At 41.1% G+C, this 72089-nt stretch overlaps 3 protein-coding genes across 9 annotated transcripts; 1 reads left to right on the top strand and 2 right to left on the bottom strand.

The window, feature by feature from the left end:
- The first annotated feature begins 25042 nt into the window (after positions 1 to 25042).
- Positions 25043 to 55445, top strand: LOC112254951 (syntaxin-18). Of its 2 annotated transcripts, XM_024427949.2 has the most exons (11): positions 25043 to 25621; positions 47009 to 47076; positions 50400 to 50515; positions 50639 to 50716; positions 50826 to 50892; positions 51482 to 51591; positions 51846 to 51943; positions 53931 to 53989; positions 54083 to 54152; positions 54248 to 54328; positions 54602 to 55445. In XM_024427949.2, exons 1-11 carry the CDS (start codon positions 25469 to 25471, stop codon positions 54695 to 54697), a joined length of 996 nt encoding a protein of 331 aa, XP_024283717.1. In that variant the 5' UTR covers positions 25043 to 25468; the 3' UTR covers positions 54698 to 55445. The 2 variants fall into 2 exon arrangements, with proteins under 2 accessions (XP_024283717.1, XP_024283718.1); XM_024427950.2 differs by lacking the exon at positions 47009 to 47076.
- A 2659-nt stretch (positions 55446 to 58104) lies between these two features.
- LOC112254950 (neuronal vesicle trafficking-associated protein 1) lies at positions 58105 to 63181 on the bottom strand. Of its 2 annotated transcripts, XM_024427948.2 has the most exons (6): positions 62245 to 63181; positions 61753 to 61912; positions 61314 to 61430; positions 60018 to 60128; positions 59499 to 59711; positions 58105 to 59359 (listed from the first exon to the last, which is right to left on the bottom strand). In XM_024427948.2, the coding sequence occupies exons 2-5, from the start codon at positions 61879 to 61881 to the stop codon at positions 59520 to 59522; spliced, it is 549 nt and encodes a 182-aa protein (XP_024283716.1). In that variant the 5' UTR covers positions 61882 to 61912; positions 62245 to 63181; the 3' UTR covers positions 58105 to 59359; positions 59499 to 59519. The 2 variants fall into 2 exon arrangements, with proteins under 2 accessions (XP_024283716.1, XP_024283715.1); XM_024427947.2 differs by having other exon boundaries at positions 58105 to 59711.
- Positions 63182 to 63327: 146 nt separating this feature from the next.
- On the bottom strand, positions 63328 to 70659 carry zbtb49 (zinc finger and BTB domain containing 49). Of its 5 annotated transcripts, none has more exons than XM_024427943.2 (8): positions 70468 to 70659; positions 68249 to 68452; positions 66857 to 67998; positions 66678 to 66724; positions 66499 to 66572; positions 66028 to 66110; positions 64716 to 64877; positions 63328 to 64448 (listed from the first exon to the last, which is right to left on the bottom strand). In XM_024427943.2, exons 2-8 carry the CDS (start codon positions 68398 to 68400, stop codon positions 63697 to 63699), a joined length of 2412 nt encoding a protein of 803 aa, XP_024283711.1. In that variant the 5' UTR covers positions 68401 to 68452; positions 70468 to 70659; the 3' UTR covers positions 63328 to 63696. The 5 variants fall into 5 exon arrangements, with proteins under 5 accessions (XP_024283711.1, XP_024283709.1, XP_024283713.1 ...); XM_024427941.2 differs by lacking the exon at positions 70468 to 70659 and adding an exon at positions 68931 to 69204; XM_024427945.2 differs by lacking the exon at positions 70468 to 70659 and adding an exon at positions 68931 to 69201 and having other exon boundaries at positions 66857 to 67995.
- Between the last annotated feature and the right edge of the window lie 1430 nt (positions 70660 to 72089).

Raw genomic sequence — 72089 nt, 5'->3', positions numbered from 1 at the left:
CCTGCAGCTATACATAACCTGGGAGATTATCAGGAGTGGGTGGAATTAAGGGAAATTACTATAGATAATTACTTGACTTCATGACGTCATGACTTCCGTCGAAGTTGGTCCCTCTCCTTGTTCGGGCGGCGTTCGGCGGTCGACGTCACCGGTCGACGTCACCGGCTTTCTAGTCACCACCGATCCATGTTTCATACCTGGTTTCCATTCCATAATCAGTGTTCCTTATTTAACCCTCTGGATTCCCTTTCTGTTTTGTGCGTGATTGTCATTGTCATGTGGTTTCATTATTTTGTGCTCTGGATATTTGTGTTTTTCCTTGTTGGAACATTGCTTAATTTTTGAGTAAATTCTCTGATTATTACTCATACCTGTGTCCTGCGCCTGACTCCGCCTTATCCATTCACTTAATCGCTGACAGCTAAACAATCCCAATAAACCCATTCACACCGCCTCCGAGGGGTTCTACAAATCAGCCAGGCTAGACAATCTGGACCCTCTCTTTCTAAAATGATCTGCCGAAATTGTTGCAACCCCTATTACTAGCCTGTTCAACCTCTCTTTCGTATCGTCTGAGATTCCCAAAGATTGTAAAGCTGCCGCAGTCATCCCCCTCTTCAAAGGTGGTGACACTCTAGACCCAAACTGCTACAGCCCTAAAATCCAAATTGTATCCGTAAAGTTCATAGAAACATGTCAAATAATGTTTATATTCAATCCTCAGGTTGTTTTTAGCCAAAATGATCTATAATATTTCAACCGGACAATAACGTCATCAATATAAAAGGTAAACAAGAAATGCACAAACTCTGCGTTAGGGTCACGTTAGGGTCCACGTTAGGGCTCACGTTAGGGTCCACTCGTTCAGACTGGTCTTACTCCCTCATAAGAATACAAGCCTGAAACGATTTCTAAAGACTGTTGACATCTAGTGGAAGGCATAGGAACTGCAAATGGAGGCCTAAGTCAATGGATACTGTAATGGCATTGAATAGAAAACTACAAAACCAAAAAAAACTACTTCCTGAATGGATTTTTCTCAGGTTTTCGCCTGCTAAATCAGTTCTGTTATACTCACAGACACTATTTTAACAGTTTTGTAAACTAGGTATTTGGTTCATATTTATGTAATTGCAGAGGATTTAGAGGCACTATACAGGCAACAACAATCATTTAGGAGATGTAAATGTTAGAATGTATAGCTGAATGTTGGATACATCCACAAACAAAAATCGAGATTAAGATAATGTACTCTATATCGCCGCAAGCACAATGAATGGGTACCCAAGGACCATGCCTTTTAGATAATGCTAAAATCTATTACAATGTCAAATGTATTTATTTGGTTTCAAAAAACGAATAAAGCAATACCCAATAGATGCACAAACACACCTCATATCAATGTTTTTAAATGTATGTAAATTGTAGTCTTTTGTCTGTAATATCTTTTTTATTATTTGTCGGACCCCAGTAACAATAGCTGTCGCCATTGGCATTGGCTAATGGGGATCCTAATAAATCAAATCAAAGCAGTTACTATGTAACTACATACAGTATTAATACAAGACTCTTACTATGGAAATGACTGTGTCTCTACGAAGATAGAATATTGTCCAGGATTACAGATACAAGTGTTCCAATGAGACACACTGTTGCATATTAAAAGGGCAAGACACTCCGTAATCTTTGTTGCCTGCAGTTATGGCAAAATGAATGCCTCCTTTTGCTTTGGAGGTTATGTTGTGCATGATACATACAGTATCCAAAAAAACAGTTAAAGATCTCTCATGTCCAAGTCCTAATGAGGAATAATCCCCCCCGGTGCTAGAAAGGGGAGTCAAAAGGGCGTAATTGACCCGGCAGTTGACAGCATGTTCCCAAACTCTGGTAATTGCCCCTAGCTGAGATGGAGTTCTGTTCTGACAGGTTGTCGTTCTGTCGGCTGACTTGCCACCACCTCCACTCAATGATGTGTATTGGATCTCATGGCCGTCCTGCTGTGGTATGCACTCACTCCTCACCTCTCAACTCTCTCCAGAGTACAGAGGACTTAGGCACACATAGCTAACTAGCTGACATGCTAATTGGGTGGTAGGTAGACACAGTGTTGTGTTTGGAGCAATAGGACACTGTGAAAATGTACTGTCTATAGACTGCTGGTAGATACTCATCACAGTGGGAGGCCATTTGTCCTCGTGATAGAACCGAAGTGGTGCTTGCTGCATTCTGATCCAGTAGCGATGAACCTACCGATTCTACTTGTAGAATTGCAATGCTTGTCAGTGGCCAAAAACTTGACAATGAGCCAATCAGAGAGCACATGGGTGAGCCAATAAAAATACTGAGAACATTTGGCATTTTCTCTGTACACCCATGGGTGAGTCAGTCACAATTCATATGGTAACTAAGTGCATAGTGCAGTGATGTGTCTTTAGCTAACTATGTTATGCTAGCTAGTGAATATGCTAATGTTAGCAAGCTAGCTATACATTTGGCTATGGGCTGGCACTGGCAGTATGGGATTATGGAGGGTGAATTGCATTGTTTCTTTGTCATCTTGTGCAGAGAGCATTGCCAAACAACGTTACTGCCACCTTCTGGTTTGGAGTATTTTCACAAGGCTGAGTGGCTGACGACATCCAAGGTCTTTGCTGTGTGAACAAAAAAGACTGTCTGTCGAAACTGTTCAGAGGTGCTAAGTAATGTCGGCAGGCAAACGTTTGACAATCCTACCGGTGTGTCCAAGCTTTAACAGATTGAACAGATTTTACAGATTGAATAGAGCTTTTAGTCTACCATGGACTGTTAAAGGCCCAGTGCAGTCAAAAACATGATTTATTGTGTTTTATATACAGTTGAAGTCGGAAGTTTACATTCACTTAGGTTGGAGTCACTAAAACTCGTTTTTCAACCACTCCACAAATTTTTTGTTACCAAACTATAGTTTTGGCAAGTCGGCTAGGCCATCTACTTTGTGCATGACACAAGTAATGTTTCCAACAATTGTTTACATACAGATTATTTCACTTATAATTCACTGTATCACAATTCCAGTGGGTCAGAAGTGTACATACACTAAATTGACAGCTTGGAAAATTCCAGAAAATGATGTTATGTCTTTAGAAGCTTCTGATAGGCGAATTGACATCATTTTAGTCAATTGGAGGTGTACCTGTGGATGTATTTCAACGCCTACCTTCAAACTCACTGCCTCTTTGCTTGACATTGTGGGATAATTTAAAAAAGTCAGCCAAGACCTCAGATTTTTTTTTCGACCTCCAGAAATCTAGTTCATCCTTAGGAGAAATGTCCAAATTCCTGAAGGTACCACATTCATAATTACAAACAATAGTACGCAAGTATAAACACCAAGGGGACCACGCAGCCGTCATACCACTCAGGAAGGAGATGCATTCTGTCTCCTAGAGAGGAATGTACTTTGATGCGAAAAGTGCAAATCAATCCCAGAACAACAGCAAAGGACCTTGTGAAGATGCTGGAGGAAACGGGTACAAAAGTGTCTATATCCACAGTAAAACGAGTCCTATATCGACATAACGTGAAAGGCCGCTCAGCAAGGAAGAAGCCACTGCTCCAAAACCACCATAAAAAAGCCAGACTATGGTTTGCAACTGCATATGGGGACAAAGATCATACTCTTTTGGAGAAATGTGGTTTGATGAAACAAAAATAGAACTGTTTGGCCATAATGACCATCGTTATGTTTGGAGGAAAAAGGGGGAGGCTTGCAAGCCGAAGAACACCATACCAAACGTGAAGCACGGGGGTGGCAACATCATGTTGTGGGGGTGCTTTGCTGCGGGAGGGACTGGTGCACTTCACAAAATAGATGGTATCATGTGGATATATTGAAGCAACATCTCCAGACATCAGTCAGGAAGTTAAAGTTTGGTCTCAAATGGGTCTTCCAAATGGACAATGACCCCAAGCATATTTCTAAAGTTGTGGCAAAATGGCTTAAGGAACAAAGTCAAGGTATTGGAGTGGCAATCACAATACCCTGGCCTCAATCCTATAGGAAGTTTGTCGGCAGAACTGAAAAAGCGTGTGTGAGCAAGGAGGCCTACAAACCTGACTCAGTTACACCAACTCTGTCAGGAGGAATTGGCCAAGATTCATCCAAATCATTATGGAAAGCTTGTGGAAGGCTACCCGAAATGTTTGACCCAAGTTAAACAATTTAAAGCCAATGCTACCAAATACTAATTGAGTGTATGTAAACTTCTGACCCAATGGGAATGTGACGAAAGAAATAAAAGCTGAAAGAAATAATTATCTTTGCTATTATTCTGACATTTCACATTCGTAAAATAAAGTGGTGATCCTAACTGACCTAAGAAAGGGAATTTTTACTAGGATGAAATGTCAAGATGAGTGAAAAACTGAGTTTAAATTAATTTGGCTAAGGTGTATGTAAACTTCAACTGTATATAAATGGAATAATACTGTGAAATTGTGAAAATGATGATAATACCATTTAAGTGTAAAAGCTGTTTGAGAAGGCCGCCTGAAATTTCAGCCTGTTTTCGTGTTAAATTAGTTAATAGACCAATACGAATAAGTGTTCCAAACTTTTCTGCCAATAACAGCTAGTTTTCAGTTTTCCCCTCACACTCTCTAACAGTCCTAGAAAAATACTTGCTTGATCAATTGCTCTTTGCTAAGAAACTATTTTTACTTATTTTACTATTTTAATTTAAAACAGTCACAGTAAGGTACTTAATTATTACCAAGAAATTATTTGATATTGAGATCAAAACAGCTGCATTGGACCTTTAATGTTGGTAAAATGCCTATAGGTAATAATACATACATTTTCAAGACAATTAACATAATGCCAGCCATTTTATGTTTTGGATATGTTTAGGAAATGTGTATTCTTGAGTGAATAGTTTGTTTCGTGCTTGTTTATTAGTGATGCCCTGAGTGTACAAAACATTAGGAGCTCTTTCCATGACATAGACTGACCAGGTGAGTCCAGGTGAAAACTATAATCCTTTATTGATGTCACTGTTAAATCCACTTCATTCAGTGTAAATGAAAGGGGAGGAGATAAGTTAAAGAAGGATTTTTAAGCCTCAAAACATTTGAGCTATGGATTGTGTATGTGTGCCATTCAGAGGGTGAATGGGAAAGACAAAATATATAAGTTCCTTTGAACGGGGTAGGGTAGGAGGTGCCAGACGCACCGGTTTGAGTGTGTCAAGAACTGCAACATTGCTGGGTTTTTCATGTTCAACAGTTTCCTGTGTGTATCAAGAATGGTTCACCACCCAAAGGACATCCAACTTGCCACAACTGTGGGAGGTATGGAAGACACCTTATAGAGTCCATTTCCCCTGACAAATTTTGGCTGATCTGAGGGCAAAAGTGGGAGCAACTCAATTTTAGGAAGGTGTTCCTAATTGTTTGTACGCTCAGTGTGATTTTTTATCTTATTTCATATCATACATGCATTCAGTAAGTATTTTGGTTGAACTTGGGTTCCCTGTTGCGATCTACTTGAATACCATTAAAATCACATTTGTTCCCTCATCTCACTGTAAATAGATTTGGAATCCAAGTGGGAAAAGTACATTGGCTAACATTGGCAGAGGAGGCTGGTGGAAGGAGCTGTAGGAGAACAGGCTCATTGTAATGGCTGGAATGGAATAAATTGAACGGTATCAAACACATCAAACATATGGAAACCACATGTTTGACTATATTTCATTCCAGCCATTACAATGAGCCTGTTCTCCTACAGCTCCTCCCACCAACCTCCTCTGATTTCATGCCTATATGGTAGTTAATGAAGTCATTAGAAACAAACATTTCCAGTGGCCCTTTATTACATAACACAAAAAATATTGTCACAATAAGTTATACAAACATTTCCAGTGGGCCTTTATTACCTAGCACAAAAAAATATTGTCACAATAAGTTATACAAACATTTCCAGTGGGCCTTTATTACCTAGCACAAAAAATATTGTCACAATAAGTTATACAATCATTTAAACTGTTTGTTGCTTGATTGTTCAGTAAATTGTAAGCAGTTAGGCCCTCCAAGCCAAGTCACAATGTACATATTAGGAGCATGGTGGGTCCGTTTGTTTGAATCTCAGAAGCGAGTCATCAGCCAAAATGTAAGTGTTATGATTTGAAATTCATGAATGTTTGGACTATTACCCTTCACGGGCTAAATCGAGGGGCTCTCAAGTTGGAGCTTTTTGTTGACTTTGCTAACATGCTTTGAGTCACTTTCAGCATCTACTGTTCAAACAATTAAAGTTATCTAGGCCTAGGATGCACACGAAGAATTGGACACCAATGAGTATATCTTATCTAAATTTTGAGGCAGACATGGCTTTGTCTCACTAGCACTCAACTTTGTGATTACTAATGTGTCGTTATTGACATTGAAACAAGGCGCTACCAGACAGGAGAAGCAAATGCTGCCATTCACCCTCTAAAGTCGTTAAACAGAAATTCAAATTTTGTCTCGTAAGACCGAATCCAGGTGGTGAGTCACAAATTACCAGAACCTCCTGCTCTTGTACTGCACTCTAATTTGAGAACAAGGCTACCTAAATTATATCAGCATATTGATTGCAGTACTCGCGGGGATAATACACTCAATCACTGCTACTCTAACTTCTGTGATGCATACAAAGCCCTCCCCCGTCCTCCCTTCGGCAAATCTGACCACGACACCATCTTGCTCCTATAGTCTTATAGGGAGAAACTCAAACAGGATGTACCAGTGACTAGAACCATTCAACGCTGGTCTGACCATTCGGATTCCACGCTTCAAGAGTGTTTTGATCAAGCGGACTGGGATTTTTTCTGGTCAGCCTCAGAGAACAACATCGATCTATACGCTGACTCAGTGAGTGAGTTTATAAGGAAGTGCATTGGAGATGTTGCACCTCCTACTCTAACCAGAAACCATGGATGGATGGTGGCATTCGCACAAAACTGAAAGTGCTTTCCAATGCATTTAACCATGGAAAGAGGTCTGGGAATATGGCTGATTATAAACAGTGTAGTTATTCCCTCCACAAGGCAATCAAACAGGCAAAATGCCTGTACAGGGACAAATTGGAGGCACAATTCAACGGCTCAGACATGAGACGTGTGTGGCAGGGTCTACATGAAATCAAGGACTATAAAAAGAAAACCAAGCACGTCTCGAACACTGACGTCACGCTTCCAGAAAACTAAACACCTTCTTTGCCGCTTTGAGGATAATACAGCGTCACGTTGCGGCCCGCTAACAAGGACTGCGCCCCACCTCTACTTCTCCGTGGCCGACATGAGTAAAACATTTTATCGTGTTAACCCTAGCAAGGCTGCTGGCCCAGACGGCATCCCTAGCTGTGTCCTCAGACCATGCGCAGACCAGCTGGCTGGTGTGTTTACGGATATATTCTCTCCCTATCCCAGTCTGCTGTCCCCACATGCTTCAAGATGGCCACCATTTTTCCTGTACACAAGAAGGCAAAGGAAACTGAACTAAATTACTACCGCCCCATAGCACTCACTTCTGTCATCATGAAGTGCTTTGAGAGACTAGTCAAGGATCATATCACCTCCACCTTACCGGCCACCATAGACACACTTTAGTTTGCATACCGCCCCAACAGGTCCACAGACGATGCAATCGCCATCACACTGCACACTGCCCTATCCCATCTGGACAAAAGGAATACCTATGTAAGAATGCTGTTCATTGACTACAGCTCAGCAAGTGGAGAAGGTGGAAAGTTTTAAGTTTCTCGGTGTACACATCAAGGACAAACTGAAATGGTCCACAAACACAGACAGTGAGGTGAAGAAGGCACAACAGCGCCTCTTCAACCTCAGGAGGCAGAATACATTTGGCTTGTCACACAAAACCCTGACAAACTTTTACAGATGCACAATCGAGAGCATCCTGTCAGACTGTATCACAGCCTGGTACGGCAACTGCACCACCCTCAACCGCAAGTCTTTCCAGAGGGTGGTGCAGTCTGCACAACACATCACCAGGGGCAAACATGACACCTACAGCACCCAATGTCACAGGAAGGCCAAAAAGATCATCAAGGACAACACCCACCCGAGCCACTGCCTATTCACACCGCTACCATCCAGAAGGTGAGGTCAGTACAGGTGCATCAAAGCTGGGACCAAGAGACTGACAAACAGCTTCTATCTATCAGACTGCTAAAAGCAATCATTAACTCAGTGAGGCTGCTGCCTACATTGAGACCCAATCACTGGCCACTTTAAGAAATGGATCACTAATCACTTTAAACAATGCCACTTCAAATAATGCCTCTTCAATAATTTTTACATATATACATAACTCATATCATATGTATATACTACTTTTTTATACCATCTTTTGCACCTTGCCTTTATATGTACATATTCTCATTCACCCCTCTAGATTTCTGTGTATTAGGTAGTTGTTGAGGAATTGTTAGATTACTTGTTAGATATTACTGCACTGTCGGAACTAGAAGCACAAGCATTTCGCTACGCTTGCATTAACATCTGCTAACCATGTGTATGTGAACAATAAAATTGGATTTCATTTTATTTCATTTCATAACTCTGGAATAATGAAACTGCCAAACTGGTTGCTAGTACAAACTTTTAAAGTTGACAACGAAACAGGGTTTGGTAAAGCTATCAGGACTATAACATTTTTAAACAAATCAAAATGTTCAGAGTTCGAGCTTTTACTCAACGGTCCCACCTAATGGGTCCGCTGATGGCTTCTTTGGCATTAGGCGGTTCCTGATTGGTACATGGGTTTACCTGGGCAGCCAATTGCACCATGCCATTGGAGGTGAACTTAAAAAAACATGAACTATAGGTGCATTATGGCATCGTTTTTACTCTCCTATCGTTCACTCTTTGTGGTTGTCAGCTATAATGAGCGGACAGGAACGGGAAGAGTTGAGTGAAAGAGGTAATGACAGGGCCCGAGGTGGCTCTAACACGACTAAAACTGTGTGACAACGCTACAGGAATGTTGCTGCAATTAATGAACCTCCCGGCCTTCTTGCTGTCTGGTGCCAAGGCACATGTGGAACCTCTAAAAGGCTGTGTTTCTGAGAGAGCAGATTATCCTCTGGAACCAGACAGTCACACCAGGATATCAGGATGCAGCTCTCTGTTTTACTGAAGTTAAAGGGCCTTTCAGGACTCCGTGTCCTCTCAAAGCACAGTATTCTCACATGCATGCACACACACGCGCACACATTGAATCAAGCACGTGAACGCACGCACACACACAAAAACACTCAGAAACACACTGTCAAAAATATTGTGCAACTTCCACTTAAAAAAATTGAAGCAACTATTTTCATCAGCTTTTTTGGTATTTCCAACTATGTATTTTTATGTATAATATACTTTACTTTTACTTTTTCACAAACACTCATATCACGTCCAGCATTTAAAAAAATGCTAACCTCCAACTTGGTCAAATCCTGAACTGTTATTGTACATTAGATCTACTTAATCTTTCTAATGAGTTACTTTCATTGATTGAGTCTTACTGTTAAACATGACTTATGTATTTCATTGCTTGTCATTTTTATCCACTTTAGCAGGAATTGTTAAATGCAGTGCTCAACTGGCGATTTTAGTATTTCATCTTTGTGGGGCAAATAAAACACTTTTTTTATGCATGCCAGCAAAGTCACTACACAACACAACATCAAACAATACATTAACTCTACTTCTTGTTCAAACAGCCCTTACACAGCCTTGAGGTGTGTTGGGTCATTGTCCTGTTGAAAAACAAATGAGTCCCACAAACCAGATGGGATGGCATATTGCTGCAGAATGCTGTGGTAGCCATACTGGTTAAGTGTGCCTAAATAAATCACTGACAGTGTCACCACCACTAGGCTAGCCTGGGGCGGCAGGGTAGCCTAGTGGTTAGAGCGTTGGACTAGTCACCGGAAGGTTGCAAGTTCAAATCCCCAAGCTGACAAGGTACAAATCTGTTGTTCTGCCCCTGAACAGACAGTTAACCCACTGTTCTTAGGTTGTCATTGAAAATAAGAATTTGTTCTTAACTGACCTGTCTAGTTAAATAAAGTTTTTTTTTAAATCACACCTCCTCCTCCATGCCTCATGGTGGGAACCACACATGCAGAGATCATCTGTGCATCTCACAAAGACACGGCGAGCGAACTTCATGTTCAAATGAGCACAGCACAACAAAGTTAGTCCAAAAATGGCTTATATGCTGCTTCATAAATTATGTAATGTGCCAGCGAGATGTGTATACAGTAGTTAATAAAGTAATACTAAGTGTATGTTGTGTAGTAAGCTGTTAGTTGACCATGTGCCTCACCCTATTTATTTGGTCCCTTTTCCCATTATAATTTAGCCTACTGTTCTAACTTGGTGGTGCACATGTAGCTTATAGCCTGTTTTAGAGAAATGTCATCATCAAATATTGTAAAAGCTTTCATTTTCTGCTTATATGCCCCCTTTATTTATCCTACGGTTCTGACTTGGTGTGCAGGGATAATTCTGTAAGAATGGCCCATGTTCTGAATTCTGTCACTGTACATTTCAAAAGTGCTGAATAAAAAGCTATATTGACTACATCTATCCTAGCTCCCTCATTAATGTCCTAATCTAAATTCCGGATTGTCTCTTATGCGCTCGTCGTCCCCTTATGCCATAGTTTGTACATCTCAATTGTCAGTAGAAGCCACATTTGTTTAAGCAAGTCAGCTATTTCAGCTATGTTTTTTTAAAGGCAGTAAATGAGGCTGAATGAACTGTTTCGCTGCCAGACAAGGCTTCGCTGATAGCCAAGTGTAACAGTGATAAGGTGTTGGAATTTCTGTTGGGACTCTGCTGTTGGGACAGCTTTATGTATGCCCTAACAGTTTGCGAGCACCATTTGTCACCGTTATAGTTCAATTAAGAAACAGTGCGGCTTGGTTGAGTTGTGTATCGGAGGACGCATGACCTTCAACCTTCGTCTCCCCCAAGGCCGTACGGGAATTGCAGCGATGAGACAAGATAGTAGCTACCAAAACAATTGGATAACACGAAATTGGGGAGAAAAAGGGGTAAAATAAAAAATAAAATAAAAATTGATACATAAATGAATGAATGAATGAAGGAATGCCACTAACATAAAACTCAAATCCTTTTATAATTAACAACTATAATGTGTTTATTGGTGCACCACATCTGTAAAATAATCAGTGTTCCTTGCATGGTGAATGAAGGTTGTGCTCTCATACAAAGTATCATTAATTACATGAATTCAGGATCAAAGCACGTTGCTATTGAGGATGTCAGGCAGCCTTTTTCTTATGATTGTTTGAAGAAAGGTCTAATTTGAAGAACTGCCTTGGTAACTCAAATGCCTAAAATGCCATATTACCTAGGAATGTGAAAAGTGTCTGTGCAAAAAATTATGCAATTTTCTGTTGAACGTAATTACAAAGAGGATTCCCTTTTACTGGTGGGGCAATTGCTGTCCATTTTAAGGACCGACTATTCCTATGAATTAATGAATGAAGACACAAATGATCTGCGTTGATATATTGTCAGATAAGTTGAAGTCGTAAGTTTACATACACCTTAGCCAAATACATTTAAACTCAGTTTTTCACAATTCCTGACATTTAATCCTAGTAAAGATTCCCTTTCTTAGGTCAGTTAGGATCACCACTTTATTTTAAGAATATGAAATGTCAAAATAACAGCAGAGAGAATTATTTATTTCAGCTTTTATTTCTTTCATCACATTCCCAGTGGGTCAGAAGTTTACATACACTCAATTAGTATTTGGTAGCATTGCCTTTAAATTGGTTAACTTGGGTCAAATGTTTTGGGTAGCCTTCCACAAGCTTCCCACAATAAGTTGGGTGAATTTTGTCCCATTCCTCCTGACAGAGCTGGTGTAACTGAGTCAGGTTTGTAGGCTTCCTTGATTTTTCAGTTCTGCCCACACATTTTCTATGGGATTGAGGTCAAGGCATTGTGATGGCCACTTCAATACCTTGACTTTGTTGTCCCTAAGCCATTTTGCCACAACTTTGGAGGTATGCATGGGGTCATTGTCCATTTGTAAGACCCATTTGCAACCAAGCTTTAACTTCCTGACTGATGTCTTGAAATGTTACTTCCATATATCCACATCATTTTCCTACCTTATGATGCCATCTATTTTGTGAAGTACACCACGCCCTCCTGCAGCAAAGCACCCCCACAACATGCTGCCACCTCTGTGCTTCAGGGTTGGGATGGTGTTCTTCAGCTTGCAAGCCTTCCCCTTTTTCCTCCAAACACAACGATGGTCATTATGGCCAAACAGTTCTATTGTTTTTTTCATCAGACCAGAGGACATTTCTCCAAAAAGTATGATCTTTGTCCCCATGTGCAGTTGAAAACCATATTCTGGCTTTTTTTATGCCAGTTTTGGAGCCATGGCTTCTTCCTTGCTGAGTGGCCTTTCAGGATATGTCGATATAAGACTTGTTTTATTGTGGATATACACTTTTGTACCTTTTCCTCCAGCATCTTCACAAGGTCCTTTGCTGTTGTTCGGGATTGATTTGCACTTCTCGCACCAAAGTACATTCATCTCTAGGAGACAGAATGCGTCTTCTTCCTGAGAGGTATGACGGCTGCGTGGTCCCATTGTGTTTATACTTGCGTACTATTGTTTGTACAGATGAGCGTGGTACCTTCAGGCGTTTGGAAATTGCTCCCAAGGATGAACCAGACTTGTGGAGTTCTATAATTTTTTTTCTGAGGTCTTGGCTGATTTCTTTTGATTTTCCCATGATGTCAAGCAAAGAGGCACTGAATTTGAAGGTAGGCCTTGAAATACATCTACAGGTACACCTCCATTTGACTCAAATTATGTCAATTATCAGAAGCTTCTAAAGCTTGGAATTTTCCAAGTTGTTTAAAGGCACATTCAACTTAGTGTAGGTAAACTTCTGACCCACTGGAATTGTGATACAGTGAATTATAAGTGAAATAATGTCTGTAATTGGAAATATTTATTGTGTCTTGCACAAAGTAGATGCCCTAACCGACTTGCCAAAACTATTGTTCGTTAACAAGAAATTTGTGGTTGAAAAACGGGTTTTAATGAGTGTATGTAAACTTCCGACTTCAACTGTACTGTATATATATAAAACATTATAAAAAAATTAAAGAATGTTCTTCACATTTTCAAACAGTCCATTTATATTTTCCAACGGGGCTAAACATTTGGGTGGATTTTTTCCTCGGCTGAATGATCTGAATCTAGGATTACATGGACTCTCCACAACTATTTTGAATGTTCGGGACAAAATTGAGGCTATGATTATGAAGCTGGAGCTCTTCTCTGTCTGCATTCACAAGGATAACCCACAGGTCTTTCCATCATTGTATGATTTTTTGTGTGCAAATGAACTCAAGCTTACAGACAATGTCAAATGTGATATAGCGAAGCATCTGAGTGAGTTGGGTGTTATGCCCTGCCTCCAGTCCTCTTACCGACATCTGAACAAGAGAGCCTCATCGAAATTGCCAGAAGCGGTCCTGTGAAATTTTAATTTAATCAGAAGCCACTGACAGATTTCTGGATTGGGCTGCGCTCAGAATATCCTGCCTTGGCAAAACGTGCTGTTAAGACACTGATGCCCTTTGCAACCACGTACCTACGTGAGAGTGGATTCTCGGCCTTCACTAGTATGAAAACTAAATACAGGCACAGACTGCGGGTGGAAAATGATTCTCTCCAATACATCCCAACATTGCAGAGTTATGTGCATCCTTTCAAGCATACTCTTCTCATTAAACTGTGGTGAGCTATTCACAATTTTCGATGAACCAATAAAGTTTAATATGTAAGAAGGCTAAAAAAAGAGCAAAATAATTGATTATTATTATATTATTATTTGTGCCCTGGTCCCATAAGAACTCTTTGTCACTTCCCACAAGCCGAGTTGTGACAAAAACTCACCCTCATCCTTGTGTTTAATAAATATATTGTATAGCGTGTGTGTGGCAGGCTTACAATGATGGCAAAAAAACAGGATTTGAGAGTGCGCTGACCCTAGTGCTAGAGGGTGTATGCTGCTGGAGGTTGAATGTTTGAAGGGGTACAGGACTATAAAAAGTTTGGGAACAACTGCTCTACAGGATCGGCCCCCTCCCAACGGGACTGTTAAGCTAACGCAGGCTAATGTGATTAGCATGGGTTTGTAAGTAACATGAACTTTTCCCAGGGCATAGACATATCTGATATGGGCAGAAAGCTTAAATTCTTGTTAATCTAACTGCACTGTCCAATTTACAGTAGATATTACAGTGTGAGAATACCATGCCATTGTTTAAGGAGAGTGCACAATTATGAACTTGAAAATGTATTAATAAACCTATTTGGAACATTTGGGCAGTCTTGATACAACACTTGATACAAAATTGTTCATTGGATCAGTCTAAAACTTTGCACATACACTGCTGCCATCTGGTGGCTAAGAAAATTGCACCTGGGCTGGAATAATACATTATGGCCTTTCTCTTGCGTTTCAAAGATGATGGTACCAACAAAAAAAAAAATGTTTTTTTCTTTGTGTTATCTTTCACCGGATCTAATGTGTTATATTCTCCTACATTCATTTCACATTTCCACAAACGTAATAGTGTTTCCTTTCAAATGGTATCAAGAATATGCATATCCTTGCTTCAGGTCCTGAGCTACAGACAGTTAGATTTGGGAATGTTTTGGCAAAAATGTTTAAAAAAAGGGTTGGATACTTAATTAAGCACATTTTTACTCCTGAATTATTTGGGCTTGCCATAACAAAGTGGTTGAATACTTATGGACTCAAGACATTTTAGCACTTCATTTTTGATTACTTTGTAAACATTTCTAAAAACATAATAAGACTGACATTATGGGGTATTGTATGTAGGCCCGTGACAAAATATTTCAGGATATAACACAACAAAATGTGGAAAAGGTTAAGGGTTGTTAATACTTTCTGAAGGCACTGTATTAAAATACATATGATGCTAATGTAAATAGGGCTTTATAAATACATTTGATTGATTGATATCCAAAAGATGAGATGAACCAGCAAACAATATACACCCCAAATCAGTGTCTTCTAATCCTAAAACCATTCCAACCGTTCAGAAACACGAGAAAGGATACAGCTGCAGGGACCAAAGGGCCTTTGATATAATCTATCCATGTTGAAACAGTCAATAGAGGAGCCCTCTGAAGATAAAGTGGTGAGGACTGACAGGCCAGATAATGGTCCAGACATAGAAAGTGAAGATTAAGCGTAAGAGTTAAGGCTCCTTTTCAGAGAGTTAAGTTGTCTGCCCAGAGGCCACTCAACAACATGGTTCATCTGTCACACAGAGAGAGTGACTGAATACAATTTTTTTGTACCTTTATTTAATTAGGCAAGTCAGTTAAGAACAAATTCTTATTTGGCCTACACCGGCCAAAACCGGACGACGCTGGGCCAATTGTGCGCCGCCCTATGGGACTCCCAATCACGGCCGGGTGTGATACAGCCTGGATTCGAACCAGGGTATCTGTAGTGATACCTCTAGCACTGAGATGCAGTGCTTCAGACCACTGCTCCACTCACCAAGCTAGGCTTCTCTCTTGTCAAACTAAATATAGATATACAGTGCATTCGGAAAGTATTCAGACCCGTTGACTTTTTCCACATTTTTTTACGTTACAGCCTTACTCTAAAATTATTATTTTTAAAATGCTCATCAATCTACTCACAATACCCCATAATGACAAAGCAAAAACAGATTTTTATAAATGTTTGCAAATTTGTTATAAATAAAAAACTGAAATATGACATTTACAAAAGTATTCAGACCCTTTACTCAGTACTTTGTTGAACCACCTTTGGCAGCAATTACAGCCTCGAGTCTTCTTGGGTATGACGCTACAAGTTTGGCACACCTGTATTTGAGGAGTTTCTCACATTCCTCTCTGCAGATCCTCTCAAGCTCTGTCAGGTTGGATGGGGAGCGTTGCTGCACAGCTATTTTCAGGTCTCTCCATGGATATTTGATCGGGTTCAAGTTTGGCTCTGTCTGGGCCACTCAAGGACATTCAGAGACTTATCCCGAAGCCACTCCTACGTTGTTTTGGTTGTGTGCTTCGGGTCATTGTCCTGTTGGAAGTTGAACCTTCGCCCCAGTCTGAGCTCCTGAGTGCTCTGGAGCAGGTTTTCATCAAGGATCTCAAGGATGATCAATGAAAACAGGATGTACCTGAGATCAATGTCAAGTCTTGTAGCAAAGGTTCTGAATACCTATGTAAATAAGGTATTTCTGTTTTTCATTTTTTATACATTTTCTAAAATTGTCTAAAAGCCTGTTTGTCTAAAAGCCTGTTTTTGCTTTGTCATTATGGGGTATTGTGTGTAGATTGCTGAGGATTGTTTTCAATATATAATACATTTTAGCGTAAGACTGTGACGTAACAAAATGTGGGAAAAGTCATGGGGTCTGAAAACATTCCGAAGGCAAGTATTGTTCTACACAGCATCAAATCATTTTTTTTATTTTGGCAGTTTATGGACTTCATATGACATGGTACTGAAAGTCAAACCCACTAATATCCTGTAGATGACCATGAGATTTTTGAATTTATACTAAAATGCTAGAAGGTGCAATTGATAGAATAAGTGTATATTTTCACCAAATCTGCAGTTAATAGCCTTTATGTTGAATGTAATAGCATGATGTATTTTTGTCTTGCTCATCAGCCTACTTTACATTGCTATATATATGGTAAAGCAGAGATTGTATGTTGTTATGATGAGCATGGATTTTTGCCTGCAAATAAGTCAAATAATTAACAGTGGTACAGGAGGCTATAGAAACCTGACATAAAACATACAGTAACTGTCACATCTATCATGCCAATTTCAAGCAGCTTTGAACTAGGCCTAAATGTTTGTCTATATATTCCAACATGGTTATTTCTCCTCTGGGCAATCTTTACACAAACTGATTTTTTCAAGGCAGCTTAAGTTAACAGCAACTACCATAACTCTTCAAGAATGCATGATTTTCCTCTATTTGGAATACCATATTTGGATACCCCTCAAATGAACATATGGACGTCAAACCACCAGTCACAGTCTTGTGTCCATATAGCCTCAGTTCATGAAAGGAGCCTCTCTTTTGACAGGCAATGCTTGCCGAGGTGGAAAAACAGCTGACATGGAAGCAGCTGAGTGCTGAAGCTGCAGAAGACATAGTCACAGCGCTCTGTAAATGTCTGGCGCAACACTAACAAAGGAAATGAGCAAACCGCTCAGCAAATAACAGAGTTTTATTCAACATTTTGGGCCCCTCCCTCCACTTACATCTGGGTGCCAACCCAAGTGAAAAATATTATGTACAAATTACTACATTTGTCTAGACAGGACATTATTTTAGTTTTACTTACCTTGGCAATGTTGTAGTGTAATTTTTATAAATATGTATATTGGTTTATGTCAAACATTTACAGCATCCAAATGTGCACTTAAGCCTAAATTACACAGCCTACTTCAACCCCAGCAATTAAATTACTTTTTGAACAATGCAGAACTATTCACATGCTGAAGAAGGCTCAGGATCCCACATTCTACAGGGCACTTAGGTAAGACTCCTAAAGAAGTACTCCTACTAAATATTTGTATAACTAAACCAAGATAGACCACAGTCTGTCGTTTCCAATGGGAGCAAACTAATCATAGTGGGCAGAACAAGCAAGGAGATGGGCAGAGCCAAACACGAGCTAGTGATGTATTTGCATATTTCCCCTAGGGGAACCCCTTACTCTGTTAGGTGCGGGTGTGCAATAACCAGGGTTGGGGAGTAATGGATTACATGTAATCTGTTACATGTAAAGGATTACAAAAACGGTCAATGTAATCAGTTACATTACCAGAAAAATATTGTAATCAGATTACCGATACTTTTGAAAAACTGGATGATTACTTCGAGGATTTCTATTAAATTCAGAAAGGAAGTTTTAGAAAAAATAAACTTTTACACTTCTCTGTTTTCTCAATGACATTCAAATCAGCATTGAAAAAAGGCGCAAATTTACATTTGTTCCACCTGAGAGAGTCTGACCACAAGTCAGGTACCACTACGATAACACGCCAAATGTCTTTGATGGATCGCGGGAAAAGAGCAGGAATAGGCTTTTGTAGGCTACAGTACAGTGCAAGCTATGTCTTCCAATGGTGCAACTGCTGTCGGCATCCAAAGATTATTCAACTTCAGTAAAGGCTTGGAGGTAAGGATGACAGTAGTGGTGTAGTCTACAGTGATATAACTTATTATTGACATCTTCAAAGCGCATTGATGTGAATCACACTCCTGCTCTGTGCTCTCTCATTTAGCTATATGCGCCTTACGGATTGTGGTTGTTGTGGATGGCTGTTCACAAATCTAAATGTGTATTTGAACCCAATAATGGTCGAATTCAAGAAGTTTAAACTGACTATCAATCATTGTTTTTGAAACCAGTGGACAGCCAGTGAAAAATGTGCTCTTGCAACAGCTGCATATTGCGGATCGAAGCCTATGGAATAAAAGTGGGGCTTTTATTTCTCAATCTACTTCATGCTGATAACAAAAATATATCCATAGGCCTAATGGACACATGCTCAATCTTGCACAATTTTGATAGACTTAAAGGGGCAATCTGTAGTTGCTACATCAATTTTTGGACTTGTAAATTATATATATATATATATATATATACTTGAAGAACATAATTTATAAATGCCTCATGAGCTCACAATCCATGAGAACCCAAAATATAAGCTTGTTTTTCTCCAATGTTTGTAAACATTGTAAATGTAAACAAACACTGTTTAGCCTCATAACATGGTTAAAATAATACTTTTTTATATAATGGATGGTCAGTCCTTGCATCCATAGCTCTGTCTATTAATCTGAGAGTGGTTCCATTTCTCCAGGCCCATCCCTCAGATATTTACCAAAACAGAGGCGGGGCAATAATTTTGTAATTGTTTCATTTGCCCTTTTAACAGCTGCATATTATCAAGATATGAAAGTATCACCAACAAAAGGTACACAATAGGCCTATAGCGAATGCAGCATATGGCATTAATTTTTCACATGTAAATAGCACTTTTCAGTAGTGCTCAAAGCATGCCATTCCATGAGCGCAGAGTAGGGCATTTTTGTCTTCTTCTAGTGGATTTGGCTAGTTCAGCAACACCTATTGCAGACAGGTGTATAAAATTGAGCACACAGCCATGTAAATTAACATAAACAAACATTTGCAGTAGAATGGCCTTACTCAAAAGCTCAGTGAATTTCAGCGTGGCACCGTCATAAGATGGAACCTTTCCAACACTTCAGTTGGAAGAGCTGCCAGAGCTGCCAGAGCTGCCCCTGTCAACTGTAAGTGCTGTTATTGTGAAATGGAAAAGTCTAGGAGCAACAACGGCTCAGCCGCGAAATCATAGGCCACCCAAGCTCACAGAACAGGACAGCAGAGTGCTGAAGTGCGTAGCAAGTAAAAATTGTCTGTCCTGTGGCAACACTCACTGCTGAGTTTCAAACTACCTCTGGAAGCAACATCAGCACAATTGTTTGTCTGGAGCTTAATGAAATGGGCTTCCGTGGCTGAACAGCCACACACAAGCCTAAGATCACAATGCGCAATGCCAAGCGTCAGCTGGAATGGTGTAAAGCTCGCTGCCATGAGACTCTGAAGCATTGGAAACGCGTTCTCTGGAGTGATGGATCAGGCTTCTCCATCTGTCAGTCTGACAGACTAGTCTGGGTTTGCCGGATACCAGGAGAACGCTACCTGCCCCAATGCATTGTGCAAGGTGAAAAGTTTGGTGGAGGAGGATTAATGGTCTGGGGCTGTTTTTAATGGTTTGGGCTAGGCCTTTTCCAGTGAATGGAAATCTTATCACGACAGCATAGAATGACATTCTAGACGATTCTGTACTTCCAACTTTGTGGCAAAGCCCTGACCTCAATGCCAGTTATGCCTTCTTCACCACTCTGTCTGTGTGGGTGGATCATTTCAGTTTGTCCATTATGTGTATGCCGAGTAACTTAAAACTTTACATCTTCTCCACTAATGTCCTGTCGATGTGGATGGGAGGGTGCTCCCTCTGCTGTTTCCTGAAGTTCACGATCATCTCCTTTGTTTTGTTGACGCTGAGTGAGAGGTTATTTTCCTGAAACCACACTCCGAGGGCCCTCACCTCCTCCTTGTTGGTAATCAGGCCTACCACTGTAGTGTCGTCTGCAAACTTGATGATTGAGTTGGAAGTGTGCAGGGCCACACAGTCATTGGGTATCAGGAAGTATAGTAGAGGGCTGAGAACGAACCCTTGTGGGGCCCCAGTGTTGAGGATCAGTGGGGTGGAGATGTTGTTTCCTCCCTTCACCACCTGGGGGCGGCCTGTCAGAAAGTCCAGGACTGAGTTGCATCGTCAGTGGACCTATTGGTGCGGTAAGCAAATTGGAGTGGGTCTAGGGTATCAGATAGGGTGAAGGTGATATGCTCCTTGACCAGTCTCTCAAAGCACTTCATGATGACAGAAGTGAGTGCAATGGGGCAATGGTCATTTAGTTCAGCTTTCTTGGGAACAGGAACAATGGTGGCTATCTTGAAGCATGTGGGGACAACAGACTGGGATAGGGATTGGTTGAATATGTCCGTAAACACACCAGCCAGCTGGTCTGCGCATGCTCTGAGGACGCGGCTAGGGATGCCATCTGGGCCGGCTGCCTTGCGAAGGTTAACACGTTTAAATGCTTTACTCACGTTGGCCACGGAGAAGGGGAGTCCACAGGCTTTGGTAGCGGGCTGTGTCAGTGGCACTGTAATTTTCCTCAAAGCGAGCAAAGAAGTTGTTTAATTTGTCTGGGAGCAAGACGTCGATGTCCGCGATGGGGCTGGTTTTCTTTTTGTAATCCATGATTGACTGTAGACCCTGCCACATACGTCTCGTGTTTGAGCTGTTGAATTGTGACTCTGCTTTGTCTCTATACCAACACTTTGCTTGTTTGATTTCCTTGGGGAGGGAATAGCTGCACTGTTTGTATTCGGTCATGTTTCCGGTCGCCTTGCCATGATTAAAAACAATGGAACGCGATTTCAGTTTTGCGAATCAATCCATGGTTTCTGGTTAGGGAAGGTTTTAATAGTCACAGAGGGTACAACATCTACGATGCACTCACAGAGTCAGCGTATACATCAATGTTGTTGTCTGAGGCTATCCAGAACATATCCCAGTCCACGTGATCGAAGCGATTTTGAGGCGTGGAATCATCCCAGCGTTGTATTGACCTGAGCACGGTCGTTTCCTGTTTTTGTTTCTGTCTATTGGCTTGGAGCAACAAAATGGAGTCATGGTCAGCAGACTTGCTGAAGGCAGGGCAGGGTTAGGGCTTTGTATGCATCGTGGAAGTTCGAGTAGCAATGATCCAGAATGCTACCAGCTCGTGTTGCTCATTCAATATGCTGATAGAATTTATGAAGTATTGTTCTTAGGTTAGCTTTGTTAAAATCCCCAGCTACAATAAATGCAGCCTCAGGATGTATGGTTTCCAATTTACATAGAGTCCAGTGTAGTTCTTTCAGGGCTGACGAGGGATCTGCTTGGGGGGGGGGAGATATACACGGCTGTGACTATAATCAAAGAGAATTCTATTGGAAGATAATGCGGTCGGCATTTGATTGTAAGGAATTCTAGGTCAGGTGAACAAAAGGACTTGAGTGTATGTTGTTGTGATTACACCATGAGTCGTTAATCATAAGGCATACACCCCCACCCTTCTTCTTACCAGAGAGATGTTTGTTTCTGTTGGTGCGATGCGTGAAGAAACCAGATGGCTATACCGACTTTGACAACATATCCCGAGTGAGCCATGTTTCCGTGAAACAGAAAATGTTACAATCTCTTATATCTCTCTGGAAGGCAACTCGTGCCCTAATTTCATCCACCTTGTTATCTAGAAATTGGACATTGACGAGTCAGCGGGGGATGGTGTGCTCGGCCTTCTGAGTCTGACCTGTAGGCCGCTCCGTGTCCTTAGTGTACTTTCTCAGTATTTATCTTAAACCTCATGTACTATCTTTCAATAAAAATGCCTTTACATAGCTAAATGAACCATAAACCAGTACAGCCACCTCAATACTGAGCCAGCTAATGGTAGCCGTTTAGCTAATAGCAACCCTAACCTTGACAAGCTAGCATTAGCGTATACAGCTTTTTAAAACTCTGTAATATATAACACTTGGGTAGGGAGATGTCCGTTCCTAGACCATATAAAGGGAATAGAAAAACCCCAATAGATCAATAAATTGAAATCAAAATATTATTTTGCTCCATTTGTTCTTGTTATTCTATGGACTCGCTATGCTTAGCCACAAACCCAGTCATCTCTTATGTCAAGATTGCTAGCTAACAGTATCCACTAGATCCATTTACACATTTAAAATTTACAATTTCAACATAAAAGGTAAGTATCACTCAGATAACCATTGAGACTCTAACATTTTCTATAGATAATGTGCTAAAACACAACTGTTTAAGAGAAGAAAGAAAAAAGAGACAGGAGCAGAAACAGTAGAGTTGTCACAAGTATCATCGAGGGGAGATGCAAACCACTGTGCTCCCCGGCCCCCTGCAGGTGGCAACAGGCATCAACAATTCCCAATAGAAATCCTTGGATGACTCAGCCCAAAATAATAATAGATTGCAACCATTGTTGACTACAAGAATATCATGGTTTATAAATTAAATGTGATTCCATAAAATGAAATGGAAAGTATCATCTATAGTGGATAGATACGACAAAGTAGATGTAAGGCTGCCTAATACTGAATGCAATTAGAAGATAATGATTCATGTGAGATTTATGTATTTTTTTTAAATATATGCCATGTAAAAATAAAAATAAACAATTCTGGAACACAAATAAACAAATGTTTTGAGTACATTTTTCATAATGAAAATGCATATCCATATTATAATTGTATGTATGGGGGAGGGTGTGAGATTTATATATGTTATTAAAATATATGATCATATGTTTGAAAATATATGTCACTTTTATATAGTGGTTTTAAATACATGATCATTTATTTTAATTTATAAACTGGGTGGTTGGAGCCCTGAATGCTGATTGGCTGAATGCCATGGTATATTTAAGCAATAAGGCACGAGGAGGGTAGTGTTGCTATTAGCTAAACGGCTACCATTAGCTGGCTCAGTATTGAGGTGGCTGTACTGGTTTATTTTTTATAATATGGCCAATATACCACGACTAATGGCTGATCTTACGTACAACAGCCGTGATATACCACGGCTGTCAGCCAATCAGCATTCAAGCCTCAACCCACCCAGTTAATAACAGACCATATACCACGGGTATGACAAAACATGTATTTTTACTGCTCTAATTACGTTGGTAATCAGTTTACAATTGCATTAAGGCACCTAGGGGGTTTGTGGTATATAGCCAATGTACCGTACCATAAGAACAGCCCTTAGCCGTGGTATAATGGCGATATATCAAACATTGCTTAAATAATATATATGCCACTTTTTATATATATATATATATATATATATATAGGGCCATATATTATAACAGCTCAGTTTATAACAGACCGTATGCCACGTGTATGACAAAGCATGTATTTTTACTGCTCTAATTACGTTGGTAACCAGTTTATAATAGCAATAAGGCACCTCGGATTTTTGTGGTATATAGCCAATATAGCATAAAAACAGCCCTTAGCCGTTGTATATTGGCTATACATCACACCCCCTCTGGCCTTATTGCTTAAATATATGTCACTTTTTTTAATATATGAGGCCATATATTACTTTTCCATATGGGATAATACTGTGAAATTGTTTAAATTACGATAATTAACTTTTAGTTTACGATCTGTTTGAAAAGACTGCCTAAAATGTCAGTCTGTTTAGGTGGGGATGGAGTTTTGGCCTGCTTTGTGACATCACCAGGTGGTAAATGAGTTAATAGACCGATAAGAACGAGTTTTAAACCTCTCTGCCAATTGATTGATTGATTTTATTTGTCAGTTAAAGAAAATACATATATATACATACAGTACAAAGAATATAACAGCTAGTTTTCGTATTTCCACTCCCACACAGTCCTAGCTAAGTTTTTGCATGAGAAATTGCTCTTGCTAAGAAGCTTCTTTTTTTTATTTACCATTTTGATCGAAAATAATTACAGTAAGTTACTTAATTGTTACTCAGAAATGATTTAATATTGAGATAAAAATGGATGCATTGGGCCTTTAATAAAATAAATCTGTCCAACATATTAAGGCCACCACAGGTGGCTGCCGGAAGGGCTCATAGTGGCTCGAATGGAATCAATGGAATGGTATCGAACACATCAAACTCTCTCTATTCCAGCCATTATTATGAGTCATCGTCCCCTTGGCAGCCTCCTGTGAAGGAAGGCCACACTTGTATTGGCCTAATAGTCAGCAACTACCTGCACATCGCAAATATGATATTGAAACGGACCATTGATTCTATTTATGGATGCTTTGTTTCTCGTGTTCTTATTTCTCATGTTTATTTATTGTGTGTTTTTGTTCTACCTTATGTTATTTTTTAGTGCTACATTGATATTGTTTACTGCATTGTTTGGTTTGGAGCTTGCAAGAAAAGCATTTCACTGTATTTATTCATGTAAAATTAAAACTTGATACATTAACTATTCCTTGAAAGGATACATCTCTGCCTCCCACTGAATGCATTTATAATATCTGAACCTACTGGAGTAAAACTAGCTAAGTCCATTCATTCTATTATTTTCTTATTTTGATCCCTAAATAATATTTCACTGGAATACTGCTAACTTTAGTACCATGATCTCATACTTGTCTCAAACACGCCCATGTGTCGCAAAAATATGACGTCAAAATTGCTTACATGTCTGAGGGAGTTCTATTACGCGGGTTCAACCGGGCAATGTTCCTTACCATCATCGGGTGAAAGCGGCGAGGTAATCTTAGCAGTTCGGTAATGTTGTTGACAAGGCAGCATGGTGCATCGTCCAGAAACATATAACATCTCTTTTCCATAAAACACATGTTTGAATTGTCAAACTATTTTTCATTGGGAAGGCAGATAAAACGTTTTTTTCAAAAGCAGTCACTTTTGCATGTGAAAACACAGAATCCTGCTCATTACATAATTTTTTTTGAGCCGATTTCGCTATCGGACAGAGCAGGGCACCCCAACGGCACCTGGCTCAAGCCCGGGAGGCAGGCCGTTTCCTTATCGAATGGGATCAACTTTTAGCCAGTGAAAATCAAACCAACACGGGCGCCCGCTTGAAATTAATCGAACCTCCTCCCTGTGTTGACAGTGGACCTCCTCGGTGTTACTAACAGAATGGCTGTTGATATAACTTTATTGTTCAAAGCCAGTGTAAAAACGGTCAAAACCCGAAATAAAGCTATGGGAGTAGTGTTTGATTCGCCTAAAGATGAAATATTCAAGAAGAGCAGACCGAATAACGGATTTTCTCTCAAGGCGAAAGAAGTGGTGAGTGTCCATTCACTGGCAACACTGCACTGGCTAACGTTAGTCTTGCTAACTAGTTCATTTAGCTAGCTAAGATATGTTGTTGTAATTTATTTCCATAACATTTGTAGCTATAGACGGGGGAAATAAAATGTAGGTAAGTCAATAGAGTTCGGTTGCCGTTACAGGTAACGTTAGCTAACTTGTCGACTAACTAACGTTAGCTAAAGGTTTCTTAACTAGCTTAGTCATGAACGTTTCCTAGCTAACCAACGTAGATGGCTATCTAATTTAGGCCTAAAGTTACTTATTCTGCCACTCTGGGGAGGTTCCCATTGCTTGGAAGGCAGCCATTGTGTGTCCTTTATTTAAAGGGGGAGGTCAGGCTGATCCTAACTGTTATATGCCAATTTCTATTTTGCCCTGATTATCAAAAGTGTTGGAAAAACTTGTCAATAATCAACTGACTGACTTTCTTGATGTCTATAGTATTCTCTCAGGTATGCAATCTGGTTTCCGCTCAGGTTATTGATGTGTCACTGCAACCTAGGGGTCCAAAATAATGTCACCATTGTCCTTGATTCTAAGCAATGTTGTGATGCTATTTTTCACTTTGTCCAAGCTATTGATGAGGTAGATCCTTCCATACTTGTGGACCTCCAAAACAAAGGTCATGTGGTTTGGTAAGAAGAATGCCCCTCTCCCCACCGGTGTGATTACTACATCTGAGGGTTTAGAGCTTGAGGTAGGCACCTCATACAAGTACTTAGGAGCATGGCTAGATGGTCCGCTGTCCTTCTCTCAGCACATATCAAAGCTGCAGGAAAAGGTTCAATCTAGACTTGGTTTCCTCTATCGTAGTCACTCCTCTTTCACCCAAGCTGCCAAACTAACCCTGATTCAGATGACCATCCTACCCATGCTTGATTACGGAGATGTCATTTATAGATCGGCAGCTAAGGGTGCTCTCGAGCGGCTAGATGTCCTTCACCATTTGACCATCAGAGACCACATCACTACTCTGTATACTCCCCTGTAAATCTCTGTATACACCTCGGAAGACCCACTGGTTGTTGATTATTTATAAAATCGTCTTAGGCCTCATTCCCCCCTATCTGAGATTTCTACTGCAGCCCTCATCCTCCACATACAACACAATTGTTTTGCCAGTCACATTCTGTTAAAAATGCTGTGCGGTAGCAGAGAGAACCGTCTGACTTGGGTGACTGGAGTCTGACAATTTTTAGGACCTACCTCTGACACCGCCTGGTATAGAGGTCCTGGATGGCAGGAAACTTTGCCCCAGTGATGTACTGGGCCGTACGCACTACCAACTGTAGTGCCTTTCGATCGGAGGCCGAGGAGTTGCAATACAAAGCATTGATGAAACCAGTCAGGATGGTGCAGCTGTAGGATGAGGACCCATGCCAAAACTTTTGTCTCCTGAGGGGGAATAGGCTTTGTCATGCCCTCTTCACAACTGTCTTGGCTGTGTTTGGACCATGATCGTTTGTTGGTGATGTGGACACCAAGGAACCTGAAGCTCTCAACCTGCTCCACTACAGCCCCATCGAATAGAATGGGGGCATACTCTGTCTTCCTTTTCCTGTAGTCCATAGTCCTCTCCTTTGTCTTGATCGTGTTGAGGGAAAGGTTCTTATCCTGGCACCACACGGCCAGGTCTCTGACCTCGTCCCTATAGGCTGTCTCATCGTTGTCCGTGATCAGGCCTACCACTGTTGTGTCATCGGCAAACTTAATCATGGTATTGGAGTGGGTCTAGGGTTTCTGGGATAATGGTGTTGATGTGAGCCATGACCAGCCTTTCAAAGCACTCCATGGCTACAGACGTGAGTGCTATGGGGTCGGTAGTCATTTAGGCAGGTTACCTTTGTGTTCTTGGGCACAGGGACTATGGTGGTTTGCTTGAAACATGTAGGTATTACAGACTCGGCCAGGGACAAGTTGAAGTTGTCAGTGAAGACACTTGACAGTTGGTCAGCACATGCTCAGAGTACACATCCTGGTAATCTGTCTGGCCCTGTGGCCTTGTGAATGTTGACCTGTTTAAAGGTCTTACATCGGTTACAGAGCGCGTGAGGACAGTAATCTGGAACAGCTGATGCTCTCATGCTTGTTTCAGTGTTGCTTGCCTCGAGGCGAACATATGCAGACACATACAGTGCCTTGCGAAAGTATTCGGCCCCCTTGAACTTTGCGACCTTTTGCCACATTTCAGGCTTCAAACATAAAGATATAAAACTGTATTTTTTTGTGAAGAATCAACAACAAGTGGGACACAATCATGAAGTGGAACGACATTTATTGGATATTTCAAACGTTTTTAACAAATCAAAAACTGAAAAATTGGGCGTGCAAAATTATTCAGCCCCTTTATTTTCAGTGCAGCAAACTCTCTCCAGAAGTTCAGTGAGGATCTCTGAATGATCCAATGTTGACCTAAATGACTAATGATGATAAATACAATCCACCTGTGTGTAATCAAGTCTCCGTATAAATAAACCTGCACTGTGATAGTCTCAGAGGTCCATTAAAAGCGCAGAGAGCATCATGAAGAACAAGGAACACACCAGGCAGGTCCGAGATACTGTTGTGAAGAAGTTTAAAGCCGGATTTGGATACAAAAAGATTTCCCAAGCTTTAAACATCCCAAGGAGCACTGTGCAAGCGATAATATTGAAATGGAAGGAGTATCAGACCACTGCAAATCTACCAAGACCTGGCCGTCCCTCTAAACTTTCAGCTCATACAAGGAGAAGACTGATCAGAGATGCAGCCAAGAGGCCCATGATCACTCTGGATGAACTGCAGAGATCTACAGCTGAGGTGGGAGACTCTGTCCATAGGACAACAATCAGTCGTATATTGCACAAATCTGGCCTTTATGGAAGAGTGGCAAGAAGAAAGCCATTTCTTAAAGATATCCATAAAAAGTGTCATTTAAAGTTTGCCACAAGCCACCTGGGAGACACACCAAACATGTGGAAGAAGGTGCTCTGGTCAGATGAAACCAAAATGGAACATTTTGGCAACAATGCAAAACGTTTTGTTTGGCGTAAAAGCAACACAGCTCATCACCCTGAACACACCATCCCCACTGTCAAACATGGTGGTGGCAGCATCATGGTTTGGGCCTGCTTTTCTTCAGCAGGGACAGGGAAGATGGTTAAAATTGATGGGAAGATGGATGGAGCCAAATACAGGACCATTCTGGAAGAAAACCTGATGGAGTCTGCAAAAGACCTGAGACTGGGACGGATATTTGTCTTCCAGCAAGACAATGATCCAAAACATAAAGCAAAATCTACAATGGAATGGTTCAAAAATAAACATATCCAGGTGTTAGAATGGCCAAGTCAAAGTCCAGACCTGAATCCAATTGAGAATCTGTGGAAAGAACTGAAAACTGCTGTTCACAAATGCTCTCCATCCAACCTCACTGAGCTCGAGCTGTTTTGCAAGGAGGAATGGGAAAAAATTCAGTCTCTCGATGTGCAAAACTGATAGAGACATACCCCAAGTGACTTACAGCTGTAATCGCAGCAAAAGGTGGCGCTACAAAGTATTAACTTAAGGGGGCTGAATAATTTTGCACGCCCATTTTTCAGTTTTTGATTTGTTAAAAACGTTTGAAATATCCAATAAATGTCGTTCCACTTCATGATTGTGTCCCACTTGATGTTGATTCTTCACAAAAAAATACAGTTTTATATCTTTATGTTTGAAGCCTGAAATGTGGCAAAAGGTCGCAAAGTTCAAGGGGGCCGAATACTTTCGCAAGGCACTGTACCCTCTTGCCCACACACACCCATCCATAGAACAGTTATTGACTTACATGCTATATTTAAGCAATAAGGCTTGAGGGGATGTGGTATATGGTATATATATTGGCCATATACCACAAACCCCCGAGGTGTCTTACTGCTATTTATAAACTGGTTATCAACGTAATTAGAGCAGTAAAAAATACATGTTTTGTCATACCCGTGGTATATGGTCTGATATACCACGACTGTCAGCCAATCAGCATTCAGGGCTCTAACCACCCAGTTAAAATATTGTATTTTCAGTGTCCCTGTATCTCATTGGCACTGGGCGCGAACCCAGAGTCTCTGAGGGCACAGCTGGCGCTGCAGTACAGCGCCCTTTAACCACTGCGCCATCCGGGTGGCCCTTAAAAGCTTAATTTAAACTATGTTGTCTGGCTTCTACATATAAACGCAGTTTTGACGGTACAAAACGGAGTTACCATCTCCCATGCGTCATATTGGTACGTGCATGTGCCTTCCCCTGGATTTCTTTCAGCTTTTTTTCAGGCCTAGATCACAAACACATCATTGGTGTTGAAATAGAGCGAATAAGTGTGCCGCATGCAGCATGACCACTGTGACATGGAGAGGTCAGTTCCCCGACATGAGTGTCATGGATACAATTCCCATCAAAGGCCCCTTGAACAACTCCTCTGGATTTCCCAGGGGCTTCAGCTCTTGATCCGTTCCTGATGTTCCCACCCATCATCGGCAGGAGAAACGAGCCCAGTCACACAGCTCCACACAACTATTCTTTGTTATGCTTTGCTCACCCCTGTTGCAATGATATTGGAAATGGTGGTGTAATAAAAGCAGGGATGCTGATTTGAGGGAACTCAAACTTAGCCCGTGGTGCCTGTCCATACTCTCCCCACCCCGGGCCCACACCCTCCCGCTGTCTCCCCTACTGCTACCAATATCATCTGAAATGATCTCGGTGAACCAACGTTTGGAAAAATGTTAATTGTGACTTTGGAATGTCCTGACTACATACAGTTATGTTGTGGCTTTCATCCGCCCCTACCCGCTCATCGTCCTCTCTGTACAACTTCAGATACGGGCTACATTTTTTGTGTGTGCGAGCCCTCTCTTCGCATGTTTGATTCCATAAACATGCTGCAATAACATTTTTCTTTCTGCTTTCTAACAATTTCTTGAGGAAAGCCGATCCTCCCAAGAGCCAGTGATTAAAGGTAGAAGATCAAAAAAGAGAAAATATTAAATTAGGTCCCCAGTAACAATGTTGATGGCCGGTTCCTAATGCTGAACAGATGTGGCCGCCCTCCCAACACATGTACTGCCTTCTCAGTTTTCAGTGACACTTCACTAAACAGATAGCAAAAAATTTCAAAAGTAAACAAATATAAAGTAATGTGTATAGATTGCTTTTTTCATTAAAAGCTTTACCCTTTGTGGTAAGAAATAACTTCTTTTGAAGAAGGCGAAGCGAAAGGCTCTATGGACTAGTAAGAGGGTTAGTGTGTGCAGGGTGCGGTGGTTGGGGGGGGGAATCTTTTACCTTGTTGGGGGCACTGTGATCTCAGTTTCACCGCTCTCCTCCTGGTCTTCACAGCAGGCTGGCCTTCTCTTGTATAAATGGAGGAGGTCACCCCAAAATTGTTAAATTGTGTGTAGAAAAATAACCTTTGGCTACCCACCGTGCCTTCAGCAGTCCAAAACAGAACAGCTTTTTACTGTATTTTCTTTGAATCTCCAAAAAGTGCGGCGATCAGCCAGTGCTTAGAAGTATGCATTATTGCTAAACTTGAGCGAGGCAGGGGGTGGCCTCATATGGCAAATTTGAAATGGAAATGATAATCTGTTAAATTCTCAAAACATTGAGTTACATTTGGAAAACTCTGGTCTATTTTAGCTTTGTGTTTGCAGTGAGCTGTGAACGTCTCTCCTATTGGAGAACCTCGGGCTCTTGAACAGAATAACTTTGGATTCTGTCAGAAAGTTTTAAGTGCTTCTACAGCGCCGTAAATGTGATGCTCTGGTGGAATTTAGCTGCTCTGAAATTAGAATACCATAGCCTAGGCTATATTTATTGGCCCTTTTACATGAGAATCCTAATTTGAGCAGTAAATAAATCTCTTCACCCCATTTCTTCCAGTTGACACAGACCAAGTTTTCACAAATCACCCCACAATAATTGCCATGAACGTGCATCAGCTGTCATGATGATCAATGAATCTGCATCGGCTGTCACGATGATCAATGAACCTGCATCGGCTGTCACGATGATCAATGAACCTGCATCGGCTGTCACGATGATCAATGAACCTGCATCGGCTGTCACGATGATCAATGAACCTGCATCGGCTGTCACGATGATCAATGAACCTGCATCGGCTGTCACGATGATCAATGAACCTGCATCGGCTGTCACGATGATCAATGAACCTGCATCGGCTGTCACGATGATCAATGAACCTGCATCGGCTGTCACGATGATCAATGAACCTGCATCGGCTGTCACGATGATCAATGAACCTGCATCGGCTGTCACGATGATCAATGAATCTGCATCAGCTGTCATGGATCGATGGACCTGCATCAGCTGTCCTGAATCCGCATCAGCTGTCAATTGTTTTGTAGTCTCACTAGTCTTCTTCTGTCTGTCCCCCAAACTATCTCTGTTTCGTTTTCTCTTTCTTTCTCTATCACTTTCACAAACACACGCAGTGATTAGAACGTTGGGCCAGGAACCAAAAGGTTGCTAGATCGAATCCCAAAGCTGACAAGTTAAAAATCTGTTGTTCTGCCCCTGAACAAGGCAGTTAACCCACTGTTCCTAGGCCATCATTGTAAATAAGAATTTGTTCTTAACTGACTTGCCTAGTTAAATAAAGGTTAAATGGGATTTTTTTTTGTTTTAACTGCGAATCATTCTCTCACCACCAGGTTGTGATTTGAGGGGATTTACCTGAGCTGAATGTCCTGCTAAACAATGTCTTTAAAATTTGGGTTCATCTCCGCTCTCTTTTCGCATTGAAGCCAGGCAAATTCCCAGATGTTTCAAAAAGGGGATTTCCCCTGTTTGCAAAAATGAAAAGAACAAAGTGTAAAATATGGAGACAAATGCACAAACACTGTCTGTAGACTAGTGTCAAACTTAAGGGCAGCAAGACAGAATCCAGATACTCTGCAAACTAAACAGTTTAATTCTAACAAAAGTACTGTACTGCTTCAGAGAGACAAGCTTTATAGGCAAAATTCTGATTGATATGAGCCATAACGGCATTCTGTAATTAAGACTCTTTCCTTGACAAATAGGCATAGGCCACATAAGACTATGTTATCTAAAGGATAATTGATTACTCAAACATGATCAATTCCGCTATCATTTTGCATATCTGTATTAAAATAGGCAGAAACATTTCCTTAATAATCACAAACTGTCAAACATCGACTCATGCTCAGGGAAAACAGAACAAACCTCAAGAGGAAAAGTGACATTTCTTAAAACAACTGTAAAAGGTTTCAAGACTTAAATGCCTGTCTCTTTCACAAAGACATAATAACCATTAAATCCTGTGAACAATTTTATTTTTTAAATAGGATAGCCTTAAATACAGATGGTGACCAGTTAACATTACGTTTGGGTAGCCTACTGTACATTGGTACACGCTAAGTCTGTTCTACTGTTTACCAAAAATGTGCATAATATACACAGGCATAAGAAGAGAAGAATGTGTTCCTTCATCTAAGTGTTTTGTTCATGAATCCCTTAAGTGCAACGACACCAAACATAAGGGTTGCTCAAATACCCAACAAACACCACATTCCAGTCATGTTTTCCATCTAATTTCAAAATAAAAGTCTGGCCAAAAATAATTGGAGGGGTAGAGGATGATCTGGCAGGAAGTCTGTGGTCTCAATTTCTTTCTTTCTCAGTAAATCTTCAACATGAAATTACTGTTTGCATCTATGGGAGTCAGGACAGACCGAGAGAGAGGTAGCTGCCTTGAATAGGATAAAACTGAGGCTTTTTTCATCAAGTGAACACATTACTTGTTTTTGCCCCCAAGTGATGTAGGTTTGTTCAAAGGGGGTAAAAAAAAAAGTCCCAGCTAAACAAGTTGTTTTAGAAATAAATAAATAATTTATATATATATATATATATATATATATATATACTCCCCAATTGTATTTTATATATATATATATATCAACTTTAATATTGCAGATATATTGTAGCTTCCATCAATATAGTTGTCTGCATCATTTTCAATCCCCTGTGTGTGTGTTTATGTGTGTGTGTGTGTGTGTGTGTTTGTATATACTTACATACATACAATGTAAATATACACACTATACAGTACAAGTCAAAAGTTTGGACACCTACTCATTCAAGGGTTTTTATTTTTACTATTTTCTACATTGTAGAATAATAATAAAGACAAACTATGAAATAACACATGGAATTATGTAAACTCAGCAAAGAAAGAAATGTCCTCTCACTGTCAACTGCGTTTATTTTCAGCAAACTTAACGTGTAAATATTTGTATGAACATAAGATTCAACAACTGAGACATGAAGACATAAACTGAACAAGTTCCACAGACATGTGACTAACAGAAATTGAATAATGTGTTCCTGAACAAAGGGGGGTAAAAATCTAAAGTAACAGTCAGTATCTGGTGTGGCCACCATCTGCATTAAGTACTGCAGTGCCTCTCCTCATGGACTGCACCAGATTTGACAGTTGTTGCTGTGAGATGTTACCCCACTCTTCCACCAAGGCACCTGCAAGTTCCCAGACATTTCTGGGGGGGATGGCCCTAGCCCTCACCCTCCGATCCAGCAGGTCCCAGACATACTCAATGGGATTGAGGTTTGGGCTCTTCGCTGGCCGTGGCAGAACACTGACATTCCTGTCTTGCAGGAAATCACGCACAGAACGAGCAGTATGGCTGGTGGCATTGTCTGCAGGATGAGCGTGCAGGAAGGGTACCACATGATGGAGGAGGATGTCTTCCCTGTAAGGCACAGAGTTGTGATTGCCTGCAATGACAACAAGATAAGTTAGATGATGCTGTGACACAACGTCCCAGACCATGACTGACCCTCCACCTCCAAATCGATCCCGCTCCAGAGTACAGGCCTCGGTGTAACTCATTCCTTCAACGATAAACGCGAATCCGACCGTCATCCCTTGTGAGACAAAACCGCGACTCGTCAGTGAAGAGCAGTTTTTACCAGTCCTGTCTGGTCCGGCGTTGGTGGGTTTGAGCCCATAGGTGACGTTGTTGCCGGTGATGTCTGGTGAGGACCTGCCTTACAACAGGTCTACAAGACCTCAGTCCAGACTCTCAGCCTATTGCGGACAGTCTGAGCACTGATGGAGGATTTTGCGTTCCCGGTCTTTTGTTTTTTTTCCAGAGTCAGTAGAAAGGCCTCTTTAGTGTCCTAATTTTTCATAGCTGACCTTAATTGCCTAACGCCTGTAAGCTGTTTGTGTCTTAACAACCGTTCAACAGGTGCATGTTCATTAATTATGGTTCATTGAACAAGCATGGGAAATGGTGTTTTAACCCTTTGCAATGAAGATCTGTGAAGTTATTTGGATAATTTAATATAATTTTTACGAATTATATTTTTTTGCTGAGTTTAGTAACCCAAACAAGATTTAAACACTTTTTTTTGTTATTCACCCAATGTTTGCAGGTCTGTTGAACCCACAACATTATTGGGTTTTTAAAATGATACAGCCATAACAATTTACGCAAAGACTTCAAAGTAGCAAAACAAATAAACAGCAATTCCAATTCCCTAAAAGGTTTTTTTTGTGTTCATTGGAGTGTCATCTATGCACTTATTATTTCTATTCAAGAATAAAGCCAATAATTCATTTTTATTGTGATTCATATGAATGTATCCTAGTAATATGCCATTCAGTATAACACTAAGTGTTTAAAAAAAATGTATGCTCATTTTTTATAATCACAATATACAGTGCCTTGCGAAAGTATTCGGCCCCCTTGAACTTTGCGACCTTTTGCCACATTTCAGGCTTCAAACATAAAGATATAAAACTGTATTTTTTGTGAAGAATCAACAACAAGTGGGACACAATCATGAAGTGGAACGACATTTATTGGATATTTCAAACTTTTTTAACAAATCAAAAACTGAAAAATTGGGCGTGATCATTTTGAGCCCACGGGGTGAGATCTTGCGTGGAGCCCCATATCAGTGGTCTTTTACTTCTTCCATTTCCTAATAATTGCTCCCACAGTTGATTTCTTCAAACCAAGCTGCTTACCTATTGCAGATCCAGTCTTCCCAGCCTGGTGCAAGTCTACAATTTTGTTCCTGATGTCCTTTGACAGCTCTTTGGTCTTTGCCATAGTGGAGTTTGGAGTGTGACTGTTTGAGGTTGTGGACAGGTGTCTTTTATACTGATAAGTTCAAACAGGTGCCATTAATACAGGTAATGAGTGGAGGACAGAGGAGCCTCTTAAAGAAGAAGTTACAGGTCTGTGAGAGCCAGAAATGTTGCTTGTTTGTAGGTGACCAAATACTTATTTACCACCATAATTTGCAAATAAATTAATTAAAAATCCTACAATGTGATTTTCAGGATTTTTTTCCCTCATTTTGTCTGTCATAGTTGAAGTGTACCTATGATGAAAATTACAGGCCTCTCTCATCCTTTTAAGTGGGAGAACATGCACAATTGTTGGCTGACTAAATACTTTTTTGCCCCACTGTATATCCATACTTGGACTGGCAGAATTATAACTTCCCAGAAAAAAATGACATCATGTTGAATACCACATATTTGATGTGTCACGGGTACAACTCAAAATTTCTTAAACTGAAAATAATTCAAAAATCTATGAAAATATTTCACTTCAATCATTTGAGATATGTTTTTGTCTAAGTCAACAAAACAAAGTTATTGTATTTTAATATAAAATACTGGTGTTACACTGTATGACAATATTTTGTTACCCTGAATGACTCATATCAATATGGCCCATAAATATTGATTAAATGTGATTCCTTCAGCAATAACAATAATTTCGGCACTACTCAACTTGGTGCAGCCAGTTAAACTGGTGCCTCGCAAGAGCATCCAGTTTCTCATTGAAGTTTTTAGCCAGATCGAGCCACGTGCCCATCTGTTTTTATTTCTCACAAAATTGGTAAATTAACTTTCTCCATTGTTTGATTTATCCCTTTGCCACTGTTGCCATGAAAATCGGTGCATTCTCTTCAGGTAGGGCCAGCTCTACTTCATCATAGCAACACTTTGCACAAACACGGTACATGCATTGCTTGTTCTTGAGATCACAATGGAATACAGTAACATGGAAACGCTTGAGGTTTTCAGAAACCCGCTTTGGCTCAACCTGTCAACTAGAAGTTTCACATTCTCGTGATTAAGACACGCTCAGGTGTTGCGCTCATGTGCCTTTGTCTTTGTAATGTAAAATGGCCGCAGTCGTAAAAACTGTGTGTATGACAGCGAGTGTCTCATCCACCTCTGAATTGTACTCTGCATGGAGTTCTTTTAGAGATTTAATGAGTATGCGCCACTGAACCTTCTTGTTTTGCGTGACCGTGTCTTTCTTCCCTGAGAGAAGGTGACTATTTTCATCTCTACTGAGAAATGCAATGACCTGTGTTTTCCTCACTAAAGACATGTTTATTTTTCCCCCGTGGCCTGATTTTTCACTTAGATTGCATTTAAATTTATTTGACCTTTGCATGCCCTTTCAGAATTTGTCGCTTTTTTGTTGTGATTGTTTTAGTTGCATTTCCAGTTGGAGAATTTTCTTCTTTAGTTCTCCTTTTTCCTTTTGCAGCCACTTGCAACGCTTTGATACCTTTTTTAAAAACGTTTTCTGGAATGGAGGAAGCAAGTGGTTGCTCCAGTGTTTGAGATTGAGTCTCAAGGGATTGCTCCTTGGAGTCAAGGATTCAGATGGTTGCTCCAGCTCTGGAGGCGCAGGTTCATGTTGTACTTGTAGAAGTTGTTCAGGGGGCTGCTCAAAAGAGTTTCCTTCAGTGGATACCGGAGTTAAATTCATCAGCACATTTATTTGTTCGATTTTTTTCCACAGCTCCTCTGATTTAATCTCCATTTTCCCCCCCTATTTTTTTTCAGCATCATATTGTGTCATTGTATTTTATTAGTGGATTATCAGTAGTGACATCATTCTTCCTTCTCTGATGGCAAATTATGACACTGGCACAGAATAGGATTCGCATGCATTAAATGTTTAGTAGTCTATTAATAGTAGGCTATACAATGATAACACTTAATCAACGGTGCGGTGCACAGCGCGGTGCACAATTGCACAATTGGCCCAGCGTCGTCCGGGTTTGCCCTGTCATTGTAAATAAGAATATGTTCATAACTGACTTGCCTAGTTAAATAATGGTTACACACAACACACTGACCAAAAAAGTTATTTTGTTGGCATTTACGTATGTCCCCATTACCAGTAAAACATAATCAAAACCTTTCTTTCACTTACTTGCAGTGCTTTTGGTCTTTGCGTGTCAAAAAAGATACACGTCAAATAAGCGTGTTGACCTATCAGGACCTGAGTATGACTGCACATAATAATTGAACACGTTCATACATTTTTTACGTACACACAATAGGCTGACTGGGGAGGTGATTTCACACAGTCACAGTCCCGCGCTAAGAGCTACAACGCTAATATTTGCATAAACTCTACACAGTCGTGTTTTGTGGGTGTCACCGAGTAGACTGATACCCCATTTCATTGCTTCACATTCCAACCTTGTTTAACATTTATCTAGTCTAAATATGGCATGATTCCATCAATTGTAACCTTCTGCATCACTTTTAAAGAGGTACTTTTATTTTGAAGGTAACCAACAAATTCTACTATTGTGCCTAATCCTTATTTTGGCTAGCTTCACAACACATAACCCGGTCCGGTCGAGCCTCACTAGCCAGATAAAGCTAGCTGGCTGTTTATAACGTTAGCTTTGGGCAACAAGGTTAAGTTGCTGGCTAGCTATTTATTTTCATGAACTGAAGTTCAATTTCAATAGGCGAACAACAAGTGGCTACCTAGCTAATACTTACTCACAAGATTCCTAAATCATTGCTAAGAATAATGAAAATGACTGCAGTTTCTACTGGTCATTGTTTTCCGGCTGGTTGTATTGGTGTTAGCTAGGTACCAAGCTAAAGCTAGCTACCCCAGACATTGCGGGCGACAGTGCTACTGATAGTAGTGGTGGCGCTTGGCTTGCACGTGCAAATTCAGAACACACAATATTCTATAATAGAACTGTGTTATTTGACGTGTCAAATTAAAATATTTAACGGGTCAAATAGTGTTATTTGATGTGTATCTTTTTTGACACGCAAAGACCCAAACAGAGGTCCATAGTATGTCGTGAAGCTAATAGCAGTGACGCTATTACTGTGTAACTCCAGTAGGGCAACAATCTGAAAAATAGTCGGCGAAAGCCAACATCACCCATGACAGAGAACGGTTGATTGTCAAGGGCAATGAATTCCATTATCTTAGCTTTAATGGATTTCGCCTTTTGAGTTGTCTCGCTGAAATGTTCTTACTCTTTCAAATGACTAATCGACCTGTTGACTGCTCGATCCATACAGCAGACATTGTGGGCTAGGTTAGGAATGCTGTGTTGCGCAAAATTTTACGTGGCGCCATTACGTCATGTACCTACGTTTATAGGTATGCACGTCAGCTTTGACATCAGTATTGCACATCGGCGTTAAACTAGACATCGGGCCGATACTGATAAGGGAATTTTTAGCTAATATCGTCCGATTCCGATATGTTCACCAATATATCGTGCATCCCTAATGAAAACACTTAGTTCAGGAATTTTACTAACATCTCACTCACTCACATATAGTTACAGCAGACCAAGGTAGAAGAGGCATACAAACACATGCAACAACATCACTCACACTTACTTCCGGAATTGGAGTTGTTGGTACTGTGGGTCTGGCGAATGCGGAACCAGCATCCTCCTCCTGAATTCTCTTCACGATGGCTGCAGAAGCTGGGGTTCTTGGGATATGTTGCCTCCTCTGGATTTGAGGTCTTACCAATGCCTTGCCCAGCTCCTCGACAAAGAGCGGTCTCTTCTGGAGCTTCCCTCTGTTCCAATCTGGGTTCAACACCATCCAGATGTCAAACGTTGTATCCCGAGCTGTCCAAAAAGTTGAAGAATATCACAAGTGGCCAGCTAAGCATTCTTCTTTTGCAGCTGTAGCCAGTCACCAGCTTGTCTAAATATCCACCCCTCCTTTTGTGGCATTGCAATCCATTATGATTTCTGGTTTTTGATGTTCCCGGCCACAGATTTTCACATCCCTATGCAGCATACTCATGAGTACCCCATTTTTGCCTTTTTTTGGCACGTGTCGGCCGTGAAAACAAACTTATAGGAATTGATAGTCCTGTTCTATGTATTCAACAGCTGAAGTGGGAGCTCTGGCTTGTTTTTTTGTACTGTTCCTACCATCGTCAGCTTCCTCTTGAGGAGCTCCTGTCCCAGCTTATGCAATGTATAACAGTTATCATATGTGATGATGTAGCCACGGAGTCCCTGTATCGCATCCAGGGCAACCCACATTCCTTTGTTTTTCTCAGGGGCTCCTCCATCTTCTTTCCCCCTATACACTTGCAAGTTCCATGCATATGATGAAGCTGCATCACAGGCACCCCAGATCTTGGTTTCGTATTTTGTGAGCATGTACTGCCTGAAGGGGCAGCGACCCCTAAATGTTATAAGCTGTTCATCAACTGTAACGTTGGGCCCAGGGTTGTAAGACGGGAAGGCGGTCCACCCACTTGTCCTACACTGACCTGATTGCAGTTAGCTTGTCTCTCTGCCGCCGAGCTCATCTGGTGTCTTGGTTATCAAAGCCTGGAAATAATGTGAAAGTTTTCCATAGACATTGTTGCACGGAAAAGTTCTCTGCCAGTTTCTGCATCCCACAGGGATTTTGTGGATTCCCCATTGGAGCTGAAAAGAACAACAAGGATAAGATCCCCAAACCTATTCCCCCGCAGGAGACTGAAAAGATTTGGCATTGGTCCTCAGATCCTCAAAATGTTCTACAGCTGCACCATTGAGATCATCCTGACTGGCTGCATCACTGCCTGGTATGGCAACTGCTCAGCCTCCAACCGCAAGGCACTACAGAGGGTAGTGCGAACGGCCCAGTACATCACTGGGGCAAAGCTTCCTGCCATCCGAGACCTCTATACCAGGCGGTGTCAGAGGAGGAAGGCCCTAAAAATGGTCAAATACTCCAGACACCCTAGTCATAGACTGTTCTCTCCGCTATCGCACGGCAAGCAGCACCAAGTCTAGGTCCAAGAGGCTTCTAAACAGCTTCTACCCCAAGACATAAGACTCCTGAACATCTATTCAAATGGGTACCCAGAGTATTTGCATTGCCCCCCCCTCTCCCCCCCTTACACTTCTGCTACTCTCTGTTGTTCTCATCTATGCATTGTCACTTTAATAACTCTACCTACATGTACAGTTGAAGTCGGAAGTTTACATACAACTTAGCCAAATGCATTTAAACTCAGTTTTTCCCAATTTCTGACATTTAATCCTAGGAAAAATGCCCTGTCTTAGGTCAGTTAGGATCACCACTTTATTTTAAGAATGTGAAATGTCAGAATAATAGTAGAGATTTATTTCAGCTTTCATTTCATTCATCACATTCCCAGTGGGTCAGAAGTTTACATGCACTTGGTAGCATTGCCTTTTAAATTGTTTAACTTGGGTCAAACGTTTCGGATAGCCTTCCACAAGCTTTCCACAATAAGTTGGGTGAATTTTGGCACATTCCTCCTGACAGAGCTGTTGTAACTGAGTCAGGTTTGTAGGCCTCCTTGCTCACACATGCTTTTTCTGTTCTGCCCACACATTTTCTATGGGATTGAGGTCAGGGCTTTGTGATGGCCACTCCAGTACCTTGACTTTGTTGCCATTTTGCCACAACTTTGGAAGTATGCTTGGGGTCATTGTCCATTTGGAAGACCCATTTGTGACCAAGCTTTAAATTCCTGTCTTGTGATGTTGCTTCAATATATCACATAGGTTTCCAGCCTCATGATGCCATCTATTTTGTGAAGTGCACCAGTCCCTCTTGCAGCAAAGCAACACGACAACATGATGCTGCCACCCCTGTGCTTCACGGTTGGGATGGTGTTCTTCGGCTTGCACGCCTCCCCCTTTTTCCTCCAAACATAACGATGGTCATTATGGCCAAACAGTTCTACTTTTTTTTTCATCAGACCAGAGAACATTTTTCCAAAAAGTATGATCTTTTTCCCCATGTGCAGTTGCAAACCGTAGTCTGGCTTTTTTATGGCGGTTTTGAGGCAGTGGCTTCGTCCTTGCTGAGCGGCCTTTCAGGTTATGTCGATTATAGAACTCGTTTTCCTGTGGATATAGATACTTTTGTACCTGTTTCCTCCAGCATCTTCACAAGGTCCTTTGCTGTTGTCCTGGGAATGATTTGCACGTTTCACACACAAGTACGTTCATCTCTAGGAGACAGAACGCGTCTCCTTCCTGAGCGGTATGACGGCTGCGTGGTCCAATGGTGTTTATACTTGCGTACTATTGTTTGTACAGATGAACGTGGTACCTTCAGGTGTTTGGAAATTTCTCCCAAGGATGAACCAGACTTGTGGAGTTCTACAATCTTTTTCCTGAGGTCTTGGCTGATTTCTTTTGATTTTCCCATGATGTCAAGCAAAGAGGCACTGAGTTTGAAGGTAGGCCTTGAAATATATCCACAGGTACACCTCCAGTTGACCCAAATTATGACAATTAGCCTATCAGAAGCTTCTAAAGCCATGACATACTTTTCTGGAATTTTCCAAGCTGTTTAAAAGCACAGTCAACTTAGTGTATGTAATCTTCTGACCCACTGGAATTATGATACAGTGAATTATAAATGAAATTATCTGTCTGTAAACAATTGTTGGAAAAATGACTTGTGTCATGCACAAAGTAGATGTCCTAACTGACTTGCCAAAACTATAGTTTGTTGACAAGAAATGTGTTAAGTGGTTGAAAAACAAGTTTTAATGACTCCAACCTAAGTGTATGTAAACTTCCAACTTCAACTGTACATTTTACCTCAACTAACTGGAGCCCCCGCACATTGACTCTGTACCGGTACCCCGCAGTATATAGTCTCGCTATTGTTATTTTACTGCTGCTCTTTAATTACTTGTTCCTTTTATTTCTTATTCTTATCTGTATTTTTTTTTTACTTTTAAACTGCACCTCTGAACCTAAATGTATACACAAAGGAGATGTATCACCCCCCCCTTCCAAACCAGCAGCATCTTCTCTCTGTTCTCTCCTGAGAGCTAGTGGGGCTCTTACACTAGGGACCTACTGCCACATGCTGGTGAGGTGTTGCAAAGCAGAGACACGTTGGCTTGTATGGAATTTAAGAATATGATGTTTGTCATTTTGATTTTGATTTGAAGTAGATTTCAAATATCACACCAGTGGTCTAGTGACCCTGGATTGTAGGTCTACTATGTGTCTATTGTTTTTAAAAAAATGCTAGGTATTATTATTGCGCTGTTGGAGCTGGAAACACAAGCATTTCGCTGCACTTGCGGGATTTGCAAATCTGTGTACGCGACCAATAAACCTTGACTAGAATTGTATTTTATTTACAATAATTAGCATGTTATGGGGTTATAGCTGTGAGGAAAAATAGTGAAAGTGCCTGGGAGAATTGGAAAAATAACAAACACTCAGGCCTTTGACGGTTGGAGATGTCCAGACACAGTAGACAACACACGCCTTTCAACCATGGGAATGTTTCACTTCACTCAACCCTTTTACAAGCACAGGTACTCTAAATAACAAATAACATTTGATCCCTTAAACCTGCTTGATTCTAATTGCTCTGAAGCAATGTCACACCTTAAGACTAAACTGTCTAAACTGCTTGGAGTAACCCTGGATTGTAAACTGCCATGGTCAAAACATATTGCTACAACAGTAGCTAAGATGGGGAGACGTCTGTCCATTATAAAGTGCTGCTCTGCCTTAAAAACTATCAACAAGGCAGGTCCTACAGGCCTTGGTTTTGTCGCACCTGTACTACTGTTCAGTACTGTGGTCAGGGGCCACAAAGAGGGACATTGGAAATTGCAGTTGGCTTAGAACAGGGCAGCACGGCTGGCCCTTAAAAGTACATGAAGAGCTAACATTAGTGACATGAATGTCAACCTCTTATGGCTCAAAGTGGAAGAGCGATTGACTTCATCATTATTTGTTTTTATAAGAGGTGTTGACAAGCTGAAGGTACACCCATGCATACCCCACAAGACATGCCACCAGAGCTCTCTTCACAGTCCCCAAGTCCAGAACAGACTATGGGAAGTGCAGAGTACTACAAAGAGCCATGACTACATGGAACTCTATTCCACATCAGCTAACTGATGCAAGCAGTAGAATCAGATTTAAAAAGCAGGTAAAAATACACCTTATGGAACAGTGAGGACTGTGAAGTAACACAGGCACATGAATACACACACATGAAAACATATGCACTATACACACATGTACAGTCATGGCCAAAAGTGAGGAATGACACACATTAATTTTCACAAAGTCTGCTATCTCAGTTTATATGATGGCAATTTGCATATACTCCAGAATGTTATGAGTGATCAGATGAATTGCAATTAATTGCAAAGTCCCTCTTTGCCATGCAAATGAACTGAATCCCCCAAAAACATGTCCACTGCATTTCAACCCTGCCACAAAAGGACCAGCTGACATCATGTCAGTGATTCTCTCGTTAGCACAGGTGTGAGTGTTGACGTGGACAAGGCTGGAGATCACTCTGACATGCTGATTGAGTTCGAATAACAGACTGGAAGCTTCAAAAGGAGGGTGGTGCTTGGAGTCATTGTTCTTCCTCTGTCAACCATGGTTACCTGCAAGGAAACGTGCCGTCATCATTGCTTTGCACAAAAAGGGCTTCACAGGCAAGGATATTGCTGCCAGTAAGATTGCACCTAAATCAACCATTTTCGGATCATCAAGAACTTCAAAGAGACCGGTTCAATTGTTGTGAAGAAGGCTTCAGGGCGCCCAAGAAAGTCCAGCAAGCGCCAGGACCGTCTCCTAAAGTTGATTCAGCTGCGGGATTGGGGCACCACCAGTACAAAGCTTGCTCAGGAATGGCAGCAGGCAGGTGTGAGTGCATCTGCATGCACAGTGAGGCGAAGACTTTTGGAGGATGCCCTGGTGTCAAGAAGGGCAGCAAAGAAGCCACTTCTCTCCAGGAAAAACATCAGGGACAGACTGATATTCTGCAAAAGGTCCAGGGATTGGACTGCTGAGGACTGGGATAAAGTCATTTTCTCTGGTGAATCCCCAATCCGATTGTTTGGGGCATTTTTTCCGGAGAAGACAAGGTGAGCGCTACCATCAGTCCTGTGTCATGCCAACAGTACAGCATCCTGAGACCATTCACGTGTGGGGTTGCTTATCAGCCAAGGGAGTGGGCTCACTCACAATTTTGCGTAAGAACACAGCCATGAATAAAGAATGGTACCCACACATCCTCCGAGAGCAACTTCTCACAACCATCCAGGAACAGTTTGGTGACGAACATCGCTCTCCCAGCATGGTGGAGCACCTTTCCATAAGGCAGAAGTGATAACTAAGTGGCTCGGAGAACAAAACATCGATATTTTGGGTCCATGGCCAGGAAACTCCCCAGACCTTAATCCCATTGAGAACTTGTGGTCAATCCACAAGAGGCGGGTGGACAAACATAACGCCACAAATATGACAAACTCCAAGCATTGATTATGCAAGAATGGGCTGCCATCAGTGTGGCCCAGAAGTTAATTGACAGCATGCCAGGGCGGATTGCAGAGGTCTTGAAAAAGAAAGGTCAACACTGCAAATATTGACTCTGCATCAACTTCATGTAATTGTCAATAAAAGCCTTTGACATTTATGAAATGCTTGTAATTATACTTCAATATTCTGTAACATCTGACAAAAATATCTAAAGACACTGAAGCAGCAAATTTTGTGGAAATGTAATATTTGTGTCATTCTCAACTTTTGTTGACGACTGTACACATGGATTTTGCGTTGTAGATATGTGGTAGTGGACTATGGGACTGAGGGCACACACTTAGTGTGTTCTGAATTCTTTAATTAATGTATTGTAATGTTTTTAAAATTGTATAATTGCCTTAATTTTGCCAGACCCCAGGAAGAGCAGCTGCTGCCTTGGCAGGAACTAATGGGGAGCCATAATAAATGCAAATGCCTATTTGTTTTCTGGGAGAGGAGATGGGTTTCAAGCAAATTGTAGCTCTGTAAGAAAAGTAAAAAAAATATTCTTCAAAAACCCTGTTAACAGCGATTTGGTCACTAGAAGAAAAAGATTGGACCGAAGACAGTGGGCTTTGGCTTTACCAAAACAATCCAGCTCACCATGGGCTTCTGTCACAGTCAAAGTCATTGTGTCATTTTCAATACTTTGCTTGTCTGGAGTATTTTCTGTTTTTTCTTTTCTTTTCTCAAACAGAGCCTGCTGTGTATGGACTCACACACACTTCTGTCCTTCTCGCGCTCCACTCTGTGGATGGGGAACGATGAAGTATTTTTCGATGTTGCCTGAATTACAGGATTAAATATTGGATTCCACCGAGTTTCCTCTGGTTTTCCTGCGCACACCTTTACTCTGACATTTTATCTGTGATAAATAGTTGACAGATTATACATTGTAGGCATATTTTAATGTTTTCTGTCAGGGCAGCTATATAGAAGCGTATAATTTTATTTACTGGTACTATTTAACAAGGAAATTGCCCGTTTGAATTTGGTATGTCCTGCCGTTAACTAATAGTAATTGGTAAACATTCCGAATGGATAGAGAGACCCATGGACAAGGTTTGCCTGTCACAGTCAATGAAAGCAAAGTTGTGTTGTTTTAGGCCTAACTTGAGACGTGTGAGCAAGGCCTGAAATGAACTCTTTGGTCCACCAGTGAAGGAATGAAATCCACCAACCTCTGACTTCTTACCAGCATTTGGTTGTAAAAAAAAAAAAAAAAAAAGGGGTTCGAGTAATTGGTAAACATTCGAATGGATAGAGACCCATGGACAAGGTTTGCCTGTCACAGTCAATGAAAGCAAAGTTGTGTTGTTTTAGGCCTAACTTGAGACGTGTGAGCAAGGCCTGAAATGAACTCTTTGGTCCACATAGTGTGCGAGACATAGTGTGCGAGACATAGTGTGCGAGACATAGTGTGCGAGACATAGTGTGCGAGACATCGTTGAGAGAGAGGCCTACTTCTCAAGATACTGCATCGTTATCTCATAAGCCCTTTAGATGTATACACTGGTTTGGTAAAAAAAAAAAAAGAAAGGGGTTCCAGGTACATCTTACCAATGAAAGTCCACAATGTTGGCCAAAATCATGAAGAGGAACTGTGATGTAGTCAACAAATGGAGAAGGAGACATGAAGAAATTGATAAATGTGCATGTATTTTCTATTCATATTGACAGATTTCTAACATCACCAAGCTGAAAGACTTTCTACTGCAGCACAGGAAAGACTATGTGAATGCTGGAAGGTAAGCCTCCTATCAGGTTACCGAACCATGTCCTGTTTACTGTCTGTTTTCTGTCCATTTCAACTGTATGACTTTCATGTGGCTAATCCATTTTCACGTTTGACCCCAAAAATGCCCCCACCAAGGTTTCAGCTCGGCCTTCGTGTGGATTGTGATATATTTAACCGTTGACAAAGTAATTGATGTTTCGGAAGTTTACATACACTTAGGTTGGAGTCATTAAAAGTCATTTTTCAACCACTCCACAAATGTCTTGTTAACAAACTATAGTTTTGGCAAGTCGGTTAGGACATCTACTTTGTGCATGACCCAAGTAATTTTTCCTAAGGCTAATTGACATCATTTGAGCCAATTGGAGGTGTACCTGTGGATGTAATTTTTTTTGCAAAAAGTGCAAATTAATCCCAGAACAACAGCAAAGGACCTTGTGAAGCTGCTGGAGGAAACGAGTACAAAATGATCTATATCCACAGTAAAACGAGTCCTATCAGCAAGGAAGAAGCCACTGCTCCAAAAAAGCCAGACTAAAGTTTGCAACTGCACATGGTGACAAAGATTGTAGTTTTTGGAGAAATGTCCTCTGGTCTGTTGAAACAAAAATATAACTGTTTGGCCATAATGACCATCGTTATGTTTGGAGGAAAAAGGGGGATGCTTGCAAGCCGAAGAACACCATCCCAAACGTGAAGCACGGGGGTGGCATCATCATGTTGTGGCGGTGCTTTGTTGCAGGAGGGACTGGTGCACTTCACAAATTAGATGGCATCATGAGGATGGAAAATTATGTGGATATATTAATGCAACATCTCAGGACATCAGTCAGGAAGTTAAAGCTTGGTCGCAAATGGGTCTTCCATATCGACATTCACCCCAAACATACTTACAAAGTTGTGGCAAAATGGCTTAAGGACAACAAAGTCAAGGTATTAGAGATGCCATCACAAAGCCCTGACCTCAATCCTATAGGAATTTTGTGGGCAGAACTGAAAAAGCACGTATGAACAAGGAGGCCTACAAATCTGACTCAGTTACACCAACACTGTCAGGAGGAATGGGCCAAAATTCAACCAACTTATTGTGGGAAGCTTGTGGAAGGCTACCCAGAATGTTTGACCCAAGTTAAACAATTTAAAGGCAATGCTACCAAATACTAATTGAGTGTATGTAAACTTCTGACCCACTGGGAATGTGATGAAAGAAATAAAAGCTTAAATAAATAATTATCTCTGCTATTATTCTGACATTTCACATTCTTAAAATAAAGTGGTGATCCTAAGACAGTGAATTTTTACAATGACTAAATGTCAGGAATTGTGAAAAACTGAGTTTAAATGTATTTGGCTAAGGTGTATGTAAACGTCCAACTTCAACTGTACATATATGGACGAGCAATGTCAGAGCGGTATGGACTAAGATACAGTAGAATAGTATAAAACACAGTATACATATATATGAGATGAGTAATGCAAGCTATGTAAACATTATAAAAGTGACCAGTTCCATTTCTTAAAGTGGCCAGTGATTTCTAGTCTATGGCTATAGGAGCAGCCTCTAATGTGCTAGTGATGGCTGTTTAACAGTCTGATGGCCTTGATAGAAGCTGTTTTTCAGTCTCTCGGTCCCAGCTTTGATTCACGTGTACTGACCTCACCTTCTAGATGATAGCGGGGTGAACAGGCAGTGGTTCGGGTGGTTGATGTCCTTGATTATCTTTTTGGCCTTCCTGTGACATTGGGTGCTGGCTTGGCATAAGCTTTTGTGTGGCTGCTTAGCCATTTCATGAAGCTCCCAAAGAACATTAATTGTGCTGACGTTGCTTCCAGGGACCATTTGGAACTCTGTAGTGAGTGTTGCAACCGAGAACAGCGGTCCCGTTTTGTGAGCTTGGGTGGCCTACCACTTTGTGGCTGAGCCGTTGTTGCTCTTAGACGTTTCCACTTCACAATAACAGCACTTACAGTTGACTGGGGCAGCTCTAGCAGGGCAGAAATGTGACAAAACTGACTTGTTGGAAAGGTGGCATCCTATGATGGTGCCATGTTGAAAGTCACTGAGCTCTTCAGTAAGGTAATTCTACTGCCAATGTTCTTCCTATGGAGATTGCATGGCGGTGTGCTCGATTTTATACAGCTGTCAGCAACGGGTGGGGCTGAAATAGCTGAATCCAGTAATTCGAAGGGGTATCCACATATGTACGTGTGTTTTATTTATATATATATATATACATACATACACACACACACACACACACACACACACACACACACACACACACGCTATATATACTCATGCTATATATATATATATATGTCACCTTTATTTAACCAGGTAGGCCAAGCTTCCTGACATCCAGGACCTATATACTAAGCCCAAAAAATTGTCGAAGACTCGTCACCCAAGTCATAGACTGTTTTCTCTGCCTACACACGGCAAGCGGAACCGGAGCTCCAAGACTAGGACCAAAAGGCTCCTTAACAGCTACCCCAAAGCCATAAGACTGCTGAACAAGAATATCAAATGGACACCCGGACTATTCATAGCCTCGTTATTATGTCGTTTTCTTGTTACTTTTTAATATTATTTTTTACTTTAGTTTATTTAGTATATATTTTCTTAACTCTTTCTTGAACTGCTTGTTGGTTAAAGGCTTGTAAGTTCTACACCTGTTGTATGTGATAAATACAATTTTATTTAATTTGATCCCTCATTTACTCAAGTGTCTCCTTTTATTTTGGTAGTTACCTGTATGTAGCGATAGAGCAGCGGAATAAAATGTAGTATGGGCCTACGCCTAAATTCAGTATGAGCCAGCAATTTAGATCCATTAGCCAAATTGTTAATATGATTTCTTTAAACCTGTGTCCAATGGAGAATATTAAATGAAAATGTTATGAATGAAACATATCATTAGTTTAAATGGGAAGAAGTAGATTCTATGACATTATCTTCCCATAGACTTGTATAATATGTACGTATATTGCTTCTTTATTAGGTCTGGGCGCCCTTTTCATGTTTCTTTGACAGAAAATGAAGATAACTGTGTGTGTGTGTGTGTGTGTGTCAGTCAGCAGAGTAACTGATTTAATTTAACTACACAGAATCGGCAGATCTGGTTTATAGCAGATCTGGGATCAATACTATCTAGCTCTCGATACCATCTCAACGGCCATCTATCCTGACACTTTTAATATTGGTTTTGTTTAATTAAATGACTTGCATTTATGATATGTTGTATGCTCATGGATTGTATTGACTATATGAATGTAATAAAAAACTTGAATTTGAAATACGTTTTTTTATTTTATTGCTTTGTGTGTTTACAGTCTCATCTCATCAGATCTAACCCGGATGACAGACAATGAGCGAGACCAGATCGACCAGGACGCCCAGATCTTCATGAGAACCTGCTCTGAAGCCATCAAGCAGCTCCGCTCTGAAGGTTGTGTGTGTGTGTTTGTGTGTGTGTGTGTGTGTGTGTGTGTGTGTGTGTGTGTGTGTGTGTGTACTGCTTAAATACACAATATTAATAACACTTTTTTCTCATTTTTTGTCGCCCTTCCAGCTGAGAAACGGGTCATATCAACCCAGATTAAAGAGCACAGGGGGGCGGTCCTCGACCTAATCGAGATGTATTTGAAAGGTGGGCTCGTTAGTGATGCCGGTATATATTTGATGTCGGTGCGTATTGTAAGTACTGTACTTTGTAGTAATGTTGACAATATATGATTTGTGTCGATCATTGTTTGCAGGAGTATGCAAGCTTTATTCCGAGCAGAGGGCTATACGAGTGAAGAGAGTGGTAGACAAGAAGAGACTGTGAGTGTTCGAGGGGAGCTATTATTCTCGATGGAAGGATAAAACAAAAAATACCTTGAATTATTCATTTATTGTTAGAATTCTTGATTTTAGGGACGCTTGAGCTGAATTCTGACAATAAATGTGTATAATTAGTCTGTATTTTTACATGTAATTTATTTGTGCATTATTCTTCATTCATTTACAACATTATGGCAGTAATCTATCTCCATAAAACACGTTGTGACCTTGCCTTAAAGGGATAGTTTGAGATTTTATCTACTTCCCCGGAGTCAGATGAACTCATCGATACTATTTTTATATCCCTGCGTTCAGTTTGAAGGAAGTTACCAACTGGCGTTAGTACAATCATGGGAAGTCTATGTTCCTTGCAGACTTACTCATTGTGCTAATGCTAGTTAGCATTGGCTCACAAAACTACCTCTAACTTCATTCATACTGGATGCAGAGACATAAAAATGGTATCCACGAGTACATCTGAATGATGAATTAAAAGGCTTCAATGCCAAACACACAAACTATCCCTTTAGTGTTTTTCTTGACATTTAAGAAGACTGAGCTTGCCTTTGGCGTTTTGATATTATTCTAGGTCCCGACTAGAGCCAGAGCACCACCACAGTAGGATGGTGGTGGAGAAGAGCCCACAGGTGGAACAGCACAGCGAGGAGAAAACATCCAAGGAGGAGAGCAGCAGCGGTGGTGAGTACAGAGACCAAGAGGTGATCCCATTGAGTGGAAAGAAAATCTATTTTGAGAACAGCTGACTATTTTTGTTCACCTTTATTTAACCAGGTAGGCTAGTTGAGAACAAGTTCTGCGGCCTGGCCAAGATAAAGCAAAGCAGTGCGACACAAACAACAACACAGAGTTACACATGGAATAAACAAACATACAATAGAAAAAGTCTATTTACAGTGAAGTGAAGTGTACATCTCCTTGTTTTCTCCCTGAAGAGCGGAGCGTGATGGAGGTCCCGGATAACACTGTGAGCCTGTGGGAGGAGGGCCAGGGTCGTGTGGATGACGAGCTCTCACCTGAGGAGATGCAGATGGTATGGAACAGAAATGTTGTGTATGCTAACATGTGCTTGCTCTCTCTTTCCTCAATGCACTTTTCTATTATTGTCTCTACGTTGTTGTCTGATCTCATGTGATTCAAGTCACTTTTACCCCTGCCTACATGTACAGTGCATTCAGAAAGTATTCAGACCCCTTGATGTTTTCCAAATGTTGTTATGTTACAACCTTATTCTAAAATGTATTAATTTATGTTGTTCCTCATCAATATTCACACAATACCCCATAATGACAAAGCGAAAACCGTTTACATTTTTGGGGGGGCTAATTACTAATAAAAACAGAAACCTTATTTACGTAAGTATTCAGACCCTTTGCTATGAGACTCGAAATTGAGCTCTGGTGCATCCTGTTTCTATTGATAATTCTTGATGTTTCTACAACTTGATTGTAGTCCACCTGTGGTAAATTGAAGTGATAGGACATGCTTTGGAAAGGCACACACCTGTCTATTTAAGGTCCCTTTAGTTGACAGTGCATGTCATATCAAAAAAACAAGCCATGAGGTCGAAGAAATTGTCCGTAGAGCTCCGAGACAGGATTGTGTGGAGGCCCAGATCTGGGGAAGGGTAATAAGACATTTATGCAGCTTTGAAGGTCCCCAAGAACACAGTGGCCTCCATCAATCTTAAATAGACGAAGTTTGGAACCATCAAGACTCTTCATAGAGCTGGCCGGATGGCCAAACTGAGCAATCGGGGGAGAAGGGCCATGTTCAGGAAGGAGATCAAGAACCCGATGGTCACTTTGACAGTGCTCCAGAGTTCTTCTGTTGAGATGGGAGAACCTTTCAGAAGGACAACCATCTCTGCAGCACTCCACCAATCAGGCCTGTATGGTAGAGTGGCCAGACTGAAGACACTCCTCAGTAAAAGTCTCATGACAGCCCAATTGGAGTTTGCCAAAAGGCACCTAAAGGACTCTCCGACCATGAGAAACAAGATTCTAGGGTCTGATGAAACCAAGATTGAACTTTGGCCTGAATGCCAAGCGTCACATCCGGAGGAAACCTGGCACCATCCACATGGTGGTGGCAGCATCATGCTGTGGGGATGTTTTTCAGTGGCAGGGACTGGAAGACTAGTCAGGATAGAGGAAAAGAATAACGGAGCAAAGGACAGAGAAATCCTTGATGAAAACCTGCTCCAGAGCACTCAGGACCTCAGACTTGGGCGACGGTTCACCTTCCAACAGAACAATGACCCTAAGCACACATCCAAAACAACACAGGAGTGGCTTTGGCACAAGTCTCTGAATGTCCTTAAGTGGCCCAGCCAGAGTCTGGTCTTTAACCCAATCAAACATCTCTGGAGAGACCTGAAAATAGCTGTGCAGCGAAGATCCATACAACCTGACAGATCTTGAGAGGATCTGCAGATAAGAGATAAGAATGGGAGAAACTCCCCAAATACAGGTGTGCTAAGCTTGTAGAGTCATACCCAAGAAGCCTCAAGGCTGTAATCGCTGCCAAAGCTCCTTCAACAATGTACTGAGTAAAGGGTCTGAATACTTATGTAAATTTGATATTTAAGTTTTTTAGTTTGAATACATTTGCAAACATTTCTAATAACCTGTTTTTGCTTTGTCATTATAGGGTATTGTGTGTAGATTGTGTGAGAAAAAAATGTTTTAATACATTTTAGAATAAGGCTTTAACGTAACAAAAAGTCAAGGGGTCTGAATGCACTATCTACCAACTGCATATTGATATGATACTGGTACTGACCTTGTGCATATAGTGTACATTCTCATGTGTTTTACTTCCCCTGTTTTTATTTGTAGATATCTGACCTAGTATTGATTCCGTGCTCTTTAAAATCCTATTCTGATTTTCTATTTTCGTATTTTGATATTAGACATTGCATTGTTGAGGAAGAGCTTGTAAGTAAGCATTTAGCTGTACTGTTTACACATGTTGTATCCTTTGCAAATGAAAAATACATGTTGATACACTCTGTCTAGTTTGAACAGGAGAACCAGAGGCTGGTGAGTGAGATGAGCAACCTAGTAGATGAAGTCAGGTTAGTGTTTAATCAGACCATTCTTACCACTACATTCCTAAATATGACTGAGGTGACGCAAAGATTAATTAATCTCCTCCCAATGTTTTTCAGGCAAATCGAAGGCAAGGTTGTCGAAATCTCACGTCTCCAGGAGATTTTTGCGGAGAAGGTGCTAATGCAAGTGAGCGACTTCCTTATTCCCCCTGGTCCAATGCCCATCCCACTTAATAAAGTGTTATTGATGTGTTATTATTTCCTGTTTTGTGTTCTTCACAGGAAACTGAGATAGACAATATCCATCAGCTAGTCGTGGGAGCCACTGAAAACGTCAAAGAGGGAAACGAGGACATCCGAGAGGTAATGGAAGGTTATGCTAAACAACCCCAGTAGTTTCCACTGCTCTTTATACTGTACAGTATATTATTGTATGTAGATATTAAACATATTTTGAAATATTTATCTAAATAAAATAAAAATATTATAAGGGTGTCCATATGTTTCCTTTGGTGGATGTAACTTTTAGAAAAACAAATGTACCAAATATTTGTGACTGACTCTTGAGGTGCTTAGCACAGCCAGTGATGTCTTTTAACTCTGTGGTTTCATCGTATGCTTGCCTTGCGTTTCCAGGCCATCCAAAACAATGCTGGATTCCGTGTCTGGATTCTCTTCTTCCTCGTCATGTGCTCCTTCTCTCTGCTCTTCCTGGATTGGTATGACAGCTAACCCCTTGAATATGGCAGAACCAGGAAGTAAGTGACTTCCATCAGCAGGAAGTGACATCAGCCTGGGCTTAAGTGGTTATCACATTGAAGTATATGGTTGGATGGACGAAATGTTGGGTTTAGGACCAGCTTGTCCTACTCCGAAGAGAACTAACCCCAGACATGTGCTTTGAGGACGACTTCACTACTGTCAACCGTACTCGATCCACAAGAGGACAGTGTAAACGCATGTTTACAAATTCAGTAAAACACACAGTTGGCTGAATGCAAAGTGCCGTCGTCCACCTGTACTGTGTGCATATGGGGGATCAGTATCACATACTGACCACAATGCTTGTTATTGCATCAACAGCAACTGTCCTCTGCCGTCTTTCTCAAAGGAAGTAAGTGGTTTTTGAGCTATTCATTATCTTTGTTTGTATTGAGGTCTTGACCATACACATTGTAGACTTACGCTTTGTTGAGATGAAGAAAATGATTTTTGAAAACCTTATGGTCTTTCATATGTATTTATTTTTGTCGTTCAAGGGAAAAGATATGAGAGAACCACATACTATGTCTCTTGAAGATGGGTTATTTTCAAAAAAGGGTTATAAGTTACACAGACCATGTAAGCCTTTTGTTTGTGTAAATATGGTAGTTATGATCAATCAATGGGAGTATTTTTGTTGGTATAACTCCACTTGGCACTTGCTGCTTGTGTTGAAACCTAGTCCTAAGACAAATAAATTGAAGCACTGCTTGTGAAAGAAATTGTGATTATTTTCTCTTATTTCTCCAAATTACAGCAAGAGATCCACACATTCACTCGTTCAGTGGTTCCCAACACCAGTCCTCGAGTACCCCCAAGAGTACACATTTTTATTGTAGCCCTGGTGAAACACCTGATTCAACTTGTCAACTAATCATCAGGCCCTCAATGAGTTGAATCAGGAGTTTTTTGTCTGGGGCTACAACAAAAATGTGTACTCTTGGTGGTACTTGAGGATTGGCATTGAGAAATCGGGCACTAGTTGATACATGCAACTGCCAAAATAAAGGAAATTTGTTTTACCTTTATTTAACCAGGCAAGAACAAATTCTTATTTTCAATGACGGCCTAGGAACAGTGGGTTAACTGCCTGATCAGGGGCAGAACGACAGATTTGTACCTTGTCAGCATGGGGGTTTGAACTTGTAACCTTCCGGTTACTAGTCCAACGCTCTAACCACTAGGCTACCCTGCCACCCCTAAATGCTAACATGGGCCACCATGAGCCAGAACAGCTTCAATGCACCTTGGCATAGATTCTACAAGTGTCTGGAACTCTATTGGATGGATGAGACACCAGCAGCGGTGCGCGGGTAAAATCACTGGGGAAGCCAAGCCATATTACAACCTACACTGTATGTGTCGTGATAATTGCGTTGTTTGCTGCTAATTCATATGCCTTGAGGCTGTGATATATAGATCAAAAGGCCAAGACAATAAGAAGACCGTGGCAGAATAACTTCAACCACACCTTTTGTTTTAGCACAAAACCGGATAGCAAGCTCTGTCCAGTGAAGTCCACGACGCATATTGCATGACCTGCAACCTGGTTAAGTAAGTAAATGTTTCCGACATTTTCGGACCACTAAACAACTATTTGTTTAGAATCACAGGAACAAAGAAAACAGGAACTGCCTCCTCTGTTCCAGCACCATTTCAACTTCAACATCCTCAAATCACCTCTGCTTAGTCTAATACAGTGACATCTAAAAGATACCAAAAACAATTTAGTCCAATCAACAGAAGCTAAATATGATGTCCTTCATTCTTATTTCTGTTTGCGCAAGTAGAAAAACATGTTGACTCGCCCTACTTGTAGTGAAACGCCAATGCCATCCCCCTCTCTTTCATGTTGACGAAATGGTCTATCACTCTGTCATACAGTACACACTTTTTTGTTGTCCTAGGCAACCTGGCTAAAATACTTGCTCGCTAGACAAACTTCCCTTCATGGGCAACGTTAGCTAGTTAACATTAGCCTTCTACATCTACATATTGGACTTCCATCCTCTCAGGCCAGGGGCACAACAATGTATGAATTAATGGTTGGCTCAGAATTGCCGTTATAATCATTGGCCAGTACGGAGAATTAGGTAAAACCACAAGTCCAAATCCTTATCTCCACTCATGTCTAATTTAGGAAAGGGATCATTTTAGCTAGCTAGTTATCTAGCCACCGGTGGACAACAACACAAGATGCAACAATTCAAGTTGCTTCTGTTAATGACGTATGTCCTCAAAGCGATTTGATAGGAGAGATGCCAAATCCAAGCTGGCTTCCCTTGACACTTTTTCCTCCCACCAGGAACATTCACAGTTGAGCTCGCTCAGTTTAGCTTAACACTGATTGGCAATTTCGTTATGCTTTTTTTTTGTCAAGGGAGGCCAAATGCTTGCTGGCTTCCCTTGCATTCAATGCTACAGGCGGCAACAATGTCATACTCGTTTGGACCAGACAGTATCAGATAGATTGCCTACACATAGAGAGACAGAGGGGCACTGTTTTGCTCGCTCTGATGTTCTCCTGTGAGACACAGTCATCAGCTTCTTGCAAATTGAAGGAAAATGATGAAACAGAGACAAAATAAATATTTGAGGGGTCTATTTTTTTCCACAAGAAATTCCATTATTTGGTGTTTTGTTGATGGTGGTGGGAAAGACTGTCAAGCGCCACTCCAGAATCTCCCATAAGTGTTCCAAGGGGTTGCGATCTGGTGACTGAGAGGGCCATGGCAGATGATTTACATTGTTTTTAAGCTCATCAAACCATGCAGTGACCACTTGTGCCCTGTGGATGGGGTCATTGTGATCCTATGGGGGCATAGCCATGGTAGCCAAAATAATGGCCTGCCCAGCATTTTCATACATGACCTGAAGAATGATAATTGCTTAACTAACTAGAGAACCACACCTGTGTGGAAGCACCTGCTTTCAATACACTTTGTATCCCTCATTTACTCAAGTGTTTACATCATTTTGGTAGTTACCTGTATATTATACAAATTGTACTATAGCTATTCTCCAGTCCAGTGTATGACAAACCAACAGTATCCAGATGTAGAACTCTGGGCCAACGGCATGAACCTCAATCCAGAAAATGGCCTTTGGAACAATGAGCTTCAGAGATTTCATTCTCAGATTTATGCTTCTGAAAATCTGTTCATTTGGATGATCCTATATCCCAGCAAAAGGATTATATCACTCCAATATCTCACTTTGATCAAGGCCCTGGGGAAAATACTGTTAAAGTCATGATTTCATTTATCTTAAGGGAGTTGAACATTACTGAACTGATACAAGATTAAGCATTATTAAACCATACTCGTAAATACATGAATGAACTTCATCATGTTGAGATATGATGGATTACTCAAACGTTTTTGAAATGTGTGTATTTTAATAGATATTTGTTTACATTGGTTTCCAGCTCAAAGCCTATTACTCATTTGTCCCAACAAAAAAAACAGCATCAAATGTACTTCTGTTTACATCATTGTATAAAAAAAATCAGTGAGAACAGAAGGCATTACTCTTAAATGACATATGTTGAAAAGAAAAATGTATTAATCACTCCTTTGAGGTTTCATTTTTAGAGTTCTTGAGTTCTACTACACATCACTTTATGACTTGACTGCGTTCTATGGTGACTGACAGCTACAGAATCCTATTCATATAGCATTACACGTTTACATTCAATAGCAACGAGAAGAAAACAGGATATGCTATTCAGTGACAATAAGCATTCCCATGCTTTATGAAGGCATTGACATAGTGCCTGATCAAATATAGTGTCGTTCCCAATAAAGAAGAGCTCTAAGTGCTGCATGTGGAGACGGATAAACTACAGAGGGTTCAATTATGCAGGATAAATATAAAGAACATCATACCTGTGTCGAATTCAGGCCTTTTGAAATGGAAAACAAAAATGAGCATTTCTTATTGGACTAGTTTAGGTAGTACCGCCCTTTTTTCCTATTGGACAAGAGTCCGAATTAAAAAAGTCCTCTACACAAATGGAGGAGTCAATTAAAGTCATTTAAAATGCATCTTCAAGTGAGTCACACACACCCATTCATCCACAAATGGGAGAGGCAAAACAGTCTAGGAGCAAAAAGTTATACATTTCTGTATCTCAAGGGTTAAATGGCACATGCTCTGACAGTAATTCAAATGTTTTGTAGTAATGAAGACAAAGTATGGTTGTGTGAAATGCAGAAGCCTTACAAAATGAACCGTGCATGTGTTTAAACCAGCGCCGCAGACACTAGAATGGTTGTCAGTTTATATTTGGGGTACTGAAGTGAGATTTTATTCCCCATTATGTTTATGTACAAAGATGTTTTGTCACCAAGTGTCTGTCTGTGTGGCAAGACTTGTTTGTGTATGTATTCAAACAAACCAGATAGCCATCCAACAACAGTTCCTGTCTGTGCTTACACAAATGCATTTGTCAAATAATTTCACTGATTAAAACACATTATGCCTGATACATTGCAGTTATATCATATCAGTTAAAACTGGCGTAGCTCAAGAACAACCATTTTAGCTAAAGAACGTTTTTCCAGATTTCAGGTTTGCTTGAACGGCACCGTGTATACTATTTTTCACACGGCTGGATGGTGATCCTAGGGTCTGTTCAGAAGGGTGCAACGTTACAAAACACTCAAGATTAGAAATACATTTTGTAGAACAGATTATCGCTCATGTTAAATTGGGCATCAGGTGAGCTCTATTTATTGTAGTTCTATTTGTAACATTCTTAACGTTTCACCTCTGAATACAGCCCAGTGCGTTAGGCCAGCTTCTGGTGGGTCTCTGTCTCTTGCTGGGTGACCTTCTCCTCAGACATGACGGTCATCCACGGGGACACGGACCGGGTGATGGTCTGCTTGGCCATGTTGTAGTGGTTGATGATGGTGAAGAGACGCCCGCGCCCGCCAGGGGGGTAGTAACCGTACATCCCCGTCGGCATGCACCGACCTTGCTGCAAGACAGGGAAAGAGAGGGAGAGAGATTTAAGAGGAACAAAGGGAATAACTATAGAAATGTGAAGAGAAGCAAGACTTGGAGTCTAGGAAGTGCCTGTGAAAACCTGTCATTTCCAAAATGACCAAACATCAAGTTGCCAATAACAGAGAGAGAAAATAATTGATTTACCACAGCAAGTTCTGTCTCGCAGATGCAATTGTATGCTGCCATTGATATGATTAGTGGATTTCTTAAAGATGTCGGTCTTCATTGGTACCTTGAATACTTAAGAGGGAAAAAAGAGGCATGCTTAGTTGCTTACCACATACATGAAGCCATCTGGACAGGGCTGCTCATACTGGTAGACTTTATAGACCACCAGAAACACCACGCAAACCAGAAACGCCAAAGCACAAATCACCAGCAGTGTGACCTGGGAAGATGAGACACAAACATCACCTCTGGGTTACTGAAGGTGCCTAGCCCCTTGATACTACTCTGTGGCGCTTTATGGATACAGGGCCAGAAGGCTAGGTGGAGTTATTACCATATTTCTTATTGCACCTATTCTATTGTTCAGATCTACAAGAGCTCATCAAGATGTGGCTGAGGGTTTGATTAGGGAATATGAATTGGATATTAAACTGAACAGAGTGAGAAACATGACGTCTTTAAAAAAGTCTGCACAAGAACATTGCACTGACATCGCTGGGGTGTTACGCAATGACAACTGGCGCTTTGAGGAACTGAGGAGGCGGGGAGTGGGAGAGAGGTGTTGGAGAAATCACTCAGTGATGAGGCCTGGGCCATATTCATTAAAAGTCTCGGTAGCAGTGCTGATCTAGGATCATTATAATCAAAGGCAAAACTGGTCCTAGATCAGCTCTCCTACTCTCAGACACTTTATGAATATAGACCCTGATCTTGTCTTGGTCAGGGGACAAAACATAGTGAATTTTATTTGACAGAGGTTTAATAAAAGTTATTCTGATTTCCAGGATATAGATGTCATATTTCTCAGAGTTAGAAACATCTTGCAAAAATCATTTTTTTTAAATGTAAATGAGGGGATGCTATGCAAAACCAGTCTTGGCGCCAGAGAAGAACCCATGTAATGAATGTCCCTTTCATCTACAGTGCATGTGTTACAAGTGATAACATTACGCCTTATTAAGCTGGGAAACACCACGAAGAGCACTACAGATATAGAAATCAAGTGCTATGGGATGTCATGGGATGCATTTGCTCCATTGGTGTTGATGGCCGACACTTTGATAGCTTGCAAATCAGAGCAGATATGGCTTTTTAAGATGATGATCTGTAGCAATCGAACAATTTGCTTCTCAAAGACCTCTGGTTGTGGTTAGACAGGCAGCCCAATTCGGATTTTTGCTACAAAATTGGTCTTTTGACGAATCACATCAGATCTTTTCACATCGGCTCTTTTACAGAGCTGATCTGATTGGTCAAAAGACCAATTAGTGAAAGACCATACGAATTTGCCTGAGTGTACTGAGTGTGACAAAACCATTAAAAGGCCATTGCCATGGCAGCAGTTTTAATAATCATGAGGTTGAGGTGATAGGGTGAAGAAGAAGAAGAATGTAACATGTCTTACTTTGAGTCGTTCAGATACCCCTTCAATTATGCTTATTGAGAATTCTGCTATTTTTGGGGAGCGCAGCCTGCTCTTCTTGTTCCCCCCATCATAGTCGGTTTTGGTCTTTACCACCACCTGAAACACAAGCAAAAATACCAAGATGTATAAACAATGAGCTCATAGGCCTGCATGAAGGTGTTTATTCAAGTGCAATAAATTGTGGGCTATTTCCTTCATGTGTGTAATGGAGAATAGGTTTACATATGTTTATTTGAGGCTATTGACCAAACAGTGATTATATTATCTCTAGACACGTTTATTTCCATTTGGGTCCTTATTTGACCACATTCATATTATTTCAGACTATAAAGAAAACGGACCCCATGACAATATTTGACAATGGGTAGCGTAGATCTATTGTATCAATAGGCATTCAAGTCACTTGAATAAATATTACCTTGTCGAGTGCAGGGAACTGCAGTTGACTGGCATCTAAGGGTGTTATAAGGGGAATGGTGTCGAATCCATCTTCTGAGACGGCTTTGGCGTTGTTTTTGTCACTGAAATTATTCCCCAATTTAACCATTTTCCCAGACGAAAGGCTGTAAATGTATAACCTGCTCGGAGAGATACAAATCGTTCAGTGATTGTCTGAGAAATACATGTATGCGTCGTCAAAATTGAATGGTATGTGATTGTTTTCATTTTAACGTAGCGAATCACCCCTGAGATTAAGCAAAATCAGACCTACATATCACATTGCAATTGATAAAATATACTGTATGCAAGGTGGATTATTTTCGTTAATTTCATTATAAAAATACACGAAGGAGCGCTCGAAAATAACACATCCATTGTATCCTATGAATGTTACGGCTGCAATAAGCCCAATTTTAATGATACGAACGATAAACCTGTATATGCTATTGACTAATACATCAGCACTTACCTGTTAACGTTTTTACTTGTAGTCCGTATTTATTTTGTTGTCCTATTTTATTGCTTTAACTGAGAACGCCGGTGTAGGTGTGACGCAGACGATTTACGACAAGCTGGGTGCACAATATGGCCAAGCTCTCGTTGATGCTCCTCAAAGGCGTCCCTTCGAGCTATGGATGCTGCTGTTGGCAGCGTAAGTGATGTAACAACATTACTCCCATACATAGGCAACACAAGACATGAACTCTTGAGAGCAGGTCCAGGGCAAGAAAATTGTTACATTAACAAAACAAATAGTTTGTGTTATTTGTGCACCCCTTCTCACCAACTTAGATTGCCGTTTTTCCCTATTGTGACTTTTTTAGGGCTAATCTATTACACAATATTTATAATTATACAAAAATTACTCCTGTTATGGAAATAAGCAACTTTATCATAATGTGTAGGTGGCCGTGTTTAGTTACAATTAGCTATAGTTCTTCAGCCCAAAAGTGAATAGCTGTGATCAGTTTGAGAAATGTATAGTCCTTATTGTGTCATAAAACTGGCACCAAAAACAGTACTGCGATCAATGCAAAGTGGAGGACTGATCTCAAATTTCAGCTCCATAGCCGCTGAACAGCGCCGTGCCCAGCTCACATGAACCTGTTTTAGGGCAGTGGCTGCGAGAAGGCCTTCCGATAGACATTTTGCTATGCTTTGCTATTGTTCCCATTCCACTTTGTGAATTTAATAGTAAATATTACATTATAATAGCAATATTTCGGACTTTTTGATATATTCTATGCACTGCTGCAACATTGTCTGTGCCTATTCTCAATCCATAGACTTTAGCTGTGATCATTCTCATGACTTCACATTCATGCCTAATGTTATCTTCATGGGGTCAGAGACCTCAGACTGCAGACTAAATCCCTGTTCTGAAGAGAGAATTTAGCCACTGGCTTGGAGCAACTAAAAGGAGACACTTATTGAAGCCATAATGAACCAGAAATACATTTCCTCTACGTTGTGTGGTTGACAGAGCAGGCTTACACAATACACCATTGTAACATTACTACATGAAAATACAATATATTTTAAACCAAAAAACTATATTTTTTGGCACATTTTATTTCAAACCAGTGCATACTTATCCAGAAAGAATATACGTTTTTTGCCATCTTAATAACAATATCCTATAAAAGGAAAAACCTGAGTGTTATATTCTACTCATTGAAGTTAGGTAATATCATAGTGCTAAGCAGTCTTCCATCATAAGGGAACTCTATGGCTAATTCTGAATAGACTAGTGACCTCCTTCCCTTCATCTACAATGATGTGAAAGAAAGGGAACAGACTAATTATGATCACCAGTAGGTATCATCATGTGGTTTTGCCCTACAACAGTGTCTTCAAATCAGTGCTGACAAAAGGAGACGAGGAAAGGAAGCCACATTAGACGCACTACTTGCTCCAGCTTTCACTGCTCCAGGTCATTGTCATTCTGCAGTGTTTTCATGGCCAGCCCCCATAGTGTTACACTGGAAAAGAAGGGTCCCTCACTTGCCCTGTAGGAGGTACCACTGGGACGGCTAGCCCCTGGGAGGGCCCCACAGTAACTGTCTGGGGCTGAGAGGTACTGCCGGGCCACCACCGAGGCCCCAGAAACCTGCTGTTGTATCTCCACACCCACCGGCCCATTCTCCACATAGGGGCCAAACACAAGGGCCTCTTGAGGTAGGTGAGCTTTGCCCAGTTTCAGGGAGTCTGCTAGAGGAGGGCACTTCTCCTGCTGCTGGGAGGGGGTGGAGGGGAGGAGGTGCTGGGGAACGATGGAGCGCAGCTCGGGGAAGGACGTTGAGGTAGAGGGGATGAGGTGGATGCTAGTCGACGGGGCTTCTGTATGTGCTGGTGGGGGCGAAGGCTTATCGAGCTCCATCACAGTATTGGAGGTTGGTGGTGGTGACCTGGGCTCAGGTGCTTTACTGTGGCTGACAGGCTTGTGGAATGGGCCTCCTCCTCCTCCGTCAATACTGCTACTGCCAGGCTGCTCTGGGTCCTCTACGTCAGGGCTGGAGTCGTCAGGCGTGGCCTTGCAGTGCATGCTGCAGTGTCTCCTAAGGACAGCCGAGCGGGTGAAGCTCTTGCCGCAGGTGTTACAGAGGTAGGGTCTCTCCCCCGTGTGCGTTCTCACGTGGCGACGCAGGTCGCCCGACCCAGCAAAGCTCTTCCCTGCGGTACGGTTTGATATGAGTCATCATGATATGTACCCAACCAACACAATCAACCATCCATTGACATTGTGCTCTCAACAACTGCCTTCATACAGCAAAATATACTGTTGCCTGAATTTGGAAAACTATATTCATAGACAATTTTTTTTTCTACCAAACTTTTCTTGTGGTCTTCATGTCTGTATCTATGAAATACAGTATCCATATTCGGACAGCCTCAGGGTCTGTCCCCTCAGAGGCTGTCCTAATACAGGTTGATACGCACCACAGGTCTGGCAGGTGTGCGGTTTGTCCCCAGAGTGTCTGATCTTGTGCTTCAGCAGTTTCCTGTGCATGTTGAAGGACTTGCCACACTGGTCACAGGTGAACTCTCTGTCTGTAGTGTGAGTCTTCTTGTGCTCCTTCAGGTTGCTGATGTTACTGAACCCTGAGTAAGGAAGGATACAACATGCATTCAAAGAGGACTTGGTAACACTTAATAATAATGCATAGATAGGAGATCGACATGAATCATCCTTAATAAATGCATGTTTATAAAACTAGTGATGTGCAGTTTGCAAACAATTAGTCTTTTTTGAACGACTCTTGTAACTGACTCGAGAGTCACGATTTGTTTTTCTGAGTGACTCATTCGTTTTAGTCGGTCATTTGACCTGCTAGTGCTGGTAGCAATGAGTCTTTCAGCAGGATTAATACACGCTCCTCCAGCTCAGCGGCTCCAGAGACGTGATCCGACCACCAACTGTCTGTCATATACGCATGCAGGAAAATACATCATGAGCACAGAGAAGAAAAATACATGTTTAGAACTGATAATAGATTGCATGGTGCAAGAATTAATGCAATTAATTTATTATTGAATTTTATGATGGACGCAGCTTTGAAGAACCAAAACATACACAGCCTCTGGTCAACAAATTCGAACTTGAGAAAAAAAATGTGTTTGGGAGGTGCGGTTTGCAAGCGACATTGTGCTTGAGCCTCACGGCAGTCAAGCAATGCATTCCGCCAAGAGTCGTTCACAATCTAGTCCGGTTGTTGCCACAACTAGACCTCGTTTCAAATAGATCAATAAATAATCTTATTTGTATGCCTAGCAATCAATTGTTTAAAGCACACATTTATAAGTCTCAGTCACAAATTACGCTAAGCCCGCTATGGTGAACGACATGTGAATGAGACGGGCTTGAAGACTCATGACTCTTTCGAGTTTTCAGTTCATCTTCCGCCAGTAGGGGGTCCAGCGTGCTTTGGCCATTGACTCAAATGAACCAAATGGGTCTAAAGATTTGTTCTTTTGACTGAACGAGTCAAAGATTAGTAAAATGAGCCAAACTTTTCATCACTATTATAAACACGTTTAATTGTTGTTTCTTTACATTTTTAAATGCTTATATATAGCAGGGCTTGTAATGTTATGAGAATGTTAGAATTATTAATTGATGTTTGATTTCTCAAACATCATATACTGCCCACCTTAAAACGCACATAGGAACACTGTAACATCTAAGAATCCATGTTTATATTGTGCCAGGAATCCATACTGGGACAAGTAATTTGTTGGTTGTAGCACTCACCGCGTCCACATATGTCACACAGGTGTGGCCGCTCTCCCGTGTGGATCACAATGTGACGCTGAACATCCCCCGAGGCAGCAAAGCTGGGAAATGCCACAGTGACGGAAGGAGAAGTAGTCAGCATAACACAAATACACCACATTAGATGGCTGAGTCCATGTTATGACTCACATCCATTGTTATCTAGACGGCTGTGGCACATGCACATTCATGTCATGTTACTGCTTATGAAGGTCTAATGTATTGTTTGTAAATGTGTTATGTATATGTAGTGCCCTCCTCAGTGCTATCTAGAGCAAGGGTCTACAAATGCTAGGCTAGATCAAAAGCCTGCCCACCAAGTAATTGACCAGGACCAGAGTTGGAGACAACTGATTTAGAGCTGTCCATTCAAGCAGTATGGTGACAGATCACCCAATATGGAAAACCTTTCTAAATTGTAAAAAATACATAAAAAAAATAAGTGTATACCTTTTCCCACAGAGTTCACAAATGTAAGGTTTTTCTCCAGAATGGCGTCGTAAATGGGTCTGCAAATTACCTGCCTGTCAAAAAAAAACAGTGTTCATGTAAACCTCCTTATTTTCCTAGTGGACACACTAAATTACTTTCATAAATTGATTGAACAAAGGATAACTGTGCACCTTTACCTGTGAAAAGTTTTTCCTGCAAACATTACACTGGAATGGTTTCTCCCCTGTGAGAAAAAAAAATAAAAATAAAAATTCACCTTACAAAAAGTCAGCATACAACTTTTTTGAGCATTTTTTCCACACATTTTAAGGCTCCAAAATTCAGTAATGACACAATAGTGAAATTAACAAACTACCAGTGTGTGAGCGCTTGTGAAGTTCCAGGTTGCTTGGGTGTTTAAAGGTCTTCCCGCACATCTCACAGCAGTACTGCACCTTATGCCCAGTTGGTTCTGTTGGATCACTGATGGTTGGTGGGTCCGGTTCCTCCTCTTGGTCAACAGGAGGTGGACTTGGAAGTTGAGAATCCATTGCGGTCTCCAATACCACTTCCCTGTCTCTGGCCAGGCAGTCTATGGGAGGTAGGCAGTCTACGGGAGCTTCAGGTGTCTCACTCTGGACCACTACCTCCTCTTGGTGAGTCTCCTTTGGGCAGTGGTTGACTGGTTCGCTGCTCTGCTCCAGGCACATCTCTTCTAGAGCCTTCTGAGGGCGCAGGTAGTTGTATTTCTTCAGGTAGACGGCTTTCTTTGGCCGCATGGGCTTGTTGACAGGGGAGACTTTTCCTCCTGGGTTGGCTGTGGTTGACAAATCCTCAGCAGGCAACGTTGAACCAAACTCCTTCTCAGCTGGTATAGCCTGCGGACAGGGTGGGTTTGACTGAATCGCATTGCCTGAACATACAGGGGCATTCGCGCATGGTTGTGTGACCCCAAATTGGAACTGCTGCTCTTCAACCAGCACCAGGGGACTTGGGCCTTGGTTTAATGCTGCATTGCTAGTCTCAGCAGCAGCACTCTGCTTGAAGTACTGCTTGCTGTAGAAGTTGCGTAGCTTGTAGCCGTGTACTAGCTGCTTCTCTGGGACTGGCTGGGTAATGGCTGTAGTCTCAGAGGTAGCGTTCCCACCATGAGACATTGGTGCCCCATTGCCAAAGGCAGACCTCTGGCCTACCGAAGAAGGGCAAGGAAGGTCCACGTCTTGGGCAAGGCCAGTTCCGAGGAGGTAGTCGTGTTCCGAGGTCAAGACACCAGACAATGAGAAAGAAGGGGCCTCCACGGCAGGAGCGCTGGGTTTCAGGAAAGTGTTGCACATGCTCTGTACATTTGGGACCTGTAAGCACTGGGCGATGTCCAACAGTGCTTGTACATTGTCCTGGTTGACATCTAGATGGGAAGTGTACATGTAGTCCAGTATCTGGCCTATACCTCCCACATCCTGAATGACCAGTTGAAAAACATCATTTTTTTGACTTGGCGAATTTTGGAACAAAGACCTGCTGGGACAAAAGTAAAAAGGTTATTTTACAATGTTGACACATTGCTAATTTATCCCTGGGGAGCTCTATCAGGCTATAATATGAGAACACAAAGCATGTTGAATCTCCATTTCATGTCTGTTTTGTTTAATAGCAGCAGTAGTAGTAAGGGAAAAACAAAATCCTAAGAATCAAGGTATTCATCTAGTATGGCAATATTCTTGGATATATTAACTACATGACTTGTGGATTATTAATATTAATGACACACCTGAAATAGGAGCTAAATGCAGCAAGTACATTTTTGTGGGCTTTGAAGCATACTCCTTTGACTACTAGCATGCAGTCACAGAGGAGCCCCTGTATCCTCTGCTCCTGTAACTGCTGTAGAAGGTAAGCACTGTGACTGGACAACGTTTCCATGCTTTTAAGAGCAGTCTTCAGGTGATCCAGGGAAGTATGACCATCAAAACAACTAGAAAACATTCATAAAAACAGAAGAAGTGAGCATATATTATTTACAAACAAGCAATGTACTGCCTCTCATTGAAATGGTACCACTTAATTGTTGAAATGTATTACTATGGGCCCCCTGGATAGAATTCGAGGGTTATTTAGACAGCGGGAAAACATGACAGCAGTAGGCCTATTTATGAAACTCCAACTCAATTATATGGGGATTGACTAACGTGTGACAAGTGCAGAATATTCAGCCAACATAATTCATTTAGGAAGATAACATTGTAAGGAAAGCGCAAACACCTATTACTGTTTTGAGACCAACCACGAGAAATTTTTACCAATACGGGACTGTCCTTTGCCGATGTGCCACATCGAAAACAAGTTACATTAAGCGACCTGAAACTGTACTAATAGACATGGTCCTAATTACAACATATACTGATGTTATTCAGCCACGACATAACTATGTAATACTTCTTTCGCTGACTTACCTCTATAATTTATATTTCATTTGGATGATTGGTTCCTTTCAAACATGTTACATAACTTCCGGTATGACTTTCCACACTTAGCCAAAGAGAATATGCGTAATACCAACTCTTACGAGACAAGATTACCTCTACTTTATGTAGGAACGACCATTATACTATGTTCTTCTCTGGGTACACACTTAAGTAGCATTTTTTGAACGTCTTTAAGAATCATAAACTGGAACCCCTCAAACCATCTGCTGTATTTTCGGAATGTAAATAATGTAACACTTCCTGTCTAAAAAGAAGTCACGTGTGCGTTAACCGGTTATGCTGCGTTCGTTGCGAAGTGGGAGGTGGGAATGTACCAGTTGTAAAGCCGTAAAAACCAGTTGAATGCGTTCCCGTGCTCGGTGAGAAATGCCGATTGGCTAATGACCAACAAGCTGCATAACCCATGAACTAAAATTACAGCTATCACATTTGTAAACAAATTATAGTGTTTAAAAAACAATTCCAACTCGGGAACTCTGGTCTCTTTCTGGAGCTCTGTATTTCTGATCTGACGATCACCGACGTCATGATTTGATCTCGTATTTTTTAGAATTCGCAGTTGTCCTGAACGCACTATAAACATCACCTTTCCACTGGTTATGAATGCAGGGTAAGCAAAAACTATCAGGAAGGCCGTGACCTCAACAATTTCTGTTAAAAATAGAAGTGTCTTGCAAACTATTACAGACTACAACGGGACGTCCAGCCGCGAGCTGCCCAGTGACATGAGCCCAGACGAGCTAAATGACTTCTATGCTCGCTTCGAGGCAAGCTACACTGAAGCATTTATGAGAGCATCAGCTGTTCCGGATGACTGTGTGATCACACATTCCGCAGCCAATGTGAGTAAGACCTTTAAACAGGTCAACATTCACAAGGCCGCAGGGCAGACGGATTACCAGTACATGTACTCTTGAGCATGCGCAGACCAACAAGCAAGTGTCTTCACTGATATTTTCAACCTGTCCCTGACTGAATCTGTAATACCAACATGTTTCAAGCAGACCATCATAGTCCTTGTGCCCAAGAACACTAAGGTAACCTGCCCAAATGACGACCGACCCGTAGCACTCACGTCTGTAGCCATGAAGTGCTTTGAAAGGCTGGTCATGACTCACATAAAAAGCATTATCCCAGAAATTCTAGACCCACTCCAATTTGCATACCACCCCAACAGTTCCACAGATGATGCCAATCTCCATTGCACTCCACCCTGCCCTTTCCCACATGGACAAAAGGAACATCTATGTGAGAATGATATTCATTGACTATAGCTCAGCGTTCAACATCATAGCGCCCTCAAAGCTCATCACTATTGTTTAATTATTTATTTCACCTTTATTTAACCAGGTAGGCCAATTGAGAACAGTGTTTGAGGGTGTGAGTTGGAGGCAGAAGTTGCATATATAGCCTCGCTACTGTTATTTTACTGCTGCTCTTTAATTATGAGTTATTTGTAATATTTTGTATTTATTTTTGCACATTTATTTGACTTAGCACTTACTTTTCTTAAACATGTATTGTTGGTTAAGGGCTTGCAAGTAACCATTTCACTGCAAGTGTCACGATCGTTGGAATAAATGGACCAAGGTGCAGCGTACGTAGAGCTCCATGTTTAATTGAAATTAAACTCACAAAAACAATAAAGAGCAAACCGAAACGTGAAGTCATGAAGTGCTCACAGGCCACTACACACAAACAAGATCCCACAAAAACCCAGTGGGAAAAGGCTGCCTAAATATGATCCCCAATCAGAGACAACGATAGACAGCTGCCTCTGATTGGGAACCATACCAGGCCAAAATAGAAATAGAAAAACTAGAGCACCCACCCTAGTCACACCCCGACCAAACCAACATAGAGAACAAAAGGCTCTCTATGGTCAGGGCGTGACAGCAAGGTCTATCTATACCTGTTGTATTCAGCGCATGTGACATTTTTTATTTTATTTTAGTCCCCCAATGAAGATGATATAAAAATAACACTAATGGTCGAAACTCTTAACATTTTATTCGTAAATGTTAGCATACTTCGAATATTGTTTAGCAATATATTTTTTTTTAAATAGCACAAATTATAATATGGCATTGACAATGTTGTTAACAGCATCAACAGTAATGATTACAGCTCCCAAGTGGCGCAGTGGTCTAAGGCACTGCATCTCAGTGATAGATGCATCAGTACAGTCCCTGGTCTGATCCTGAGCTGTATCACAACCGGCTGTGATTGGGAGTCTCATAGGGCGGCGCAGTTTGGCCGTCATTGTAAATAAGAATTTGTTCTTAACTGACTTGCCTACTTAAATAAAGGTTAAATAAAATAAATACAAATTGCTAGATAGTTATTATAGTAACAACAGTAATACAAATAACAAAACATGATTTATATTGCTATTATTCATAATAATAATAGTAATAACAATAATAATAATATCATTAGAATATTCAACTTTAGAAAGCACATCTACATTTTTTTGTTATTTAGCCCATTTGTATTACACTGCACACAACGTTCTGTCATTCATATTGCACTGTACACAATTTCCTGTACATTGTGTCACAGTAAACGAGGACCCATTCTTCTCAGGAGCACCTCCAGTTTCCAAATCCACAGAGTTTACACCAGGGGAGGCTGGAATGGAGTCAAACACGTTGTTTCCATGTGTTTGATACCATGCTATTGATTCCATTCCAGCCATTGCAATGAACACGTCCTCATATAGCTCCTCCCACCAGCCTCCTCTGGTTTACATGTTGCTGTGAATTTTGTGGTCATTTATCTGTGGAAAACCAGTCAGATTCTGACTCTGATATGCATATTGAACATACATATTACACCTCTAGTTTCCAAATCCACAGCTGATGCCGGTTGTGTCCTATATTTCACTATCTCTGGTCCTGATTGCCTGTAGCAGGACAGAAGATATGCGGGGAGGGATGTCAGTGCAAGAGAAAGAAATGGATTGAAACTAACAAGCCAAGACAGGAAGCACACAACAAAAACATCTCCCTCATTATACATATAATACATACCTACACACAATTTGCATGTCACACACAATAATTAAGATTGGAGCATGGAAAGCCTGTTGATCCATTATCAGTAGTTTGGAAAATGGTTATACTA

The sequence above is a fragment of the Oncorhynchus tshawytscha genome, linkage group LG07, assembly GCF_018296145.1.
Source record: "Oncorhynchus tshawytscha isolate Ot180627B linkage group LG07, Otsh_v2.0, whole genome shotgun sequence".
Lineage (NCBI taxonomy): Eukaryota > Metazoa > Chordata > Actinopteri > Salmoniformes > Salmonidae > Oncorhynchus > Oncorhynchus tshawytscha.
This window is presented reverse-complemented; position numbering and strand designations above follow the sequence as displayed.

What these genes read in the sequence shown, in the direction of transcription:
- LOC112254950 (XM_024427947.2), bottom strand. Translation starts at nt 61,881, where the DNA reads ATGGTTAAATTGGGGAATAATTTCAGTGACAAAAACAACGCCAAAGCC. An exon ending in GGGTATCTGAACGACTCAAA is followed by an intron (nt 60,129 to 61,313) that starts GTAAGACATGTT and finishes TCATCTTCCCAG; the next exon opens with GTCACACTGCTGGTGATTTG. An exon ending in CAGATGGCTTCATGTATGTG is followed by an intron (nt 59,712 to 60,017) that starts GTAAGCAACTAA and finishes CCTGTCTTGCAG; the next exon opens with CAAGGTCGGTGCATGCCGAC.
- LOC112254951 (XM_024427949.2), top strand. Translation starts at nt 25,469, where the DNA reads ATGGCTGTTGATATAACTTTATTGTTCAAAGCCAGTGTAAAAACGGTC. An exon ending in CTCTCAAGGCGAAAGAAGTG is followed by an intron (nt 25,622 to 47,008) that starts GTGAGTGTCCAT and finishes TCATATTGACAG; the next exon opens with ATTTCTAACATCACCAAGCT. An exon ending in CGGAGAAGGTGCTAATGCAA is followed by an intron (nt 54,153 to 54,247) that starts GTGAGCGACTTC and finishes TGTTCTTCACAG; the next exon opens with GAAACTGAGATAGACAATAT.
- zbtb49 (XM_024427943.2), bottom strand. Translation starts at nt 68,400, where the DNA reads ATGGAAACGTTGTCCAGTCACAGTGCTTACCTTCTACAGCAGTTACAG. An exon ending in TCACAAGCGCTCACACACTG is followed by an intron (nt 66,725 to 66,856) that starts GTAGTTTGTTAA and finishes TTTTTCTCACAG; the next exon opens with GGGAGAAACCATTCCAGTGT. An exon ending in TGTGAACTCTGTGGGAAAAG is followed by an intron (nt 66,111 to 66,498) that starts GTATACACTTAT and finishes GGCATTTCCCAG; the next exon opens with CTTTGCTGCCTCGGGGGATG.